Source organism: Oncorhynchus kisutch, linkage group LG22 (genome assembly GCF_002021735.2).
Source record: "Oncorhynchus kisutch isolate 150728-3 linkage group LG22, Okis_V2, whole genome shotgun sequence".
In the NCBI taxonomy this organism is placed as follows: domain Eukaryota; kingdom Metazoa; phylum Chordata; class Actinopteri; order Salmoniformes; family Salmonidae; genus Oncorhynchus; species Oncorhynchus kisutch.
In genome coordinates this window covers 412,834-484,922 of record NC_034195.2, presented here as the reverse complement: position 1 = coordinate 484,922, position 72,089 = coordinate 412,834, and the positions used below count along the sequence as shown (strand labels likewise).

Genomic DNA, 72,089 nt, shown 5'->3' with positions numbered 1-72,089 from the left:
CTTTTACACCCTCTCTGGATTACTGACCTCTGCCTGCCCTGACCCTGAGACTGCCTGCCATTCTGGACCTTTTACACCCTCTCTGGATTACCGACCGTTCTGCCTGCTCTGACCCTGAGACTGCCTGCCGTTCTGGACCTTTTACACCCTCTCTGGATTACTGACCTCTGCCTGCCCTGACCCTGAGACTGCCTGCCGTTCTGGACCTTTTACACCCTCTCTGGATTACTGACCTCTGCCTGCCCTGACCCTGAGACTGCCTGCCATTCTGGACCTTTTACACCCTCTCTGGATTACTGACCGTTCTGCCTGCTCTGACCCTGAGACTGCCTGCCATTCTGGACCTTTTACACCCTCTCTGGATTACTGACCTCTGCCTGCCCTGACCCTGAGACTGCCTGCCATTCTGGACCTTGCCCTACCTCACTGGATTATTGACCCCTGCCTGCCCTGACCCTGAGACTGCCTGCCATTCTGGACCTTTTACACCCTCTCTGGATTACTGACGTCTGCCTGCCCTGACCCTGAGACTGCCTGCCATTCTGGACCTTGCCCTACCTCACTGGATTATTGAACCCTGCCTGCCCTGACCCTGAGACTGCCTGCCATTCTGGACCTTTTACACCCTCTCTGGATTACTGACCTCTGCCTGCCCTGACCCTGAGACTGCCTGCCATTCTGGACCTTTTACACCCTCTCTGGATTACTGACCTCTGCCTGCCCTGACCCTGAGACTGCCTGCCATTCTGGACCTTTTACACCCTCTCTGGATTACTGACCTCTGCCTGCCCTGACCCTGAGACCGCCTGCCGTTCTGGACCTTTTACACCCTCTCTGGATTACTGACCTCTGCCTGCCCTGACCCTGAGACCGCCTGCCGTTTTGGACCTTTTACACCCTCTCTGGATTACTGACCTCTGCCTGCCCTGACCCTGAGACCGCCTGCCGTTCTGGACCTTTTACACCCTCTCTGGATTACTGACCCCTGCCTGCCCTGACCCTGAGACCGCCTGCCGTTCTGGACCTTTTATACCCTCTCTGGATTACTGACCTCTGCCTGCCCTGACCCTGAGACTGCCTGCCGTTCTGGACCTTTTACACCCTCTCTGGATTACTGACCTCTGCCTGCCCTGACCCTGAGACTGCCTGCCGTTCTGGACCTTTTACACCCTCTCTGGATTACTGACCTCTGCCTGCCCTGACCCTGAGACTGCCTGCCGTTCTGGACCTTTTACACCCTCTCTGGATTACTGACCTCTGCCTGCACTGACCCTGAGACTGCCTGCCGTTCTGGACCTTTTACACCCTCTCTGGATTACTGACCTCCTGCCTGCCCTGACCCTGAGACTGCCTGCCGTTCTGGACCTTTTACACCCTCTCTGGATTACTGACCTCTGCCTGCCCTGACCCTGAGACTGCCTGCCGTTCTGGACCTTTTACACCCTCTCTGGATTACTGACCTCTGCCTGCCCTGACCCTGAGACTGCCTGCCGTTCTGGACCTTTTACACCCTCTCTGGATTACTGACCTCTGCCTGCCCTGACCCTGAGACTGCCTGCCGTTCTGGACCTTTTACACCCTCTCTGGATTACTGACCTCTGCCTGCCCTGACCCTGAGACTGCCTGCCGTTCTGGACCTTTTACACCCTCTCTGGATTACTGACCTCTGCCTGCCCTGACCCTGAGACTGCCTGCCGTTCTGGACCTTTTACACCCTCTCTGGATTACTGACCTCTGCCTGCCCTGACCCTGAGACTGCCTGCCGTTCTGGACCTTTTACACCCTCTCTGGATTACTGACCTCTGCCTGCCCTGACCCTGAGACTGCCTGCCGTTCTGGACCTTTTACACCCTCTCTGGATTACTGACCTCTGCCTGCCCTGACCCTGAGACTGCCTGCCGTTCTGGACCTTTTACACCCTCTCTGGATTACTGACCTCTGCCTGCCCTGACCCTGAGACTGCCTGCCGTTCTGGACCTTTTACACCCTCTCTGGATTACTGACCTCTGCCTGCCCTGACCCTGAGACTGCCTGCCGTTCTGGACCTTTTACACCCTCTCTGGATTACTGACCTCTGCCTGCCCTGACCCTGAGACTGCCTGCCGTTCTGGACCTTTTACACCCTCTCTGGATTACTGACCTCTGCCTGCCCTGACCCTGAGACTGCCTGCCATTCTGGACCTTGCCCTACCTCACTGGATTATTGAACCCTGCCTGCCCTGACCCTGAGACTGCCTGCCGTTCTGGACCTTTTACACCCTCTCTGGATTACTGACCTCTCTGGATTACTGACCTCTGCCTGCCCTGACCCTGAGACTGCCTGCCATTCTGGACCTTGCCCTACCTCACTGGATTACTGACCTCTGCCTGCCCTGACCCTGAGACTGCCTGCCGTTCTGGACCTTTTACACCCTCTCTGGATTACTGACCTCTGCCTGCACTGACCCTGAGACTGCCTGCCATTCTGGACCTTTTACACCCTCTCTGGATTACTGACCTCTGCCTGCCCTGACCCTGAGACTGCCTGCCATTCTGGACCTTTTACACCCTCTCTGGATTACTGACCTCTGCCTGCACTGACCCTGAGACTGCCTGCCGTTCTGGACCTTTTACACCCTCTCTGGATTACTGACCTCCTGCCTGCCCTGACCCTGAGACTGCCTGCCGTTCTGGACCTTTTACACCCTCTCTGGATTACTGACCTCTGCCTGCCCTGACCCTGAGACTGCCTGCCGTTCTGGACCTTTTACACCCTCTCTGGATTACTGACCTCTGCCTGCCCTGACCCTGAGACTGCCTGCCGTTCTGGACCTTTTACACCCTCTCTGGACTACTGACCTCTGCCTGCCCTGACCCTGAGACTGCCTGCCGTTCTGGACCTTTTACACCCTCTCTGGATTACTGACCTCTGCCTGCCCTGACCCTGAGACTGCCTGCCGTTCTGGACCTTTTACACCCTCTCTGGATTACTGACCTCTGCCTGCCCTGACCCTGAGACTGCCTGCCGTTCTGGACCTTTTACACCCTCTCTGGATTACTGACCTCTGCCTGCCCTGACCCTGAGACTGCCTGCCGTTCTGGACCTTTTACACCCTCTCTGGATTACTGACCTCTGCCTGCCCTGACCCTGAGACTGCCTGCCGTTCTGGACCTTTTACACCCTCTCTGGATTACTGACCTCTGCCTGCCCTGACCCTGAGACTGCCTGCCGTTCTGGACCTTTTACACCCTCTCTGGATTACTGACCTCTGCCTGCCCTGACCCTGAGACTGCCTGCCATTCTGGACCTTGCCCTACCTCACTGGATTATTGAACCCTGCCTGCCCTGACCCTGAGACTGCCTGCCGTTCTGGACCTTTTACACCCTCTCTGGATTACTGACCTCTGCCTGCCCTGACCCTGAGACTGCCTGCCATTCTGGACCTTGCCCTACCTCACTGGATTATTGAACCCTGCCTGCCCTGACCCTGAGAAAGCCTGCCGTTCTGGACCTTTTACACCCTCTCTGGATTACTGACCTCTGCCTGCCCTGACCCTGAGACTGCCTGCCATTCTGGACCTTGCCCTACCTCACTGGATTATTGAACCCTGCCTGCCCTGACCCTGAGACTGCCTGCCGTTCTGGACCTTTTACACCCTCTCTGGATTACTGACCTCTGCCTGCCCTGACCCTGAGACTGCCTGCCATTCTGGACCTTGCCCTACCTCACTGGATTATTGAACCCTGCCTGCCCTGACCCTGAGACTGCCTGCCGTTCTGGACCTTTTACACCCTCTCTGGATTACTGACCTCTGCCTGCCCTGACCCTGAGACTGCCTGCCATTCTGGACCTTGCCCTACCTCACTGGATTATTGAACCCTGCCTGCCCTGACCCTGAGCCTGCCTGCCGTTCTGGACCTTTTACACCCTCTCTGGATTACTGACCTCTGCCTGCCCTGACCCTGAGACTGCCTGCCGTTCTGGACCTTTTACACCCTCTCTGGATTACTGACCTCTGCCTGCCCTGACCCTGAGACTGCCTGCCGTTCTGGACCTTTTACACCCTCTCTGGATTACTGACCTCTGCCTGCCCTGACCCTGAGACTGCCTGCCATTCTGGACCTTGCCCTACCTCACTGGATTATTGAACCCTGCCTGCCCTGACCCTGAGACTGCCTGCCGTTCTGGACCTTTTACACCCTCTCTGGATTACTGACCTCTGCCTGCCCTGACCCTGAGACTGCCTGCCATTCTGGACCTTGCCCTACCTCACTGGATTATTGAACCCTGCCTGCCCTGACCCTGAGAAAGCCTGCCGTTCTGGACCTTTTACACCCTCTCTGGATTACTGACCTCTGCCTGCCCTGACCCTGAGACTGCCTGCCATTCTGGACCTTGCCCTACCTCACTGGATTATTGAACCCTGCCTGCCCTGACCCTGAGACTGCCTGCCGTTCTGGACCTTTTACACCCTCTCTGGATTACTGACCTCTGCCTGCCCTGACCCTGAGACTGCCTGCCATTCTGGACCTTGCCCTACCTCACTGGATTATTGAACCCTGCCTGCCCTGACCCTGAGACTGCCTGCCGTTCTGGACCTTTTACACCCTCTCTGGATTACTGACCTCTGCCTGCCCTGACCCTGAGACTGCCTGCCATTCTGGACCTTGCCCTACCTCACTGGATTATTGAACCCTGCCTGCCCTGACCCTGAGCCTGCCTGCCGTTCTGGACCTTTTACACCCTCTCTGGATTACTGACCTCTGCCTGCCCTGACCCTGAGACTGCCTGCCGTTCTGGACCTTTTACACCCTCTCTGGATTACAGACCTCTGCCTGCCCTGACCCTTAGCCTGCCTGCCGTTCTGGACCTTTTACACCCTCTCTGGATTACTGACCTCTGCCTGCCCTGACCCTGAGACTGCCTGCCGTTCTGGACCTTTTACACCCTCTCTGGATTACTGACCTCTGCCTGCCCTGACCCTGAGCCTGCCTGCCGTTCTGGACCTTTTACACCCTCTCTGGATTACTGACCTCCTGCCTTTGACCTGTCATTTGCCTGCCCCTGTACTAGTAATAAACTTTTGTTTCTTTGACACTGTCTGCATCTGGGTCATACCTAAAACCTGATAACAGGTCCAACATTGGATTTGATAACATTGGAAGGTTTATAGTCCTCAAAATTAAAACAGTTAATAGGATAACATTTTATATCATTTTAAATCAGCAACATTCATTACTATTTACATGTATAAATACATTTTAAGTGATTGAAGATTAAATATAGCAAAAAAGTATTAAAGCATACTCAGAAACCACAGATTCTGACAGCTTTGATTCTGACAGGACACATTCTTACCACATTTCTGTGAATAATTTAACATCTTTATGTACCTGGTACACTGGAGTCATTTGGTTGTGTATTCTACATCACTATGTACATTTTAAGATATTACTGGGCATACCACAATAATATTTCATGCTGGTATGGTCAGATGAGAACAGAGTTGTTTGGCGGCCATATTGGAAAAAGGCTTCTGTGGGGTTAATGCGTGGATCCTGTGTTGGTCCTATATCTAAACATATTTCTAAAACCCTGTTCTAGCTGTGTGTGTGAAAAGTTATGATTAACGGGTGAGTAATAACTTGTTGTATACTGACATTGTTTGTCATAGGGTAAAATCCCTATGGGAAAAAATGTATGGGATAGAGGGATGAGTGGTAACGCAGAGAAAGCAACTGTGGAAGAGGAACATTTAATTTGGTATCTTATAAGGCCTGAAGAAGGGACCGATCATCCTTTTCCTCTTAATTTCTGTAAGATTGCTCTGTTCTCTGCTATGCTCTCAATCGTGTGTCCTTGACATGATTTGTCTGTTTGCCTATGGGACTGCTAACTAGAGATAAGCAGAAGTGGCTGACTCATACGAATGGCATGTGAAACACCCCACCCATCCTGGGTCTTTATATAATGTCTGAGAGCTAGTTGAATTGGTTTTCCCGTGCATATTGAGACTGGAATGTCATACAAGTGTTTTTTTCCACCACACTACAAAATTGCTGCAATGCTAAAACGCATTTCGATTTGGAGGCCTTTGGGCATCTTAAAACCGTTTGGTCCTGTCATCTTTTGTTTCAGGGAACAACTAGATTGTGCTGTTCTTGGTTCTTGGATAAAGTTTACATTCTATGTAAATAGAGTTATATAACATTGAAACCTTAGATAGTCAAAAAAAAACTTTACTCCAGAAAATCCATTTGAGAGTTTTCACACCAAACTATTGGTTTTGGCGTGCAAGACCAGAACTGTGGCCCTTCTCTGAGCCATTCTGGGTAATATACTGGCCAGGGGGACAAGCACTCGCCAGGTACATTATGCCTTTCTTGCTTGCTCTTTCCCAAAAATGCCGTAAGCAATATCAGTAGTATATCATTTAGTCAGTTCCAGGGTCAGTCCCAATACCATATTTACAATGTGCAGGGATACTGGAATGATAGGGTTAGATATGTGTAGTAGGGGCCTCCCGAGTGGCACAGTGGTCTAAGGCACTGAATCGCAGTGCTAGCTGTGCCACCAGAGATTCTGGGTTCGAGTCCAGGCTCTGTTGCAGCCGACCGTGACCGAGAGACGCATGGGCCGGCGCACAATTGGCCCAGCGTCATCCGGGTTAGGGGAGGGTTTGGCCAGCATGGATGCTCTTGTCCCATCGCGCACTAGCGACTCCTGTGGTGAGCCGGGCGCAGTAATCACTGACACAGTCGCCAGGTGTACGGTGTTTCCTCCGACACATTGGTGGGGCTGGCTTCCGAGTTAAGCGGGCATTGTGTCAAAAAGCTATGCAGCTTGGTTGGGTTGTGCTTCAGGGGACCCACGGCTTTTGACCTTAACCGCTCATGAGTCAGTGCGAGAGTTGCAGCGATGAGATAAGTCTGTTACTACCGTGAAATCCAAAAGAGGTAAAAAAAAGAAGATGTGTAGTAGGGGTAAGGTGACTAGGTGGTGCAGCTGTATGACTTTTTGAGGATTTGAGGAACTATGCTAAATCTTTTGAACCTTCTGATTGGGAAGCGGCGCTGTAGTCCACGATCAGGTCACTGACCGCCTCCCTGTAGATCATCTCATCGTCATGGGTGATCAGACCTGCCATTCTGTACCTCTTGACACTGCCCTGGATTACTGACCCCTGCCTGCCCTAAATCTGAGCCTGCCTGCCGTTCTGTACCTTACGGACTTTTCCACCATCCATCATTTGCAAATAAATTCATAAAAAATCCTACAATGTGATTTTCTGGATTTTTTTTCTCTCATTTTGTATGTCATAGTTTAAGTGTACCTATGATGAAAATTACAGGCCTCTCTCATCTTTTTAAGTGGGAGAACTTGCACAATTGGTGGCTGACTAAATACTTTTTTGCCCCACTGTATCTATAGGCTAACAGGCAGTGTGCCTTGGTTGGAGGGCAGCACGGGTTAACTATCCTGTTGAGTAACAATCAAAACTCACGCTGGGGCGACCATTAAGAGATCATTTGGAACTCACACGTGAAAAGGTTAAAAACCTTACTCACGTCAGCCTCGGAGGGCAAGATCACACAGTCCCCTGGGTCAACGGTTGCCCTTGTGCACGGCTCAGTATTGTTTTTGTCAAAGCATACATAAAAAGCATTGAGTTCATCTGGTAGAGGGGCATCGTTGGGCAGATCACGGCTGGATCTTCCTTTGTAATCCATAATGGACTGTAGCCCGTCACTTGCGTCGCAAGTGTAATAAGACTTTCTTCCTTTTCCTTGTTTGATGGCTCCGCAGAAGTTGTAGCGGAACTCCTTGTACTTGTTTGTGTCCTCAGCCGTATCTTCGGGGTTGACGGCGATAGTCCTGTTTGCGGTTGCCCTGCAATTTAGCTTAGCGCCAACCTCAGTGCTAATCCAGGGCTTTTGATTGGGGAAGCAGCAAACCTGATACATACCCCTTCCCCTCTTGATTTCCAGTCATACAGTACAGTGCCATCATCCTCGTAATAACTAATAACCCAATAGTCTCAACCCACCTCCTCTCTCCAGCAAGCTATCTTGAGTAACCCTGGTTGTATCACAGGGCAAGAGAGTATTAATATCTGGTGTGTGGCTTGGAGACTCAGCTAGTATTGTGTTGCCACACCTCCAAATTCCCATTGTTATCACAGAAACCTGGTTCGGAATGATGCTAAGCCTCAGATATAGATATGGGTGGCAGGTAACCTAGCAATTATAATGTTGGGCAAGTAACCAAAAGGTTGCTAGTTCAAATCCTTGAGCTGACACGGTGAAACATCTGTTGATGTGCCCTTGAGCAAGGCACTTAACCCTAATTGCTCCAGGGTCACAGTTGAATGGCATACCCTGGCCGTAACTCCTCTCCGAGTGTGTCTCGGGGAGAATGGGATACAGTGTATTCACACCCCTTGACCTTTTCCACAATTTGTGTTACAGCCTGAATTTAAAATGGATTAGACTGAGATTTTTGTCATCACTGGCCTACACACAATACCCCATGATGTCAAAGTGGAATGATGTTTTTCAAAAATGAAAAGCTGAAGTGTTGAGTCAATAAGTATTCAACTCTTTTCTTATAGCAAGTCTAAATACATTCAGGAGTAAAGATCTATTTAACAAGTCTCATAGTAATTTTTTTTAACATGAATTTTGAATGTCTACCTCATCTCTGTACCCCACACACAATTATCTGTAAGGTCCCTCAGTCGAGCAGTGAATTTCAAAAAGATTCAACCAAAGACCAGGGAGGTTTTCCAATGCCTCGCAAAGAAGGTCACCTATTGGTAGATGGGTAAACATTTAAAAAAGCAGACATTGAATATCCCTCTGAGTATGGTGAAGTTATTAATTATACTTTGGATGGTGTATCAAAACACCCAGTCACTACAAATATACAGGCGTCCTTCCTAACTCAGTTGCCAGAGAAGAAGGAAACCGCTCAGGGATTTCACCACGAGGCCATTGGTGATTTTAAAAGAGTTAAGAGTTTAAAGGCTGTGATATGAAATAATGGAGAATGGATCAACATCATTGTAGTTACTCCACAATACTAACCAAATTGACAGAGTGAGAAGAATAAAAGCCTTCCAAAACATACATCCCGTTTGCAATATGGCACTAAAGTAAAACTCCAGGGTTGCCGTTGAATGGTAGACCCAGGCTGTGACCCCACTCTCTGAGGGTGTCTCAGGGGGAATGGGATATGCAAAAAAACACTGGACAAATATAAGCACCCACCAAATTATTACAGCTGCCAAGCTCAGTAGTAGCCAATGATGTCGACCCTGGTAAAGAATTCTGCATGCTTCCCAGCCGGAAGAGTTTGTGCATAAATTATGATTACATATTGTGATGTTATGACATTTTGTGATATTTTTTTTTTTTCAGCTGTTCGGGAACACAACATTTCTTCTGGAGGAAAGCCGAAGTCGACACCCATTCATCTGTGATTGGTCAACAATAGGGATTCTTCAATAGTCTTTGTCATTCAACGAGAGACGACAAATTTTCTTGCAAATCTTTTCATTGAGAAATACTGCACCAAACATATTAGTTAGATGTAAAATTGTGTGGCTAAGATCTCCTCAGCAAAAGCGTCAAAATTAATGACAGATTTCTTGAGTTATCTTAGATTAATTCAGACTATTTTGAGTAAGTTCTAACGTATGTGCAAGGAGTCAGGAAACACATAGAGTTAGTGAGTTTAATAATAATGAACGATACAAAACAAGAGAAGCACCTGACATGGAAACATAAACAATACTACCTGACGACTACTAACAGAAGATTACTATATAAAAAGGGTGAGTAAGCAAGGGAGTAATGAAGACCAGGTGTGACTGAGATGCAGGTGTGCATAATGAGGGTTGCCTGGTGTGTGTAAAGATGGGTTGCCAGGATCGGTGGTTAGTAAACTGGCGACGTCGAGCGCCAGTAGAGGTGACAGAAGTTTATACTGACTATAGCTTCTCAAAATGGACAAACAGTACTATTGCTGCTTTTTTCTTGTTTTTCAAGTGAATTTTCACCTAAAATGACATACCCAAATCTAACTGCCTATAGCTCAGGCACTGAAGCAAGGATATGCATATTCTTGATACCATTTGAAATGTCATGACGTTGGCCTGGGGGTAGGTTTATGACAGTCATAAATACCTCTTCCCCCCTTTTTCCTATCTCTACCCTACTGAGGGTACATTTGCAAAACCCTTGGCTAACCTAGAGATTCTGGGAACATCAGTAGGTGGGGAGAGTTATCAGATTCACATGGAATTGTTGTTCAATTTAAATGTTTGAATATGAAATGATTTGTGATGGGATGAAATGTGATTTTAGCTTCTAAAATGTGAGATGTGGGTTTTCATAACATAGGGCTGCTCACTTAGTGGCCCGCCCACGTGAAGAGAGAGGTTGTAAACTATGAAACACACCCCTTTTCTCCCTTCCTATATAAGCCCTTGACGACAACATAACTTCCTGTTCTGAGGACGTGAGGACGACGGTCCTATGTCAGAATGGTTCAGATAATAACTACAGAACGAAGCCAACATCAGCGTGAGCTTTGGTTGTAAATGCTATGAACTTTGAACTCTTATTCACTACAGAAGTGATCCCTCCTAGCCGTTGAGTTAGCAATAGCCGCTGCAAACAAGGATTAGGAAGGAACAGACAGAGTATCCCGTCTATCAAACAACAACGTAACTACAACGTATCCAATTGACCACCAGAGACATTCTTCAAAGGACAAAGGGCTTGGTTTCGCAACATGGCCTTCCATCTACCACCAACCTACTGAAGCGCAGCTCTGAGTAAATATTTAGGATGCATAAGATACTGTATTTACGATAGCCCAGCTTCTTCCCTTTGTTCCTCAGTCTTTGTGTAACAAGCGGCCATATCTGTTCCGCCCGCTAGGGATGTTTTCCTTTATGATGTAATTTGTAATCAAGTTATGATTAATTGTGTGTATGTGTAATCCTGTGTGATTAGTTAGGTATTTAGTAAATAAATAATTAAACCCAATTTTGTATTGCTGATTCAACTTGTTAGCCAGGGTTCGTGCAGATAAAATAATTTACAACTTTCAGATGAGACTGAATTAAGAGGAGGATTAATATTGACTGCTATTGATGTAAAATATTACTAGGTCTTTAAGAGTTTATTCGGAGGATAACAGCTCTATAAATATTACTAGGTCTTTAAGAGTTTATTCGGAAGATAACAGCTCTATAAATATCATTTTGTGGTGCCCCGACTCTCTAGTTAATTACATTTACATGATTAGCTCAATCAGGTGATATTAATTACGGAGAAATTATTTAATAGAATAGCATGTCATATCACTTAATCCGGCATAGCCAAAGACAAAAATTGTGCACTCGCCTCAAACAGCATGGTATTATTTCACTGTAATAGCTACTGTAAATTGGACAGTGCAGTTAGATTAACAATAATGTATGCTTTCTGACAATATCAGATATGTCTATGTCCTGGGAAATGTTCTTGTTACTTACAACCTCATGCTAATCGCATTAGTCTAAGTTAGCTCAACCTCATGCTAATCGCATTAGTCTAAGTTAGCTCAACCTCATGTTAATCGCATTAGTCTAAGTTAGCTCAACCGTCCCATGGATGGGACACCGATCCAGAATAAGTTTTAATCCCATAAAGAATGAGAGACAGTAAATTGGTCTTCCTTTGACCTGGGGTTGATAACCGCTCTTGGTTTTCCTCTTTTCGGAGTACTCTGGGGATGGAAACCTCTGTTTGTTAGTCCTCCTCTAGCTGCTCAACCACTTTGCGGAGCTTGTCCACTAACACTGTGGAACAGAAACTTGATTACTCAATCTGTCCTGGGTATGATAACACCTCTTAATGATTATAAGGATGGAAATAAGAAACAAGGATAACTGAGAGGACATAAAGGAATCAATATGGACAGGTGTATGTAGGCCTACAGTACAGTGCCCTCCGTAATGATTGGGACAGTGAAGCATTTTCTCTTCCTCTATACTCCAACAGTTTGGATTTGCAGGCTGTCAGGTTTAATTTGATGGTATTTTCATCAATATCAGGCAAACCGTTTAGAAATTATAGCACTTTTTGCCCATAGTCCCCCCATTTCAGGGCACCAAAAGTATTGAGACAAATTCACTTGTATTAAAAGTAGTAAAATGTAAAGTATTTGGTCCCATATTTATAGCATGCAGGGGATACATCAATCAAGTTGGTATATATAAACAGCAAATGCATCCAACAAATGTGTAGAGTCACAAGCTTCATGCAGTCATTGCATGCTAGGAATATGGGACCAAAAACTTAACTTTTTACTACATCAATACACATACAGCAAGTGGATTTGTCCCAATACTTTTGGTGCCCTAAAATGGGGGGGGGGATCATGTACAAAAAGTGATGTCATTTCTTAACAGTTCACCTGATATGGATGAATACCCTCAACAGTCTGCACTTTAACCCGTTAGGTTCTGAACAGCGTGAAAACTCAGACGATTAGAAAAAGCTCAAATGAAGTTTATTCACCCACTGGGTCATATAGCTGCAAAGACATGTCTACACAAGCACATATATTTATACCTTCCTACTAGGCGGAGTCAACTCCTTGCACATCTAGACAGCCAATACATTTCGGTTGCTAGTCAGGAACATAATTGGTTCCTCTCACTGGTGTAGTCCTGGCCCTGCCTCACACTATAACCTTTGTGAGCGTGGAAGTACGTGGGTGTGAGACAGGACTGTTCCTTCTCACTTCATCGGAAGTGACCTCGGGCCGGATTCTTTGCGTCTCCCTAATCCTCGACTGTCCTACTTTATCAGTGACTTAAACCATACTGTTGCTCTTTCCCTCAATCCTTAGGAGCCATGAGATTTAACAATAACATGTTGACAGAACGTAAACTTTCTGCACTCCCTCGTCAAAGTCCGTAACTTTCCATAGACCTAGTTCTTATCCATCCTCCATTGGCCCCAACATATACATTCCTTACACATGTACCGTAATCAATAAGTTCTAGTCTGGTAACATGAAAAAGTATATTTCAAGCTAGAATCCAACACCCGGGAGTAAATGTTTGATTTAAAATCCAAACTTTGAGAGTATAGAGCCAAAAGAAGAAAAACTGAATCACTGTTCCAATAATTATGGAGGACACTGTATATCTAGGCCTATTAGTTGTGTGTGTTGAAGGTATTACCTCCTGCCGTTGGCCTTTGGAAGCTGTCATAGGAGCGACAGTCGTTGATCAGTTCCCCCAACTGTTTAGGGCAGTCTTCAGGAAGAGGTTCAGTATATTTGTCTTTACACACCATCTGATACACCTCTTTGCGTGAGCAGTCTGATCAGAAGTACAAGAGAAAACAGAAATGTAATGATACATTTCTAAATATGACAGAGCAAGCACATGCTTAGGAGGGAGAGAAAACCCAACCATGCTATTTTCAGATATACAGTGTCATTGATATTGCTGATAGTGTTTGTTACACACAGCCTTGTCACTAATTGACACACCTCTGAAGGGAATCTTGCGGGTTGCAATCTCCCAAAGGACAATGCCAAAACTGCAAAGAACACAACACTTTTAAACAGAGTTAAATTGCAGTAGACTTAGGCCTGAGGGGCCTACATTAGAACAACAGAGACCATTTCAACATTTAAAAAATGCCTTCAGAAAGTGTTCATACCCCCTTAACTTATTCCACATTGTGTTACAACTCGAATTCAAAATGGATCAAATATATTATTTTGCTCACCAAACTACACACAATACCCCATTATGACAAAGTGAAAACGTGTTTTTAGTTCATTAACATAGGTATTCACACCCCTGAGTCAATGTTAGAATCCCCTTTGGCAGTGATTACAGCTGTGAGTCTTTCTGGTTAAGTCGAAGATATTTGCACACCTGGATTGTACAATATTTGCACATTATCTGAAAGGTTCTTCAAGCTCTGTCAAGTTGGTTCTTGATCATTGCTAGAACGACATTGTAAAGTCTTGCCATAGATTTAAGGCGATTTAAGGCGAAGTCAAAATTGTAACCAGGCCACTCAGGAACATTCAATGTCGTCATAGTAAGCAACTCCAGTGTTAAATTTGCCTTGAGTTTTAGGTTATTGTCCTGCTGAAAGGTGAATTTGTCTCCGAGTGTCTGTTGGAAAGCAGGCTGAAGCAGGTTTTCCTCTACTCTCCTATAAAAAAAGTTTTAAAAAATGTAAAAAAAAGGTTCCATAAGGGTTTTTCGGCTGTCCCCATAGGAGAACCATTTGTTGGATCCAGGAAGAACCCTTTTTGTTTCTAGAGAGCACCTTTTTTTCTAAGAGTATAGGATTTTGTCTATGCTTAGCTCTAGTCTTTTTTTACTCCCTAGTCCTTGCTGATGACAAGCATACCCATAACCAAGGGTTGGAACCAGTTCAGGAAACAGAATCGAAAAATAACTTTGAGGAACAGAGCCTGAAACTAGTGATCTATACAGTTCCGGAACAGTGATCTATACCGTTCCGGAACAGAACCATTCTTTTAAAAGCATGGGAACCGGTTAATAAATGTTATTTTATGCTCCAGGCAATTTTTCCAGGCCCACAAAGATCGCATCAAAGTACCTATGCAAAGCCCTCGCTGAGTTTCTCAGTAACAGAGTGTCTGCCTGCCAGCTGATCTTTGCCAGTGGGTGTGCGTATGTGCCTCCCCTCTGAAGCAGAGGTTACTATAGCCTCCTGAAGACATTACAAGCATGGTTCAGAAATGAGGGAGAAACGTTTCATTAGAGAATGGATTCACCTTTTCAATGCTAGTTAAGGATACTAAAGTCATCACGTTTCACATTGGATTTATTAAACTACAAAAAAGACTAAACGTGTTTTTAATTATAGTGCTGCTCTGCACACACAAGCTTGTTAGCTAGATAGCGTTTCCTCTGATCCAATGTTAAACCAACCTGGAAGGTCAAAGTAATTGAATGATGCCCAGCGCTTCAAGGCAAGCTTCCAACAAAATGTCAGTGTGTGCGTTTCTTTTATTATGATTAAACCATGATGTTACGGCAAAATACAATTTGCTCTCAACAACTTTCCTATGCAGATTAAATTACCTGTTCCATAGTAAGCTGCTCTACCCGCACTGATTTTAGTCATTTAATGTCGAGCTAAATGTAAAAATTGAAATAAATTCTGAACTTGATTTCGCTGGTCGGAACAGTAACGTAACACAAATAATGGTTCTGTTCAGAACAAAACGATTGGAAAATGATTTTGGTTCCGACCGCTGCCCATATGACATGCTTGAAAATATGGAGTGGTACTCAGTGATGTGTTTTGTTGGATTTACCCCAAACACAACACTTCATATTTAGGACATAAAGTTCTTTGCCACATTCTTTACTTTAGTGCCTTACTGCACACAGGATGCATGTTTTGGTATATTTTGATTCTATACAGGCTTCCTTCTTTTTACTCTGTCATTTAGGTTAGTATTGTGAAGTAACTACAATGTTGATCCAGCCTCAGTTCTCTCCAATCGCAGTCATTAAACTGCATCTGTTTTAAAGTTAACATTGGCCTCATGATGAAATCCCTTCACGGTTTTCTCCTCCTCCGCAACGGAATTAGGAAGGACACCTGTATCTTTGTAGTGACTGGGTGTATTGATACACCATCCAAAGTGTAATTAATAACTTTACCATGCTCAAAGGAATATTCTGTTTTAGTTATACCCATCTACCAATAGGTGCCTTTCTTTGTGAGGCATTGAAAAACCTCCCTGGTCTTTGTGGTTGAATCAGTGTTTGAAATTCACTGCTCGACTGGGGGACTTTACAGATAATTGTATATGTGGAGCACAGAGATGAGGTAGTCCTTAAATTCATGTTAAACACAATCATTGCACACAGATCGAGTCCATGCAAGTTATTAAGTGACTAGTAAAGCAAATGTTTACTCCTGAACTTTAGGTTTGCCATAACAAAGGGGTTGAATACTTATTGACTCAAGACATTTCAGCTTTGATACATTTCTAACACAATATTCCACTTTGACATTACAGGGTATTGTGTGCATGCCAGTGACACAACATCTCAATTTAATCCATTTTAAATTCTGTAACACAACAACATGTGGAAAAAGAGTCAAGGGATGTGAATACTTTCTAAAAAAGGTACTATAATGAGTTTGTGATTTTACATTCATGGTTCAATGGTTGAGAGCGTAGTATTTTGACTTGAAGCTGACCTGTACATCTCACATTCTTTGTTGTACTTATGATTAATACTCTCAAGCTGCTGAGGGGAGCTGTAGTATAAAGAGCTTCTACTGCTATCCTTTGTCCTCTTCAATGACGTCTCGGTTTTGGCCAGCTCAAAACCTCCCAGCTACCCATGTATAACAAAGAACAGAACATTACATCCAGATAGAGTACTTAACCTATCACTTTGTAGTGTCAAACACACATGGATGTGTACGGGGCTGCATTGAACCTCATACCTTCACTCTGTACCCAGCATCTACCAGGAACCTGCTGCTGTTGATGCATCCATGCACTTTAAACTTCTCCTCCGACTGGTGCAATCTACAATTAGAGAGGGATTGGCTAGTCATGACAGCTCAATGTGATTAGGATACACTTTCTCTTGTAAACTTCTCCTCCGACTGGTGCAATCTACAATTAGAGAGGGATTGGCTAGTCATGACAGCTCAAAGTGATTAGGATACACTTTCTCTTGTAAACTTCTCCTCCGACTGGTGCAATCTACAATTAGAGAGGGATTGGCTAGTCATGACAGCTCAAAGTGATTAGGATACACTCTCTTTTATGTGAACTTTTGTGAGAGAGGCGCAGACCACTGATACAATGTACCCACTATTTTAGAGAAGATGAAACGCCAGAGCATACTGCATAGTATTGGTGGATAGAAGTTTAAGTAGTTGGATCATAAGCTGCATGAATAGTTTCCAACTGAAAAGCATTCCTCATGAAGCGGGTTGAGAGAATGCCAAGAGTGTGCAAAGCTGTCATCAAGGCAAAGAGTCGCTACCTTGAAGAACCTCATAAAATATGTTTGATTTGTTTAACCCTTTTTTGGTTACTACATAACATATGTGTTATTTCATAGTTTATATGTCTTCACTATTAGCCTATAATGTAGAAAATAGTAAAAATAAAGAATACACTGGCATTCTCTCAACCAGCTTCATGAGGTAGTCACCTGGAATGGATTTCAATTAACAGGTTTGCTTTGTTAAAAGTTAATTTGTAGATTTGAGCCAATGCATTTCAGCCAATCAGATGTGTTTGCGACAAGGATAGCCCTATTTGGTAAAAAGACCAAGTCCATATTATAGCAGGAACAACTCAAATAAGCAAAGAGAAACGACAGTTTATCATTACTTTAAGACATGAAGGTCAGTCAATACGGAACATTTCAAGAACTTTGAAAGATTCTTCAAGTGCAGTCACAAAAACCATCAAGCACGATGATGAAACTGGCTCTCATGAGAACCGCCACAGGAATGGAAGACAGAGTTACCTCTGCTGCAGAAGATAAGTTCACTAGTTACCAGCCTCAGAAATTGCAGCCCAAATAACTGCTTCACAGAGTTCAAGTAACAAACATCTCAACTGTTCAGAGGAGACCGTGTGAATCAGGCCTTCATGGTCAAATTGCTGCAAAGAAACCACTACTAAAAGGACACCAATAAGAAGAGACTTGCTTAGGCCAAGAAACACAGCAATGGTATTAGACCGGTGGATATCTGTCCTTTGGTCTGATGACTCAAAATATTTTATTTTTGGTTCCAACTGCCATGTCTTTGTGAGAAGCGATGTGGGTAAACAGATGATTTACGCATATGTATTTCCCCCCATAAAGCATGGAGGAGATGTTGTCTTGGTGTGGGGGTGCTTTGCTGGTGACACTGTCTGTGATTTATTTAGAAGTTAAGGCACACTTAACCAGCATGGCTACCACAGCATTCTGCAGTGATACGCCATCCCATCTGGTTTGTGCTTAGTGGGACTATTATTTGTTTTACAACAGGACAATGACCCAACACACCTCCAGGCTGTGTAAGGGCTATTTTACCAAGAAGGAGAGTGATGGCGTGCTGCATCAGATGACCTGGCCTCCAACAATCCCCCGACTTCAACCCAATTGAGATAATTTGGGATGAGTCGGACAGCAGAGTGAAGAAAAAGCAGCCACCAAGAGCTCAGCATTTGTGGGAACTCCTTCAAGACCGTTGGAAAAGCATTCCAGGTGAAGCTGGTTGAGAGAAAGCCAAGAGTGTGCAAAGTTGTCATCAAGGCAAAGGGTGGCTACTTTGAAGAATCTAAAATCTATTTTTATTTATTTCACACTTTTTTGGTTACTACATGAATCCATATGTGTTATTTAATAGTTTTAATGTCATCACTAATATTCTACAATGTAGAAAATAGTAAAAATAAAGAAAAACCCATGAATGAGAAGGTTTTCTACCACTTTTGACCGGTAGTGTATATGAATTAAAGAAAGAAAGAGAGCGAGCGAAAGAGAAAGACTTACTCAACTATAAAAAAATGTATGATAGACCGATTCCTTAGTTAAAATTGTATCAATATAACACAAAGATATGATAGAGATGGGGCTCCGTGCGTCATGTGTAATAGGTGTACTGTCTGGTTTCATGTATGTAGGGCACAAGGTAAAGGGATTCACTTATATAGTGGTACTGTATAACTGTAGGTAGGTTGGCATTTATTGTCACGAATTTTGCCCTGGAGGCAGCTCTGCAGTGGTCACTAGCTAGAACAGTCACAAAGACACAAAATCTGATTTTAAACCTAACCTTAACCACACTACTAAACCTAATGTCTAAAAAAATACCTTCAATCAAGATCAAAAAGCAGCGTGCCCATCTAGCCCATCATTACTGCCTTCAGGTCAAGATTCATGACAATAAACATCAACCTGCTACCTGTAGAGGCCCTGTGCTGCATCCAGACTCATGACAATAAACATTAACCTGTTACCTGTAGAGGCCCCGTGCTGCATCCAGACTCAAGCGAGCCTTTCTGTCCCAGGGCAGCTTCCTTTGGGAATCCAGAACCTCTCTCAGACTGCCCTTCTCACAAAACTCCATGACAATGAGGAAGTTTGGATTGGGTCCTGCGGGACAACCACGGTAGAGAAGAGGATTATTAAATGCAACAAGGGCACATCATCATCACATTTTAAAATGGGGCGGCAGGGTAGCCTAGTGGTTAGAGCGTTGGACTAGTAACCCAAAGTTTGCAAGTTCAAATCCCAGAGCTGACAAGGTACAAATCTGTTGTTCTGCCCCTGAACAGGCAGTTAACCCACTGTTCCTAGACCAGTTAACCCACTGTTCCTAGGCCAGTTAACCCACTGTTCCTAGGCCAGTTAACCCACTGTTCCTAGGCCAGTTAACCCACTGTTCCTAGGCCAGTTAACCCACTGTTCCTAGGCCAGTTAACCCACTGTTCCTAGGCCAGTTAACCCACTGTTCCCCGGTTGGCCGTCATTGAAAATAAGAATTTCTTAACTGACTTGCCTAGTTAAATAAAGGTCAAATAAAAAACATTTTGAAATATCCTGCAATCACATTGTGATTTGATCCTATCTTATATTTCTTCAGCAATTATTACACATACTATAAAACAAATACAGAATCTCACTCACCGTTCTCTTCCTGGACACAGATCCCAAACATTCGCAGGATGTTTGGTGACTCAAAGCGTTTCATAGTCTCCACTTCCTTTTTAAAGACGCTTCTCATGTGACTGTGTGGGACAAACATAACCCATTAAACAAATAGATGTTTAGCAAAGATGTTTAGCACCGAAGCTGATATTACAAGAACTCTCTGAGACGTCCTGTATGCTACGCTACATACCTCAGGCTTGTGCCACTTGAGTAGGCGTATCTTTTGATGGCCACTGTGAATTTGTTGTACTCTCCTTTGAATATCTCCGAATTGTCATTTTTGATGAAGGGCTCTTTGGGCACGTCGTAGATCAGCTCCTCTGGCTTGATCTCTCTGATGTCTTCATGAAAAATACTGGGCTTCATTACTGTCAATGGGAAACACACAACAAAGTCACTGAGATGGCAAGTCACATAGGCACATCAAACCAATAACACAGAGAACTGAAGGTATCACAGCACTCGTCACGCAAAATACAGTGCGAATGGAGAGACCTGATGTAGGATGCAAAACTGAGCCGATAGGATATACTCACACAGTCTCCTTTATCATCGGGCGCAGGTTGAAATCAGTAAGAAATTAGAAACGGCGACAGTTACAAGTACAGTTTGTAATAACAATTCATCTATAGAGGCTTACTTACAGGTTTCCAACATGGCTTTGATGTCTTTCACGTCTTCTTGGGTGGAGTCCACTTTCTCATGCACTGTGTCCACACTTTCCTTCGTGTCCTCCGCCAGAGACAGTAGCACTGTGGGACATAACAGTAACACACACACACACACAAATACATTTGGGGTAGTCAGCAGGATCAACAACTGGAGCTTTCCCTACCTGCTCATACAGAGAGGCCATTCGATTATGACCTTGCACTGAAACGGCATGGTAGAGCTGTCTCACATTTCTGCAGCTCCAGACGATCACTCTCCCTGTCAGCCTCATCCTCTCTCCATCGTGTCGTCTCTCGAGACTCCTGAAGTAGATCGTCACTCTGATCCACCTGTAGGGCTAGCGACAGCCCCTGAGCCGCATCATTCAGACGCTCATTTAAACTCCCAAAATCATCTCCCTGGTCGTAGGCCTTCAGGATGCGCTTCAGGTAGCTGGCGCAGGAGTATTTCTTAACCACGTCCTGGGCATTTTCCAGGGTGAGTTTGAGCTCGCATAGGACATTCTTCACAAGGGAAGGCTTCTGCCCCAGTCCCTTCACCTTGACTGCTCTCACCAGCTCATCCAAGGCTTTTATGCGCTGAGCCAAACGCTGACAGCGCTTCTTATTGGCTTTCACTTCACCACATAGAGAGTAAAGCATCTCCGCTATGCCCAAGATGGGATCTATGATGTCCATGGCTGGAGGGAATAGAGTGGATTAAGAAATGCATTAGACAAGGTTTTCCCAAATCATAGCTCTGAGAAAGTCTATCAACCGTAGCAGTATACTAACCTGTCCAACTGACCTTGTTGTTGACAGCACCAAACTAGTTCAATCATTCATGTTGAACGCTGTGTTGTCATGTGTTGCTGCCTTGCTATGCTGTCTTTGGTCTCTCGTTAAGTAGTGTTGTCTCTTGTCGTGATGTGTGTTTGTCCTACATTTATATTTTATTTTAAAAAAAAGATATTTAATCCCCCGTCCCCGCAAGTAGTCCGTCATTGTAAATAAGAATTTGTTCTTCACTGACTTGCCTTATTATATATAACAACTAAAAAAATCACAACAGTTAAACAAGTTCTGGAGACGCCGCTCTCACTTCAGCTAGACATTAGATATGTGTGTGTGTGTGTGTGTGTGTGCAGGGAAGGCATTGTTACCACCTAATTACATAAATAATCAAATCCAAAATGGATACATCAGGTTTTCTGGTCATTTGTAACCATAACTTCATATTTCCATAGCTACTTTGGCACTGAGTAATGTCAGTTAATGTCTTTTGAACATTAGTCAAGTAGAGGAAGGGAAACTTGCTTATCTCCGAGACACATCCGATGTGAGACTAATGTGCAGTTTTTAAGCTCTTGTGAAAGCTGAGGGAAGTTTATTTCATTTGGCCTTGATTTTTAAGTCATGTTCAGTTGAGCAATCAATGACAAATGAACAGCAGCAGTTATGACAAACAATACGGTCTGATTCCCCAAACAATACGGTCTGATTCCTGGACTACAATGCACTTTCAATGGGTATTCAATTGGAGAAAATTGCTGGTGATGGCATGGATATGATGTAGCTACCCCTTTGGGTTGGCTGGCAACCCCTGCTTAGGATCATTCAAAGCAATAGCATCTGTCTTAGCCATTCCAAAAATCACAGAACTGTAATTCTACAACCTAAACTGTTTTTCTATTGCCTCTAGGAGGTAACTGAATAACAAGTGCTGACAAGGAAATAATTCGTAAGCAGCTCATTTCAATAGACTGCCTTGCTCTCGAGAACCCAAGAGGGGATTACAGCTTTCCGTCTTGGGTTCTCCGCAGAACGTATGGACCACAGCTGGATCTCTGCGAACTACTTTACCTCCATATCACACCAAAAATCATTTCACAAAAGCTAAATATACACTTACTGTAAACTGTTTTAACACAGTTGCATCTGACAGTATTTTTCAGTTACACACAGGTGATCATACAGGGATGATTTCTGTATTTTGAAAGTTAGATATCTTGAAAACTTGATAGTCCCAAAACGTTTAGCTTGTCAGCTATGTCAACAACGGACTAAAGAAACAAATACAAAAATATCGTTTTGGGGTGGATTGCAAGCGTGGCGTACAGACGTTTAGACAGAGCATTTGTGCAGCGTCGGGGAATTTCCCTCAGGCGGCAGACAGCTTCGTGAATAGACGGTATATGTTTACCGTCTATTGAATGGGCTATAGAGCCCCCATATCACTAGTATGAGTCACATCTGTCGATTGGTTGTATTATTTTCACACTTGCCAGCATCTATCAATGACAATCAGAGGTTCTCGCCTTTCAGAGGAGACATACACACTAGTGAGAACTTTCGATGAATGGTTTGAGTAAAAGGCTAGGAAAAAGCAGGAAGCAGGCTATAGGACAAATCACACGCAACAAGCACTTGTTAATGTCCTCAACCTAAAACCTATTGTACGTTTTAAATGGGAATTACCTTGAGTGACTGTTGTTGGTGCTGTGACTCTGACATCTGAAACTGAAAGGAGATCACACCCTTAGTATGCAAAGGTTTCTATGGAGCTCCTCCTACACCACCACTAGAAGAGCTTCTTCTTTTTCTTCTGTGGGTTTTATGGCAAACTACACCCAAAAAGTTGTATTGCCACCACTAACTGGACGGTTTGAAAAAAATAAAAATAATGATAATTAAAAAAAATCCATGAGTAATCGGCCCTAATAAAAATAGTACATTGCCAAAACAAACAAAACTCCCACTTCTTCCTTCTTTTAGTTCTCCATATCTCCCCTCTCAGGCTCTAGGACCTGAGAGGGTGGTACAGCTTCTGTCAATATTGCATGTAACTCCTTCACTGAGAAATCCTTCAGCCCCAGGAACCTCTCCGCCACAATCACTACGATTTCTATCTTCCTGTGCCTTCTCTCCACATTGGCATTGCCATTGATTACCATACCTATAAAGGCCACAAAGTCCACCTTCTTAATCTTTAAAATGTCAGGAACCTGCTGGTGAAAGGCAACCCCTGTATCCTGCAGTGTAGGCCTATCCACTACCTTGGACTCTTCTGATACACCATTCAAACCCTCAACCATTTTCACAGCTGCTGCATATGAAATGCTCTGTTTTACAACCCAGACTTTGGCCACCTCATTCTCTTTCACCCTTTTGGGGCATTCGGAAGACATGGCTTCATGATTCCCACCGCAATTGCAACATGTCACATATTCATCCCTTTTATATCAAATAATATGATCCTTTCCAAAACTTGGACATCTCAGCTTCTCCCTTCTGCAAACACTTGCTACATGACCAACATCTTTACAATTATCACACTGCATTGGTCTTTGGGATAAATTCTCTGACTCTGTAGTTTATATACCCCAACAGCACTTGAGTAGGGAGAGACTGCATATCAAAAAACAAAAGAACAGATTGATTTTACTACTATTGAAAAAGTGAAGTTTATCTAATTTAGTTGACAATTGTACATAAAACACTCTTTACAGTTTTATAAACTCAGCAGAGAAAGTTCTCGCTCTCCATTCAGCTCCACTCTTATCTTGAGGAGTGTTTCTTTAAAACACGCAACATATCAAGCAAGTATTTTTATATTCCACAAGTGTAATATATGGAGCTATACACCTTTAATGATAGTCCATAACTCCCATGTTTAACAGCCAATCAGTATCACTCTTGAGGTTGAAGGTCAAGGGGATATGTAAATGAGCGGTCTTTCAGTTTGAAGTGAGCACAGTGTCAATTCTTGCCACGCTTCAGATTTAAAGCCAAAAGTTATAGTACATCAGTCTCCATTGTCAAGTTAAATATACCGTGCCATCTAGAGTACGACAACAAGTATCATTAGACTAACTGTTTTGTACAGATAATTATTAGACTCAAGTTACAAATGCTAGCAAACACGCCAATACATTTAGTTTACATTTTTTTCCACAAAAAGCACTGCACTGGGCCATTGCTAGTCCTTATTTAGCAGACGAATATAGGTGTCTTCAGCGCAGGTAATGTTAACCAAGCATTTTGGAGTTTTGTACCTGAAAGTCAACGGTTACATGAAAATTGGCAAAGCACTTTGCACTAGTACAAAGAGATACCTTCAAGGCTTTGGCTCGGATAATGATATACATAACTTTATTATAGGAAACGCTGCAATACTAAGTAAGCATTACTTAACCACAGAAATGCATTTCAGACGGCTCACTCCAAATGGTTGGTTTTAGCATACAAGACCAGAACTGTGGCCCGTCTCTTACATTCTGGGCAATATACTGGCCAGGGGACAAGCACTAACCAGCTATACACCAAATATACAAAAGTATGTGGACACCGTTTCAAATGAGTGTATTCAGCCACACCCGTTGCTGGCAGGTATATAACAACCTTACTGGTTCCAACCTTACTGAAGAGCTCTGACTTTCAACGTGGCACCGTCATAGGATGCCACCTTTCCAACAAGTCAGTTCGTCATATTTCTGCCCTGCTAGAGCTGCCCCAGTCAACTGTAAGTGCTGTAATTGTGAAGTGGAAATGTCTAGGAGCAACAACGTCTCAGCCACAAAGTGGTAGGCCACACAAGCTTACAGAACGAGACCTCCGAGTGCTGAAGCTTGTAGCGAGTAGAAATTGTCTGTCCTCAGTTGCAACACTCACTACCGGAGTTCCAAACTGCCTCTGGAAGCAACGTCAGTACAATAACTGTACGTCAGGAAATGGGTTTCCATGGCTGAGTAGCCATACACAAGCCTAAGATCACCATGCGCAATGCCAAGTGTCAGCTGGAGTGGTGTAAAACTCAGCGCCATTGGACTCTGGAGCAGTGGAAACACGTTCTCTGGAGTGACTAATCACTCTTCACCATCTGGCAGTCCGATGGACAAATCTGGGTTTGGCGGATTCCAGGAGAATGCTACCTGCCCGAATGCACAGCCCGTTCATATTTATTAAAAGTGATATTTTTATTAATTTATTCATACTATTTCATCCTTCCTCAAGACATAGTCCCGACACAAATCTAGTGTTGCTACCCCAGCTGGCTGGTCTTTTTGTTCTGTATCTATGGATGTGACCCAGTTGTTCATTCTAAATGTTCCATTGCCATGCTGGAAGGCAACGTTCTTATCCCTTGCTTGCTACTGTAGCTAGCCAACTACGTCTAATTTACAGTCACGTCAAAAAGTGCAGCCAGAATCACAACAAAGTAACTGCACTTGCATTTGCTTAAGCTGTTTTCCAGTGACATTTATTTGGAACATCGATAACAATGAGCTAATGGCATAGAAAATGTGCTCACTCGTCAGGTCACTGTTCAGAGAAGCTAGCCAACAACACAGCTAAAACAATCACTTCAAACTGAAGCTGGAAAGACTGCAAACTAGCTGCACTTCGTTTACCGAGGTAAAGACAGTTTCGGGTTGGATATTCGACTGATATTCGCCTAGTTTTCCTTACGTTCACCAACAGCAGTTAGGGGCTGTCAACATAGTGACAAATCAGTTTTTTCAAATTTCAATAGCTCTTTTTAAAACCATTACTCCGAAAACTTTCTAAACTGGTTGTAGCTAACCTGATGGCATAGACACACATTGCACACACTTTTTTTTGTTGTCAATTTACATTTCGCAATATTTTAAATATTTATTTACATTTTTGAATTTCAATAGTTCCTTGGTCATGTGACCTACTGACTTCAAACAAGGTTCAGAATGTACAGTCAGTGGGCCTACACATTGCACACCATTTAATTTGTCAATTTTCACCTCACGTTTTTACATTCATTTTTCAAACTTTATCATTTCAATAGTTCCTTGGTCATGTGACCTACTGACTTCAAACAAGGTTCAGAATGTACAGTCAGTGGGCCTACACATTGCACACCATTTAATTTGTCAATTTTCACCTCACGTTTTTACATTCATTTTTCAAACTTTATCATTTCAATAGTTCCTTGGTCATGTGACCTACTGACTTCAAACAAGGTTCAGAATGTCCACTGACTACCCTTATGTAGTCAGTGGACTATAGGTTTTCCATTGTACTGTATCTAATACATATTAGCATTTTACATACATTCATAAGCGTAATAATTTTTTATGACAATGTGAAAAACTCTCTTGGCTGCTGACTGTCACTTTCAGACATGCGCAGAGCAGACTGAAAGGGGAAGGGTAGCTCTTGACTTGAACCACAGGGGTTCTCTGTAAAGAGATAGTAATCCAAAAGGCACAGACACACCCCTTGACTTTCAATTGGCACCCTTGACCTGTTTGTATTCTCTCCTGATTGGTCTCCGTGGCAACTCCATTGCCGGGCCCCATCATAAACATTTTATATAGTCTGGCAGTCTGACTAAAGTGCCAGAGGTATGAGGAGAGACATCCTCCTTTGTAGTTATGGGAACAAATATTTCCTAACACTTTGAATCCTATTCTTGGACAGTTAGAAAACACAATGCGTCAATGCAACAATTTTTTATTTTTGACTAATTACTGTCCATGAGTAACCTCAACCTTGTGGGTCTGTGGATGTTTGGGCCAATAAAGTGCCAACTCAATTCTACCACAGACTAACTAGTCTCTCATGCCCCTATGAACACAGGGCAATAGTTTTTACTCTAAACTAGCCTTTTTTTTACTGGAGTACACCAACCCTAATTGGGGCTCTTTTCTTGACACATAGTAGCAGTTTACCAGATAAGAAGTCAAGAAGATCAAAAAGTAGATTGGCGTACATCCTGTCCTGCCCCATTGTTATATCCATTCTAGATAAAATCATAGCTGGAAAATGCCTCTATGTACGTGTATACTGTATGTGGGAATGTCTTATGTCCGTCCTACATGTAGTGCTGGTACATGGAATATTCCTCAACTGCATATATCATAAATTGCTATTGCAAATAGAAGTATCTGTGATCTTTGTGATATGACTTTCTTTAATTAAGCACGTACTGATGAAACTGTCACTTTAATATTTTTTTCTTTAAGTCTACAAACACTACATTTATTCACTCTGTGATAGGGTTGGATCCTATATGCTACTTTTATTATTCTCCTGTAAATGGTTCAGTGTCTATAATTTAGGCTGTGTGTAGAATGGGGAATAAAGGAAATTAACTCTACTAGATTATAGTGATAAGGAAATCAGCATACAGTTTTGTTTGGCCTGTGTATTCATTTGCCTATAACTAATCAGAATCCCATTATGTTTACATTAAAAAGAGAATAATTCAAAATGAGAAGATCCTGCCATGGAAAAGACGACTGGGTGGACATAAAGTGGAAAGGAGGGAAATAACTCCCACCATGCAGCAGGACACCTTCGGCTGTGGGGTCTTTGTAATGTAGGTTTGATGGTTATATTTTCAGTAATGAATGGTTAGCTGTTATGGGACAATTAGGTCAAAAACTCTATTATATCCCCTCCCAAATTGATATAGAACCTTTGCAAAAACACATGGAGCAACTGCAAAAAGAAATGGCTGAGGATATATTCAAAATGTCTGGTATGTAATGACATTTAATTCAAAGTAAATGTAAATTCTTTATGTTTATATAGTTGTGTGGGACAGCCATATGTTCAGTTCATGCCTATGATTTCAGAGTTCAACAAAGCCAACAACTGCTTCATGTGTGCCACTGATAAAGAACCTGGATGTGGCCCAAAGACTGACTGGGTTAGTAACTGTATTTAACATGTTTATAATCTTTTGACAACAGTGACGGCATGGAAGACAATTCACGGTATAACACAATGGATGGCTAATTTGTCATTCGTCATACTGCATTAATATTTCATATTATATATAATGTGTTACGCTTTGTTTTGTTTTAGACTGAATGTTTTGCATGCCAACAGTGGTTCCATGTGCTGTGCCTAGGAATGAAGACAAGGGTTCAGAATGAAGAACACAAACTGGAAGTGATGTCTTTGTTGTTGAAAATGTATGCTGTACCCCATCCACACTGAAGAGGCTCTGAAATGTACATCAACCAGGGTTAATGTATGCTATTCCCCATCCACACTGAAGAGGCTCTGAAATGTACATCAACCAGGGTTAATGTAAGCTATACCCCATCCACACTGAAGAGGCTCTGACATGTACATCAACCAGGGATAATGTCTGCTATACCCCATCCACACTGAAGAGGCTCTGACATGTACATCAACCAGGGTTAATGTATGCTATTCCCCATCCACACTGAAGAGGCTCTGATATGTACATCAACCAGGGATAATGTCTGCTATTCCCCATCCACACTGAAGAGGCTCTGACATGTACATCAACCAGGGTTAATGTATGCTATACCCCATCCACACTGAAGAGGCTCTGACATGTACATCAACCAGGGTTAATGTCTGCTATTCCCCATCCACACTGAAGAGGCTCTGAAATGTACATCAACCAGGGTTAATGTCTGCTATTCCCCATCCACACTGAAGAGGCTCTGAAATGTACATCAACCAGGGTTAATGTAAGCTATACCCCATCCACACTGAAGAGGCTCTGACATGTACATCAACCAGGGATAATGTCTGCTATTCCCCATCCACACTGAAGAGGCTCTGAAATGTACATCAACCAGGGTTAATGTATGCTATACCCCATCCACACTGAAGAGGCTCTGAAATATACATCAACCAGGGTTAATGTATGCTATACCCCATCCACACTGAAGAGGCTCTGACATGTACATCAACCAGGGTTAATGTCTGCTATTCCCCATCCACACTGAAGAGGCTCTGAAATGTACATCAACCAGGGTTAATGTCTGCTATTCCCCATCCACACTGAAGAGGCTCTGAAATGTACATCAACCAGGGTTAATGTAAGCTATACCCCATCCACACTGAAGAGGCTCTGACATGTACATCAACCAGGGATAATGTCTGCTATTCCCCATCCACACTGAAGAGGCTCTGAAATGTACATCAACCAGGGTTAATGTATGCTATACCCCATCCACACTGAAGAGGCTCTGAAATGTACATCAACCAGGGTTAATGTATGCTATACCCCATCCACACTGAAGAGGCTCTGACATGTACATCAACCAGGGTTAATGTATGCTATTCCCCATCCACACTGAAGAGGCTCTGACATGTACATCAACCAGGGTTAATGTATGCTATACCCCATCCACACTGAAGAGGCTCTGACATGTACATCAACCAGGGATAAAGAGGAAGTTAACATTGTGAAATGTTTCATGCTTAATTGAAGTTAAGTGTCTGTTCACATGTTGGAAAAGATTAAAGGTCTACAATTTCTGTTTAATTGGTCAATATTCCATTTTTATTAATTGATTTTTCTGGCCACCATTACTGTGGTTACATGTTCAGTATATGTATTGACCAGCAAGCCCACTGCAGCCTACCTCACTAGCTCACTCTCCATCCCTGTTCAGTATATGTATTGTCCAGCCTACCTCACTAGCTCACTCTCCATCCCTGTTCAGTATATATATTGTCCAGTCTACCTCACTCTCCATCCATGTTCAGTATATGTATTGACCAGCAAGCCCACTGCAGCCTACCTCACTAGCTCACTTTCCATCCATGTTCAGTATATGTATTGTCCAGCCTACCTCACTAGCTCACTCTCCATCCCTGTTCAGTATATATATTGTCCAGTCTACCTCACTAGCTCACTCTCCATCCCTGTTCAGTATATATATTGTCCAGCCTACCTCACTAGCTCACTCTCCATCCCTGTTCAGTATATGTATTGTCCAGTCTACCTCACTAGCACACTCTCCATCCATGTTCAGTATATGTATTGTCCAGTCTACCTCACTAGCTCACTCTCCATCCCTGTTCAGTATATGTATTGTCCAGTCTACCTCACTAGCACACTCTCCATCCATGTTCAGTATATGTATTGTCCAGTCTACCTCACTAGCACACTCTCCATCCATGTTCAGTATATGTATTGTCCAGTCTACCTCACTAGCACACTCTCCATCCATGTTCAGTATATGTATTGTCCAGTCTACCTCACTAGCTCACTCTCCATCCGTGTTCAGTATATGTATTGTCCAGTCTACCTCACTAGCTCACTCTCCATCCATGTTCAGTATATGTATTAACCAGCCTACCTCACCAGCTCACTCTCCATCCCTGCTTTGGACAATTAACAGCATGACTCTCGTACTTTGCCCTTTTCCTTTATGGTTGATATTAACGACGAAAGGAGATATTATCTCTCTGTCCTATTGTGTACCGCTGTTAAATACTGTGGAAAAATAAAAAAATGGGAAAATAAGTACTTAGAACGACCAATTATTATAGATAAATATTAAAGAAAAGGGTAAACACAACACTGGACTGAACCCCCGAATTGTCAAACTGATATTAATTTACAACAATATAGAAGATACATGACTAGAGGTTATGCAATATGGGTGTATATCCACTGCACGCTTCTTAGGTGTGTAATTGACATGACCAAGGAGCCATTGAAATGTAAAACTATGAAAAATGTACATTACACTAGGTGATTTTACAGAACACAAACAAGAGTGTGCAATATATAAGGCTAGCCCGTGGACATTCTGAAGTTTGTTTGAAGTCATTAGGTCACATGACCAAGGAGCTATTGAAATTATAAAGTTTGAAAAATGAATGTAAAAACGTGAGGTGAAAATTGACAAATTAAATGGTGTGCAATGTGTAGGCCCACTGACTGTACATTCTGAACCTTGTTTGAAGTCAGTAGGTCACATGACCAAGGAACTATTGAAATGCGAAAGTTGACAAATTAATGTAAAAACGTGTGAGATGAAAATGAACAAATCAAAGGTTTTGCAGCATAGAAGGGTAGTCAGTGGACATTCTGAACCTTTTTGGGTCAAGTACTATTGAAATTCGAATGTAAAAAAAAATTGTACTTTGTTTACACTCCATATCAGATTCAACTAGTAATACAAAATGCTGCTCACATTTCCACATGTTTTCTAGCTTTGGAAAGCGAATTAATGTCCAAATCGTGAAAATAGCTGTGCAATGTTGTGCGCAATTTTCCAACATCTTGATACTTATTTGGAGTCTGTGGCTCAAGTGGTTTGAAAGCTATTGAGGTTTGAAAGCGTGAATATCCGTCGAAAATCCAAATGAAACTGTTTTTAACTCGGTACTTCGTTTCACCTTTTTTCAATTGACATTTCTTTGTATATATCCATAAAAATGATAGCAGGTGATTCATGATTTCGACTGGCTGAGAAATGCAGGCTGTTTGTCTCTTCCCGACTCCGGACACATTCGTTACCATGGTACAGTTGGAGAAACATAAACAAACTAATGTTTGGGTGTCGTGTGAGCATGCGGCTTTGTTGCGTGTTCAGGGGAATAGAGATTTTTTATTTTTATTTTATTTTATTTTTATTTATTTCACCTTTATTTAACCAGGTAGGCTAGTTGAGAACAAGTTCTCATTTGCAACTGCGACCTGGCCAAGATAAAGCATAGCAGTGTGAGCATACAACAAAGAGTTACACATGGAGTAAACAATTAACAAGTCAATAACACAGTAGAAAACGAAGGGGGGGTCTATATACAATGTGTGCAAAAGGCATGAGGAGGTAGGCAAATAATTACAATTTTGCAGATTAACACTGGAGTGATAAAAGATCAGATGGTCATGTACAGGTAGAGATATTGGTGTGCAGAAGAGCAGAAAAGTAAATAAATAAAAACAGTACGGGGATGAGGTAGGTGTTAAAAGGGTGGGCTATTTACCAATAGACTATGTACAGCTGCAGCGATCGGTTAGCTGCTCAGATAGCTGATGTTTGAAGTTGGTGAGGGAGATAAAAGTCTCCAACTTCAGCGATTTTTGCAATTCGTTCCAGTCACAGGCAGCAGAGTACTGGAACGAAAGGCGGCCAAATGAGGTGTTGGCTTTAGGGATGATCAGTGAGATACACCTGCTGGAGCGCGTGCTACGGATGGGTGTTGCCATCGTGACCAGTGAGCTGAGATAAGGCGGAGCTTTACCTAGCATAGACTTGTAGATGACCTGGAGCCAGTGGGTCTGGCGACGAATATGTAGCGAGGGCCAGCCGACTAGAGCATACAAGTCGCAGTGGTGGGTAGTATAAGGTGCTTTAGTGACAAAACGGATGGCACTGTGATAGACTGCATCCAGTTTGCTGAGTAGAGTGTTGGAAGCCATTTTGTAGATGACATCACCGAAGTCGAGGATCGGTAGGATAGTCAGTTTTACTAGGGTAAGCTTGGCGGCTTGAGTGAAGGAGGCTTTGTTGCGGAATAGAAAGCCGACTCTTGATTTGATTTTCGATTGGAGATGTTTGATATGAGTCTGGAAGGAGAGTTTGCAGTCTAGCCAGACACCTAGGTACTTATAATGCGCATAAACTGGCAGCCGTTTCAACGCAGGCCAGAGGCAATTCTTAATAGTTTCGTAAAACACGTCAGAATTGGCTTTTCAGTAGGGAGAAATGTTTAGCTTGCTATATAGATATATTCCAGAGGAGGCTGGTGTGAGTAGCTATAGGAGGAATGGATCATTGTAATAGGAATGGTACCAAAAACAAACTCATGGAAACAATGTGTTTGACTCCATGTCATATATTTCATTCAAGCCATTACAATGAGCCCTCCCTCCTATAGCTCCTCCCACCAGCCTCCTCTGATATAGATAACATGCAATATTAAATCACATGGTTACTTTGGATACAGTACATTTCACGCATCGAAGTAAAAAAACTATTTAAAAAAATGAATGTATATTTCCATGTGTTCATGGGTAGCCAGTGGTTAGAGCGTTGGACTAGTAACCGAAAGGTTAGAAGTTCAAATCCCCGATCTGACAAGGTACAAATCTGTCGTTCTGCCCCTGAACAGGCAGTTAACCCACTGTTCCTAGGCCGACATTGAAAATAAGAATTTGTTTCTAACTGACTTGCCATGTCAAATAAAGGTTAAAAAAAAATATATTTGAGATCCGCATTTGATCTCACATAACATAATTCCCAAGATAATGGTTCCCTATGTCTTCTGTGGTGGAAATTGTCTTAGAAATATGACACTTACAAGAACTTGTGAATTCAAGGGTATCACAGGCCGTGCTGGTCTGCGGAACAACCGTTTTCCTTGAGCACTGGCCCTGCATTTATACACATACAGCATATCAGTCCATCCCACATGCAAATGAAGTTCCTTCCCTCAGTCCTTCTGCCACCATTATCTTTTAGTTCAAGTGTCTTGCTTGTTCACGTCCATCTCTGCTTTTGGTTAGTTTAGAATGGTGGCAGGACCCTTTCATGTCCTAAAAAACATAATATATCCATCATGCTTATGTCCCATCTGTTGGTCCGTTGGCAAGCACTCTCCTTGGTGTGTCCTTCTAGTATTGATTTGTCCTGGTGTTCTAAGTGCTTCTGGCTTTGCACTTATGTTCAGCGTAATGTACTCTTGGGTATTGGCCTTCGCGCTTATGTCCTTGCTACTTAGTATAGCATCTGCCCAGCCTATCAATAATATATTACACTAGCTCCCACACTTCTTGCTTGCGTCCAGTCTCTCTGGATGTATCCTGTTGGTTGGCCTCTGGCAGTAAGCAGCTGTGATGGATTGTTCCTGCAACGGTGGCAACAGCGGCGTTGTGTTCTGTGGCTAAAGCAAATAGATAACGACAGACAGCATCCTTGTCTCTCTTGATAACTTCAATGATGATACAATAGCTCAATCCAACAACAAAATAACAGCCAAACAAACTACTTTTTTAAGACAGCCACCACATACGCCCATTCTACAAATATTTTTTTCAGCATCTAACAATACTGCCACTTTTGGAGCATTCCAAGTTCCTGGTATGATGGATTATATTTAAAAAATTCAGTAGAGATTGCTTTTGTACTAATAGCTGCTGTGAACATAAGTAACAGGCTTTAGTAATTTGTGACAAGTGTTTTAGAATTGTACTGGGAATCAATCATTGCCAGGAAATGTCACATTACCAGATTATTGATGACCTCCCCCAGTTCAACCTGGGGGTAATGTTTCTAGCCATATACACTACCGTTCAAAAGTTGAGTCACTTAGAAACATCCTTGTTTTTGAAAGAAAAGCACATTTTTTGTCCATTAACATAACATAAAATTGATCAGAAATACAGTGTAGACATTGTTAATGTTGTAAATGACTATTGTAGCTGGAAACGGCAGATTTTTTATGGAATATCTACATTGGTGTACAGAAGCCCATTGTCAGCAACCATCACTCCTGTGTTCCAATGGCACGTTGTGTTAGCTAATCCAAGTTTATAATTTTAAAAAGGATAATTGATTAGAAAACCCATTTTGCAAATATGTCAGCACAGCTGAAAACCTGTGCTGATTTTAAAGAAGCAATAAAACTGGCCATCTTTAGACTAGTTGAGTATCTGGAGCACCAGCATTTGTGGGTTCGATTACAGGCTCAAAATGGTCAGAAACAAATAACTTTCTTCTGAAACTCATCAGTCTATCCCTGTTCTGAGAAATGAAGGCTATTCCATGCGAGAAATTGCCAAGAAACTGAAGATCTCGTACAACGCTGTTCACTACTCCCTTCACAGAACAGCGCAAACTGGCTATAACCAGAATGGAAAGTGGAGTGGGAGGCCCCGGTGCACAACTGAGCAAGAGGACAAGTACATTAGAGTATCTCGTTTCAGAAACAGACACCTCAAGTCCTCAACTGGCAGCTTCATTAAATAGTACCCACAAAACACCAGTCTCAACGTCAACAGTGAGGACTGTTTTATTTATTTTATTTTTATTGGCCAGTCTGAGATACGGAATTTTTCTTTGCAACTCCGCCTAGAAGGCCAGCATCCTGGAGTCGCCTCTTCACTGTTGATGTTGAGACTGGTGTTTAAAGATGATTAACTTTGAAACAAAAGTAAAACATCTCACACACATGGTTATGGGCTTAAAAAAATAATACACACGTGTACCATGTCAGATATTTAGAAATGCAGATTAGAAATGTATTACATTACATCCCAGTACTACACTTTATATAGTCTATATAGCCTTCTTTTAACCATAAAAAGGGTTAGCATTCACACCTAACCAACAGACACCTCTGGTAAGAATGCACCCTGCCTGTCTTACTTTAGTCCACTATAAAATCAACAAGAGCCAAGTGAAGGATGCTGCTGACAATATATTTTTAAGTGTACAAAAATATTTAGAAAGAAATAACATACACCAACATAAAGAAATAACACTAGGTAGAACAAATACATACAGTTTTCCTGCTATATGCATCCGGAATACTGCAAAGCAACCTTGTTTCAGCTGGCTTAGTATCTCTAAAATCATACAATACTGTTCATCCCGTGTCAACAAACGGAATCAATTTAAGCCAGAAAAATAACTATTGGTAAGGTACCCACTTGTTATAAGATTGTAAAAGGGAACAGTAGAGAGGTGGGCAGAATGAGATCTTACAAATTCATACAAACCGCAGTCAATTTTGCATAGTTCACATTCTGTGATGCATTCAAAACAGTAAACATGAGGTTTGCATAAAATACTGTTTACCCCCCAAAATGTCAGCTACAACACTGACAAGAAAAAAAACATTACAAAAACAGCCATCCAATGACACACAAAACTTTAGTTTAGGGTTTTTAAATTAGATTAAGTTTCGCAATGTTGCCTGTGATGGGGTCAACTTGGGGTCATGATAGGGGCTGCACCAAATGTTTGATGTATAATAATAATTGATTATGCTTATGTTGTATTAATAGAAGGGGAAGGGTTATAAGAGCCCTCCCCCTTACATTTATAGGGTCCTAGACTACAGATTAACTATATATATATGCATTATAAGGTGTAATATTGTTCCAGTTATTTTCTAGTCTCTGCTTCTTATAAGAAACGGTCTGAGAGATGAGAGTTATTGCAGTCAAAACAAGGTGTCTGTGAGAAAGTGCCCCCCCCCAAAAAAGAGATTCATAGACACAGAACCCTGCAGGGGAGTGTAAGAGATAAGAGACGAGTCAGACATACCACCATAAATCAACTTGGGGACATTTACTGCTGAGCCTTTAGATAACACTGGAACTAATGTTTGAATAGCTGCATAGGCTTGGTCTCATGAGAAGAAGGTAATGACGTAGGCATTTACATCACTAGGGGTTGACTGCAAGCATATTAAAAGCAACTTGGACTTTTCCTTTTTGGCAGAACTCAGGAGAGACATCAGTTGTATGTCTGATGTTTGACTTCTGTCTACAGCTGTATATTGATTAAAACTGTTCTGATTTAAGTGCACATTGAGTGTTCCTTATTCGTTAAGTAAATAACGGAGCCCAGAAAAGTGTAACCAACACCTGTCAGGCCTGAGGTAGAGAGGACACTGTCAGATAAATTCTCAGTCACTTAAGAATGTAAACGCTAACTACAGTAAATAATAACTGTATTATGAGCTGCCCAACCTTACCACAATGAGGTCAATTTCTGCATTCCCAAAGAATATACATTGGTTATGAACATTTGTCATTAAAAACTAAAATTGTACATAAATTTCCATCGGAAACAAGTTACAAGAATCAGATTGTCATCCGACAGTCCTCACTCCACTCCCCCAGTCCATAACTGGAAGCAATACAATTTGTCGTGGGTCAGCTGCCAGGCCTACTTCTTCTGCTTGAATTTCTTCTGAAACTTCTGGAAGGTGGTGGAGGAAGACTTGGGAACTTTAGTGGTCAAAGAGGTGAGAGGACAATATCGCTTCTGAATGCCAACAGACCATACACCTAAATGGAGTAATAATTCATTCGTTACAATAAATGTTACAAAAAAATAAAAAAATAACCTACATCCACATATTTGACAGAAAGGAATAAATGGAGATAGGGAAAAAACTGAATAGATACAAGAAATGCTTTCCTTACAAAGATATGGAAAATGCAATGTAGGCAGCGGCCACAATACATAGTGGGGCAAAAAAGTATTTAGTCAGCCACCAATTGCGAATGTTCTCCCACTTAAAAAGATGAGGCCTGTCATTTTCATCATAGGTACACTTAAACCCAGCCACGTTTCATATTCAATGCACTTGCTGATGGAAGGAAGTTTTCAATCAAAATCTCACGATACATGGCCCCATTCATTCTTTCCTTTACACGGATCAGTCGCCCTGGTCCCTTTGCAGAAAAACAGCCCCAAAGCATGATGTTTCCACCCCCATGCTTCACAGTAGGTGTGGTGTTCTTTGGATGCAACTCAGCATTCTTTGTCCTCCAAACACGACGAGTTGAGTTTTTAACCAAAAAGTTATATTTTGGTTTCATCTGACCATATGACATTCTCCCAATCTTCTTCTGGATCATCCAAATGCTCTCTAGATAACTTCAGACGGGCCTGGACATGTACTGGCTTAAGCAGGGGGACACGTCTGGCACTGCAGGATTTGAGTCCCTGGCGGCGTAGTGTGTTACTGATGGTAGGCTTTGTTACTTTGGTCCCAGCTCTCTGCAGGTCATTCACTAGGTCCCCCCGTGTGGTTCTGGGATTTTTGCTCACCGTTCTTGTGATCATTTTGACCCCACGGGGTGAGATCTTGCGTGGAGCCCCAGATCGAGGGAGATTATCAGTGGTCTTGTATGTCTTCCATTTCCGAATAATTGCTCCCACAGTTGATTTCTTCAAAACAAGCTGCTTACCTATTGCAGATTCAGTCTTCCCAGCCTGGTGCAGGTCTACAATTTTGTTTCTGGTGTCCTTTGACAGCTCTTTGGTCTTGGCCATAGTGGAGTTTGGAATGTGACTGTTTGAGGTTATGGACAGGTGTCTTTTATACTGATAACAAGTTCAAACAGGTGCCATTAATACAGGTAACGAGTGGAGGACAGAGGAGCCTCTTGAAGAAGTTACAGGTCTGCGAGAGCCAGACATCTTGCTTGTTTGTAGGTGACCAAATACTTATTTTCCACCATAATTTGCAAATAAATTCATTTAAAAAAATTCTCCTCATTTTGTCTGTCATAGTTGAAGTGTACCTATGGTGAAAATTACAGGCCTCTCTCATCTTTTAAACTTGCACAATTGGTGGCTGACTAAATACTTTTTTTTGCGCCACTGTACAGTACATTTTCAACACATGGTTGAATAGACAGCATGCTTTATTACCTTTGGATTTTTGGACTATTGCCTTAGGACTCTCAGCTTTCGCAGCAACCGGACCAGCCATGTCTGATGGAAAAAGTGTTTCAATGTGAAAAGAGCAGGAATAAATGTCTAATTACAGGTAACATTAACTGGAGTAGGAGCAAGCATATCTGTGTTGGTATTACTTACCAGTCATTGAACCTGTCTGTGTCGGAGGGTCCATGAATTCTTTGAAGTTGAACGACTCCGGCAGCACACTAAACATAAGCCTGTTCTCCTCATGAGGAAAAGAAGCAGGGTTTCCGATCTCATATTTACCTTTTTCCACTATATCAGGGATACCGGATGGCACTGCCTCAATCCTAGATTTCTTCAGTCTGAGTTTCAGGCCGCTTAAGATTCTTTCTCTTTCAATGCGCCGCAAAGTCTGCTTGGCCTTTACAGTTCTTTCTGGTGTGGCTCGCCTTTCAGAGGATAATGCACCTCTATCTGTGTTGGTGAGGACAACAATCTTTTTAGCCATTTCAGCACAAATTATTTTTGGAGCAACGCTTCTTCTGTTTTGTAGTCTTGGCACTTTGCCCCTGGACTTTGTCTTTGTCGGGATAAAACTATTATTCCACTCGTTTAAGATCCATTGTTTGATTGGGCTTTCCACTGGAGGACTGGTCTCGGAGGGCTCCATTGTCCAGGAGTTGACATTCACACGGAGGGTTACAGGAGGTGCTGGAGCATTGTCTGCAAAAGGTCTGGCTCGAGAAGCATTATGGTCCTTGCGTTGGAGCGCGGAACCAAACAAGGCTAGACTTACTGTGCCAACCCTCCAAATGTTGTTCCCAATTCCATGTTCTGTTGGCTTCTGGAGATTGCTACCTTTTGAATGTTTCTCTTCTTCCAAAGACTTAGAAGTAGTTGTATTGGGGGGCTCAAAATCTTCATCATCATCAGTCAAGTTGACCTCAGGAACAAGGTGAAAGGAGGGACCTAATCCGTCCCTCATTTTCCTTTGCTTTCTTGGGACAGGCACAATTGAATGAGGACTTTCAACACATCTTCTCTTGAGTCCAACCCCTTTTTGTTTAACCTTGTAGCTACAATTTGTTTTAGGCGAGAGATGTTTGTGACATCTTTGTGCCAAGGAAAGTGATGTAAGGAAACCGATTTTGTCTGTTGCTTCAGGTTGCAGATTAGAAGTAGGAATGGGAGCTGTAGGAACGACTTCACTACCTCTAGGGTTTCCTTCTTCCAAAATGACACCAAGTTCTTGTACACATTCCACATGTTTCTGGAACGAACCTGGTAGTTTCTGCTTTGGCTGTACATCGTCCCAAACTAGCTCCGACATTGAGGTGGCTACTTTGATTAAGTCTTCATAACGCGAGAAGACCTCTTCAATTTCAACAATGTTTGTGTGGTTGATGGGGAGTTGCAGTGCTGGGGCTTTTGACAAAGGCAAGCTCTTCACTCCATTTATGTATATGTGAGCAGTCTCAGATTTTCTATCAGACAAGACAATTGTTTGGCATTCTTCAATGCCTGTAGATGTCCAAGATTGAGGATTCACATTTTTTACAGGATTCTCTTCACTCTTTTCTTCTGCTGTGCCATTTGATTTACACAAATGCACACATTCCCTTTGTTCTGCTTTTGTTGTGCTGGGTTCAACAGACAATGTTACCTCAACCAATGCAGTCGCATTCACAGTGGCCTTTACTGAACCCAATTTCGTCTTGTATTGGCATTTGCAGGACGAAGAATTGGTGGACCCACTGAACACTGCCATCCAACGAGAGAGGCAACAGTAATCTTCTGATTGGACATCCCCTTTGTTTTTGAGTTTTAAATCAGTCAACTTCACATCTACCCGCTCAGATGATTTATCCTCCACTGAGTAATCTTTCAACTCCGCATCCATTGCCATTGGCAATTCCAACAGGTCTTCGTTCACTTCATCTTGTAGTAGCTGCCCACTGAAAAACTGCAAAGCCTCTTCTGGTGTCAGCACGTTGATCTCCAGGGAGGAAAATGGGTCACTAAAAATGATACCTGCTTTTTCTCTCTTAACCAGTGAGAGGGTCTGGGTGGAACTGTGTGCCAAACCTAACCCTTGAATTTCTTTAGCATCAGAATCAGAGGGTGTTGGTCTCTTCGCCTGAGTGACCTCAGTCTGCATGTCATTGGCAGAGGCTGTAGATTTTTCATTTTCGGTACAAATCAGTTTTGGTTGTTCATCTCCTCTTTGAAGAGTCTTTTGGTCATATCTTAGTGACCATGGGAATCCAAACTCCTTGTCTATGTCATCAAGCTGCTTATTTGTGTTCAACCATGATGACTCTTGTGCCGGGAACTCTGGGTGAACAGAATCATGTTTAAGAATAGCACATTTCTCTTCAACTTGACCCCAGTTTTTGCGCCTGGCTTGTGAAAATATGACAGACTGTGATGACATATCGTCATCGTCGCCACACACAGATCTAACCTCTTGCATTATATTTTGTAACATACCAGATCTTGCAGCATCCATAAGCTTTGGCCCATCTCCATCCCAATAGAGGCTTAGTATTTTGCTTTCAACTAGTGTGGCAGTGCATTTTTGACGTTGCACAGTATCTACCAACTCCTTCAATTTACCAAGGGTCCATTTGATTACAGGAATGGAGGACAAATCAAAAATGTCCTCATCGGTATCGACTTTTTCATTCGTTTCCTCACTCAATTGGTTAACATTCACATGAGTGGTCATTTCTGGGTCAGCTAACTCTTTTCTCAGAGTGGCTTGACATTCCACATTAGATAATGGTTGAGAATCAAATTTCTCTGCACGTAACCCGTTTGATAATGACCGTTGAGACTTAAAACATGAATATGTCTTGGCCATTTCAACATCAGAAGTTTCTGAACCCTGAGTCAATGTTTTATCAGCCCCCGATTCTAGTCCGATCCTGGGGACTTCTTGTTCTGATTCATTTGTCAAAGAAGCAGATCGTGCAAGGGTTGTTTGGCATTGTGATGGACTTTGGACACAAGACTGTTCCCCAGGGTTGCTCACATTTCCAACACCTGTTAAGAAAGACATAGCTTGGGTGGTCAAGGAGATTTTATCAGCCACATTTAGAGGTGTGTTTGTCTGCATACACTGCGATAGTGGTTGTACAACTGCAATGGCCTTCTGTGCCGTAAGAACAGAGGGGGCATTACTTGCAGAAGATCCTTGCGAGACCAGAGCACTTTCATTAGGTTTATCTCCTATGAAAATACAATTTTCTGTTCTAAATCCATTTCCACTTTCGTCCTCTGTTACTGTTATGTAATAGCCCTGTCTTATGGGGTGTGACGGAGTCACAGACTCACAGTTTCGCTGGCCTGAAGACAGCATACCATGGTTTGTCACAGATGAAGATGGTCCAGTGTTGGATAACTGAACATAATTGTTTTTTGGCTTGTAATGTAGGGTAGGGGCTGTGCCTTGGTTAGGCAAGTGTTGCAGAAAATGTGCTCCTGCCCCAACCACATGTTCTATCTTGTTCAGGACGGGTCTATGGGAGTGCTGGCCTGGGTATGGAGGAGGCGCGGACTTACGCATCTGCTGGACTGGGTATGGTGGAGGTGCGGTTTCACGGTTGTGCTGGACTGAGGACTGTATACTATAGTTTGGAACAGATGGAGATGGTCCAGTGTTGGATACCAGAACATTGGTGCAGTCTGGCTTGTAATGTAGGGTAGGGCCTGTGCCTTGGATATGGAGCCTAGGATGAGAGGCATGGTGTGCATTATTTCCAATGGGCCCTAACTGACTGTTATTATTTGCACAATAAGATGGGAGTCTGTTCTGTTGTGGTAGGATGGGAAGGCTTTTAGGGCAGATGGGGACATGTCTTGGAGAATTATTAAAAGGGGGGTTATACTTTGTACTTTGTACATTGTACTGAGGATTCTGGCTAATGTTATGCATTGGCATTCCCACTGCAGCATTTGGTACATTGACCTGGTTGTTGATGCCAGTGAGAAGTTGAGAGGGATACATCTGACTGTAGTTTGATGAGCCAGTGTGGACAGGTACTCCATGTTGAACCCTGTTCATCTCAGTCCTGCTGTCATTGTTCTGATTTTGAGGTAAATACAACAGTTGGTTATATGTTGTTTCCTGTGCACTTGGCAAAGAGTTTGGTGTTTGTGAGTTTCCCTGATGAGTAGCTTGAACTGCTATCCTTCTTGAATCCTGCCCACTCACTACATGATTTACATGGTTGGGGCTCCTACCCATTGCAAGAGAAGCAGAGGTACCACTGGAGGCCCCATCTTGTCTGCCAACTACAAGCTGCTGACTGCCACTCACTGGGCTTAGATGATACATAACATTTGTATTCAGTGGTGCATTAATATGAGGGGGGCAGTGAATGGTTGCACCCTGACCATCCTTAACAATCCTCTGTGGATTGTTATTTTTAACACCCAAAAACCCCTGTCCCTGCTGGAAAATGGGATGAGCTTCACTGTTAACCCTTCCGGGCAAGGTGTGATGGTTTCCACTTTGTGATGTAACACCAGTTGATTGATCAGCCGCTGCATTGTTAGTCCAGAGTGATGTCAAAAGGGGACTAGTACCCATCAGAACTTGCTCTCTGGTGGGTGAATGCTGAGATGAGTTTATGTTAACCATTGAAGCCTGTTGATTCAGGGTCGGTCCACTCCAGTAACCTCCACTGGTTACTTGTCCGCTGTGTGGTAGGCATTGACCACCTTCCATATACAGGACAGCTGGTCTGACTGGCCCATATTGACGAGAATAGCTGCTTGGAATCTCACTCATCTGACCACTGGTAACTTGGGGACTTGAGGATTGTCCAGCGATGGATCGATCCAGTCCACTTTGGGTCCAGGTATAGGTCTGCATTCTCCTGGTCTCCTCAGTTTTGCCTACTGCCTTGTGGTATTTCAGAATGAAATCATTTCTGAAGTGAAAAAACACATGATAAACAGGGGATTAGCACAACACACACACAGTAACCAACATAGCCTGTATCCCACCAAAAAAATCTAGAAGTATAGCAATCTGGTACTACAAAGCTCTCATCATATTCTCTGGCAGCATAGTCTTATGACAGATAGGCTAGTGTGGGAGATAATTCGATGCCACTAATTGCATGTGCTATTTCTGAGAAAAGATCATGCCAATAATTACATTGGCTAGACGTAGAAATTGTCACCTAGTGTATTTGTTGTTTCTAAAGGTAATTAGCTAATGCCCATAACTACATTTGTTACATCTGGACATACTAATCTCAGGAGAACATGGATACAGGATGGTAACAAAATGACCAATACGTGAAACATATGTATACTATAAAGGTATTATTTTATAAAGGGTCCTCCCACCATTATAATTTAAGTCAAAGCAGATGTGGGCGTGAACAAGCAAGAACTGGGACTGAAAGATAATGGTGGTGAAAGGACAAGGGGAGTCGTTTCATTTGCATATGGGGAGTACACATGTGTTATGTAAGGATGTAATGCTATAAAGGGAAAGGTCTGTGCTGAGAAAGACGGTTGTTCCATGGAATTGCACAACTTTGCAATAAAGTCTAAATTGAATTGACAAGTTCCAGTAAAGGTGTAATATTTCTGAGTAAATTTTCCACAAAACTAGCTGATATGTTTTACCAGTGGGGTAAATCATTCTCTACTATTATTCTGACATTTCACATTCTTAAAATAAAAGTGGTGATCCTAAAAGACCTAAGACAGGGAATTTTTACTAGGATTAAATGTCAGGAACTGTGAAAACTGAGTTTAAATGCATTTGGCTAAGGTGTATGTAAACTTCTGACTTCAACTGTATGTTGTCTTTGCAGCTGTATGACCCAGTGGGTGAATAAACATGGTTTGAGCGTTTAGTCATCCGTTTGAGTTTACGCGTTTTGTTCAGAACCTAACAGCAGGCCAGTTAGCCTACTTGTATCTCTGTCTCCTTAATGTTGACAGAGAAACCAGACACACGCTCCTTGCTCAAGTGGAGCGCTCAAAACACATTGATGACAAAAAATAAATAACTACAAATCAAAAGAGGCAAACAATTAACACAATGAATGCGCTAGATTTAGCAGGAGACAGCTCAGCACATTCTGGAGAGATGTGCCAATATCTTATACTCAAGACATTATCGGTACACATATTTTAGCTGTATTGCTTTTCACTGACAGCCACATCTCGGCCACGAGCGCTGCCCAGATTGCCAGCTTCCCAACTAGGCATATAGGCCTACACACTTGCAATTTGAAACAATCCACCACACATCTTTTTTTTAATAGAAGCTAATGATCCTCTGTGGCTAAGTAATATTCTCTGGTGAAGTATTTTCTATTATTTAATATATAGACAGGATTAATTATACCATTTTGGAAAATTCATATACATTTACTTTAGGCTGCAGTGACTTCTGTTACCAAATCTTGTCATATGCCTAGGTTACTAATCACATTAGGAATTATATTTTATTGTTAGCCTGCAAATATATTTTATTATATATATTTTTTTATTAAGTCCCCCCCGAAGCATAAGCAACAGTACTGAAGTTAAAAGCGTGATTCAGAAGATAGTTTAAATTATTTATGAATGAATTTACATTTTCTATGCTAGTTCAGGATATTATAGTTATCGTTTCACATTAGATGTATTAACAACAACAAAAAAGGTTAATTCTGCTCTGCACACACAAGCTTGTTAGCTAGCTAGCTCTAGTCCAGCGTTAAGCCAACTAAAGTTCCTCCACAGAAGCCGCTCCTCCGTAGGTATAACTCTGTGGGCCTAATTCAGATATATATATATATATATATATATATAAATAAATAAAAAGGTCAGTCACATCTTGTGGCCTACACGCATCTGTAAATCACACATGTAAACATCTAAACTTGCCTGCTTCAGAGCTCTCCAGCTTGTAGTCCTAAAACACAGAAAGTAGTTCTGGTTCATTCAGACATGGTGATGGGAAACTGAGGCTTTCTGAAGCCTTTGGGTCTTTTACCAAATTGTGCCAAAAAACTGTTTATTACTCTGAGCTTTTAACACAATGCACATTTGTGACATGTGCTGGTCAGCAATGAAAAGCAGTGTGATGTTCATATAGAAGTTTGTTACACAATATTCATCAAATCTTCATGGCACGGCAGCTAGTCGCAGGTCTTACTTACTAGCCTACTATCAGTTACCATACAAGTTCACACCTTCCACTGTGAATCTATGGCATTATTTAGGATGCTTAAGACAGAAACATGTATTTGACTAAATTCAATTAAATTGTTTGAACAACAATGCCGTCGCCAGGATTCGACCCCGTTCCCTAGTTCTGGTCCCAGAGTACCTAGCTGTATTCATATACTCAAACTAACCTCACTATTTGAAATGTAAATTGAGTATGTAGTATGCTTATTGGTCATAGTTAGTATGCCAAAAGTTCCCGGGTGTTGTACTAAATGTGTCAAAATACAAAGTATACAAGCAGTGGACACTATTTCTGTGCTTTTAGGGCACATAACGCAATTCAGAAAAAAATGAGTTTTCAGATTTGAAGACAACGGCAGAAAACATGCATCCGATTTCGACGAGAGGATACAAATTCATTGCTTTAACTAATTATGACAAATGTTAAAATGTTGAGCAATGTAATAAAGTAAATTACTTTTCAAATAAGTTACGTAACACTTTATGTTGTTGGCTGACAATTTGTTAGCTACAGCATCCTTACGAACCGCATAGCATTACAGCAGTATGTACCAGTATGTTAGCTAGTTACCTAAGGCTAGTTGGCTACTAATACATTGAACTTTCCAGGCAGTATACTAACTAAGTACCCAACGTAAAGACTCATTTATTCACGTCATTCTTAGCTTAGCGGTATAGTCATCGTGCGGTCTCAATGGACATTGTTAATTCTAGCTATCTACTCAGATTTCAGAGGACTCTCATCGGAGTGTGCCAGAACTGTTATAGAATGTTTAAGGTAAGGGTAAAATAATGACTAAATGATTTATACGGTTAAAGTAATATTAAGGCTAGAATTAACCAACAGTATTCCAATCTGTCACTGTATAACAGAGTGAAATGTGTTTGAATCATAAGACTAGAATTCTTGAATGTATGGGCATAGAAAAAGAGGAACTGTTAGCAGAGAAGGAACTGTGAAGACAACTTGTGACCGCTGTGAAACTGTTAACAGGGAAGGAGGTCCCACCCAGGGAGGGGGGAAACCGTTAGGCTTGCAGTAGATTATGTAACATGTTGTAGGATATGATAAGCAATGTATATGTTGGAGAAAACTTGTAAACAGCATTGGCAGTGTTAGAGAGGAGGGGCATTTTTATGACCAAATGTGAGGTATAAAAGGCTATGTGCATTGTATGATTTTTGAGCTCTCGTAAATAAACATTCTGGCTATTGTAGGCTGGGACTGTCTGTTTCATTCAACTAGAATCCTATCAATTCTGGGTTGCAGACTGAGCAGTTTAAATAGTTTAAATTGAGGTTCAGTTTATGAACATTGATAACATAATTCTCGTAAAACAAGAACGCAGACTAACTGATGAATTTACAAACGCTCAACATCCGTTGAATATGGCTGGTGTCAGGAAACTTCACACACAAAAAAAAAGGCATGATTAACTTCTTTGGGGTAGGGGGCAGTATTGGGTAGCTTGGATGAAAAACGTGCCCAAATTAAGCTGCCTGCTACTCAGCCGTAAAAGCTAGAATATGTATATAATTAGAACATTTGGATAGAAAACACTCTGAAGTTTATAAAACTGTTTGAATGATGACTGAGTATAACAGAACTCATATGTCAGGCAAAATCCTGAGAAAAAAATCCAACCAGGAAGCGGAAAATCTGAGGTTTATAGTTTTCAACTCAGCTCCTATTGAAGATACCGTGTGATATTAGTTATGTTACCCTAAAGATTTATTCTAAACATCGTTTGACATGTTGCTACGGACTGTAACGTTACTTTTTGTCTGAAACTAGTGAACGCGCTTGGTGAGTTTAGATTGTGTACTGAACGCGCCAACAAAAGGAGCTATTTTGACATAAATGGACGTTATCGAACAGAACAAGCATTTATTGTGGACCTGGGATTCCATTCTGATGAAGATCAAAGGTAAGTGAATATTTATCATGTTATTCTGACATCTCGACTACAACATGGCAGAAATCTGTTTGGCTTGATTTTGTTGTCTGAGCGCCGTACTCAGATAATGCTTTTTCGGTAAAGTTTTTGAAATCTGACACAGCAGTTGCATTAAGGAGAAGTGTATCTATAATTCAGTGCATAATTCTTGTATTTTCATCAACATTTATTATGAGCATTTCTATAATTGATGTGGCTCTCTGCAAAAATCACCGGATGTTTTGGAACTACTGAACATAACGCTCCAATGTAAACTCAGATTTTTGGATAGAAATATGAACTTCACCGAACAAAAAAAACATACATGTATTGTTGTTAGGAATTTAATGAATAAATGACTAAACAATATCCTCATTTTAAATAGAACTGTAACTAACATACTCTTATTATATCTGATTAACAATATATGAGTTCATAAGAAGGGATTATGTGGCATGGACAAGGAGTAATTAAACATAATGAACACCATTCCAACTAGCCTGGGAAGGAATGGGTTGTGGGTTAAGTAAGCAGATAGGGTCATTAACCTATGGTTGAACCGACGAAACTTAGCTCTGGGGTGTTTTAGATAAGGCAGTGAGTGCATTCCTAGGTTTTTTGTTAACTAGAACTGTCAGCTAAGTGGTGATCGATAATGGTGAGGGGTCAAGAGTTAATTCAGTTATGTTGTGTGTCCTGTGTGTGTGCTAGTGGGTCAGAATGAACTTTTAAAATTGCTTTGTCTCGGTCGAGAGGGGGAGATTTATTCACCAATGACGTCATATTTTGTATATAAACTGTTGTTCGTGGTTACATGGCAGCGCGCTCCGAGAATAAATACTATTATCTATTATTGATAAGTCTGGTTTCCGTCTATTTTATGCAAACAAGAATCTTACAAATTCTCATAAAATAGATTAAGTGATTTCAATTAATGAAAACATATTGGAATAATGGAATTACAGTAACAATTGTGTAACATGATGTCCTACGAGTGTCATCTGATGAAGATTATCAAAGGTTAGTGATTAATTTTATCTATATTTCTGCTTTTTGTGACTACACTCTTTGGTTGGAAAATGGCTGAATGCTTTCTGTGACTAGTTGCTGACCTAACATAATGATATGTTCTGTTTTCTCCGAAAAGCGTTTTTGAAATCGGACACTGGTTGGATTATCGAGAATTTTATCTTTAAAATGGTGTATGTTTGAGGAATTTTAATTATGGGATTTCTGTTGTTTTGAATTTGGCGCCCTGCAGTGTCACTGGCTGTTGAAAGGTGGGACGCTCACGTCCCAAACGGTCCCAGAGGTTAAATCGTTGCCAGCAACACAATTACAGTCTCCAACGCTCTGGATAGCATGAAAACAGCCTAACCAGCTCTGCTAGGGTGAGTAAAATGGCCCATTATGCTAACCAGCTAGGCCTGCTTAGCTACCTAGAGCTATTTGGAACCCTATTAATTCCACGACCGGTCTATCGATGTCACCGCATGAAGAGGCATAAACAGACTTAACCCCATCGCGACGTCCCCCAAAGGCTAACTTTCTAGCCCTTGCTATCTGCTTGCTTGCTAATTCAGCCTGCTAACTGCTAGCCTGCCCCGGTCTACTAACTGCTAGCTTGATAGCACAGGCCTGCTAACTGTCTGAATCGCCGTGTCCCCAGCCAGCCCAACCACTCACTGGACCCATATTTATTTTCAATCTCTTTTCGATTTTTAATTCGATTATACCTTCCGGTAACCTGCCTCACCAAATGTGATACGGAAATCGCTATTATTTTTTATTTTAGAACACATTCAAGAACCTCCAGAAGCTAACCAGCTACAAGCCATTTAGTCATTGTTAGCCACTGCTAGCGGCTTTTACCTTCTGCACAGCCAGCCAGTTTTTTTGTCTGGATAATACTCGCCAGTCTACCATTATCGAACTGTCTCTCCACAACAACGCATGATTCCTGCAGTAATCCCTGGACCACTACTTCTGATCTTCACAGCTAGCTTTCACGCAGTACCAAAGCTATCCCTGAGGCCCACTTCCCGGCCTACTCAGCTGTTCACCCGAACCACACTCATACATGGCTAGAGCCCAATACTCCACCGGATCCTTGCTGTAAACTCTGGACCTTGGCTAACGCCACTGCCACGAAGCTAGCACTAGTTAGCCGTGAGCCAGGCACATCTCCCTGCCACCCCCGGGCTACTAACTTTAAACGCTGTGTCGCTAGCGTAGTGGCGGCTTCCCTGTCCCATCTACTGCTGCCCCCTGGACACTGATCACTTGGCTACATAGCTGATGCCTGCTGGACTGTCCATTAATCACAGTACTCCATTCTGTTTGTTTATGTTTTTATCTGTCGGATCCCAGCCGCGAACTCAGGCTCTGTGTGTAGTTAATCCGACCCTCTCTGCCTAGTCAACGCCATTTTACCTGCTGTTGTTATGCTAGCTGATTAGCTGTTGTTGTCTCACCTGCTGTTTTAGCTAGCTCTCCCAATCAACACCTGCGATTACTGTATGTCTCTCTCAAATGTCATTATGCCTTGTATACTGTTGTTCAGGTTAGTTATCATTGTTTTAGTTTACAATGGAGCCCCTAGTTCCACTCTTCATACCTTGGATACCTCCTTTCTCTCACACATGCGGTGACCTCATCCATTACAACCAGCATATCCACAGATACAACCTCTTTAACATCACCCAGTGCCTGGGCTTACCTCCGCTGTACCCGCACCCCACCATACCCCTGTCTGCGCATTATGCCCTGAATATATTCTACCATGCCCAGAAATCTGCTCCTTTTATTCTCTGTCCCCAACGCTCTAGGCGATCTGTTTTGATAGCCTTAAGCCGCACCCTCATCCTACTCCTCCTCTGTTCCTCGGGTGATGTGGAGGTAAACCCAGGCCCTGCATGTCCCCAGGCACCCTCATTTGTTGACTTCTGTGATTAAAAAAGACTTGGTTTCATGCATGTCAACATCAGAAGCCCCCTCCCTAAGTTTGTTTTACTCACTGCTTTAGCACACTCTGCTAACCCTGATGTCCTTGCCGTGTCTGAATCCTGGCTTAGGAAGGCCACCAAAAATTCGGAGATTTCCATATCCAACTATAACATTTTCCGTCAAGATAGAACTGACAAAGGGGGAGGAGTTGCAGTCGACTGCAGAGAACGCCTGCAAAGTAATGTCATACTTTCTAGCATCACCACCCTGGATGGTTCTGACCTAGAATATGTGGGACATCTATGTGTCTAGGTGTCTGGCTAGACTGTAAACTCTCCTTCCAGACTCATATCAAACATTTCAATCTAAAATCAAAGTTAGAGTCAGCTTTCTATTCCGCAACAAAGCCTCCTTCACTCACGCCGCCAAACTTACCCGTGTAAAACTGACTATCCTACCGATCCTCGACTTCGGCGATGTCATCTACAAAATAGCCTCCCAATACTCTACTCAGCAAACTGGGATGCAGTTTATCACAGTGCCATCCGTTTTGTCACCTTATACTACCCACCACTGCGACACGTATGCTCTAGTCGGCTGGCCCTTGCTACATATTCGTCGCCAGACCCACTGGCTCCAGGTCATCTACAAGTCCATGCTAGGTAAAGCTCCGCCTTACCTACCTCATCCCCATACTGTTTATATTATTTACTTTTCTGCTCTTCTGCACACCAATATCTCTACCTGTACATGACCATCTGATCATTTATCACTCCAGTGTTAATCTGCAAAATTGTAATTATTCGCCTACCTCCTCATGCCTTTTGCACACAATGTATATAGACTTTTTTTCCTACTGTGTTATTGACTTGTTAATTGTTTACTCCATGTGTAACTCTGTGTTGTTGTCTGTTCACACTGCTATGCTTTATCTTGGCCAGGTCGCAGTTGTAAATGAGAACTTGTTCGCAACTAGCCTACCTGGTTAAATAAAGGGGTTCTCAACTAGCCTACCTGGTTAAATAAAGGTGTTCTCAACTAGCCTACGTGGTTAAATAAAGGTGTTCTCAACTAGCCTACCTGGTTAAATAAAGGTGTTCTCAACTAGCCTACCTGGTTAAATAAAGGTGTTCTCAACTAGCCTACCTGGTTAAATAAAAGGTGTTCTCAACCAGCCTACCTGGTTAAATAAAGGAGAAATACATAGATAAAAAATAAACATGAAAAGAAATCCTAGCTACATTGTACAGTGTCCATTAGAGGATCGATGTTTGAAAGCCACTTTGAATCGAAGAAAGCACCAAACCACAGCGAAATCAGTGGGATCTTGCCACCGTTTGAAAAACCATGCGATCAAAACAAAGCTCGGGATGTCATTGATCACATGACAATGTTACTTTGAAACGAGCATCAGTACATTGTGTCGGATCAGTAGTGCTTTGAAAACTGCATCGGCGCTCCGGAATCAATCGTCCAATCACTAGGAAAATGAACAGGGCATTGGAAAAATAAGGTCTGAAGGTTAACACAGGCTTAGGAGAGCTTGTACATTGTTTAAATTTTAAATGTATATTTTTTTAACCTTTATTTAACCAGGCAAGTCAGTTAAGAACACATTCTTATTTTCAATGACGGCCTGGGAACAGTGGGTTAACTGCCTGTTCAGGGGCAGAACGACAGATTTGTACCTTGTCAGCTCGGGGGTTTGAACTCGCAACCTTCCGGTTACTAGTCCAATGCTCTAACCACTAGGCTACACTGCCGCCCTAATAAGAGATAATGTCAGTCAACATGGCCGTTATCATTTATGAAGCCTTTGTGCTTCATTTCCCCATAAGTTGTCCAAAGAACTATGGTGGAGTTGAGGCGTCAGCTTCATTTTGGTTTGCGCCTAGATAACAAGAAATCTGTCATTAATGCTGAAAAACATTGATACATGTCCGCTAACACAGGGCTAGTAAAGCCCTAGTGCCCTACTTTTTTTGGGGGGGGAAAAATGTTACCTGAATCTGTTTGTATTTGAGTGTTTACCAGCATTTGTTACTTGAGTCTGATAATTATCTGTACAAAATGGCTAATACTTGTGGAATATAAAAATACTTGCTCGATATGTTTTCCAGTTTCTTGAAATACGTTGCAAATGAAACGTATAATTTGAGAACGTATTAACTTATCCTGAGTAATTTGCAGTGCTTGACTTCAGCCAGAGCGCCATACCGACACGGTAACTTTTTTGGGGGGGGATTGCATATTTGTTCCTCTATAAAAACTAACAAAAGTAGCCTTTGGCTGGCCTAGATTCACACATAGACAAAACAGGTTTATCAAAGCGGAATGAAGATGGGATCTGCATTGAATAGCAATGGAGAGTGGACATTAATTTCCTAATTCCACTTTTCAGGTTTATTTGCCGCTAGTCTGAATCTGTGAGTGATAGTAGGCTGTTCCAGATTGCACATAATGAAAATCCATCAGCCAACGCCCATGATGCTCTGTTCCAAACCGTAAAATTAGGGGTTGTAGGTCATGAAAAGTCATATTATTTTTGTTAATGTAATTCATGAAGGCACGCTTTTAAATCAATCACTTAAAAAGCTACATATCAGCCATTATCGGAACGACCCTTCAGTGCGTGTCTGTGTGTGCTGCGTGGGTGGTTGCCTGAGGAGAGAGTGCAGCATTTCAGCAGGTATAAAATAATGACAGACTAACTAGATCGCCAATCCAAACCTTGTAGCAGTTCTCGCAAGTTAGCTAAGCATTAATGTCATTGTTGTTTTTCCACCGGCACTGTAGAGCCTAAATAAATCTACACCGTTGGAAAGCTGGGATTCCTCTATTAAACAGTAGCCATGTAATTGCGACAACGTAAAAAAAATATAAGAATAGCCTAATTGGCCAAACTTGCTGTACATAGATCTCCTGTCGTGGAAATTCAACACAGGGACACTTTTTTTCCCTATTGTGTTATTGACTGTACATTTGTTTATTCCATGTGTAACTCTGTGTTGTTGTTTGTGTCACACTGCCTTGCTTTATCTTGGCCAGGTCGCAGTGGTAAATGAGAACTTGTTCTCAACTGGCCTACCTGGTTAAATAAAATAAATACAATTCAGTCAATTTTAAATTAGTCACTCTTCATTGTCAACAATCTGGAGAGGTGTAAAGAGCAAAATTACAAGATAATGTTATAATATTGTTTATTTGTCAAATAAGGTTTGATGAGTACTCTCATCTGTGTCTGTGGGTTGAGTTGGCCCTCTGGGGCTTGAACTGAGAGTTGACCTGGTGATAAAACCTAAAGACCACATTCCAGAGACAAGATGTGGTGGTTGTAACTGAGATAGCCTGGAGGAATAGAACAAAACCCTTACTGTGTAATCATTCTTGCATCTAGGAAACAGCACCAGGTGCAGATGACCACAGGATGGCTTGTGGTGCCCTTGATCAGCATTGGAGGGGTGGAACCAGTCACGTCTAAGCATTTTTAGTGTCAGCTATATAAGAACTCTGCGTTTTCTGTAAAGGTTAAGCTCTCGGCAACACACTCAAGAGTGTGGTGTCGACGGCTTCATGATAGCAATAATTAATCGATATTAAATGATTGTTTGAAGAAATCTCTCAGTATGAATATCCACAGAGGTTGTGGGTATTTTCCAGTATCTGTACTGTTTTCTTAGTAGTAAGCAGAATCAATATTGGGTTAACCATTAGACATGTGTAAGCAGAATCCATATGATTGTGCAAAGCTGGATCAACACAGGCCTAGCCATTCTGCGTCATGCCTGGTCTTGTGAAGGCCATTGGACAGGCACATTAGTTAATCAGTTATATCACATTTAGACATGCACGCCACCAATATAATCTACGCCAATAAGAGAATGGAAACTAAGCTAAAATGAGTGCAAGGCAAAAAGATAAGGGTGGCCAAGGCTAAAGGGTATAAGTCACTCCACTTTATGTAAATGATTATGTATGTTATGCCAGGGTAAAACTGTATAAAAGGAGAGTGCTGAGACTGAAAAGATCAGTTGTTCCATGGAACTGCTCGGGTTGTTACTTTGTAATAAAGTCTATTTGAATTCACAAGTTCTGGCATCTGAGATAATATTATTGGCCGAATATTTCTACAACAAGGTCACAGTCAAACTTAGATGCATAAAGTACCGGTCTGAAGTGAGCTCTAAAAGGGCGTTCCTTACGTACGGCTACATAAAAACATACATAAACATGATTCATTGGATTGGTTCCTACATGATTGGCTCGGTCTCCTAACTTAAAGAACATATTCATATTCTCAAGCCCTGGTCTAACCATATTGTAGCCTAAACATTAGCTGATCAACAGGACCATAAAGAACACTTGAGCTTTTCAGGGCTGGATCAAAAGCAAAGCCTGCACACCCAGGAGCTTGCCAGATGGCATGGCAGGTTGACAGTTCTACATTAAGTGCCTTCAAAGAGCACGACGGCAGTAGATGGTAGGCCTACATTACATTTGGAAAGTATTCAGACCCCTTGACTTTGTCCACATTTTGTTACGTTACAGCTTATGAAAAAATTTATTAAATAAAAATATGTTTCATCAATCTACACACAATACCCCATAATGACAAAGAAAAACAGTTTAGACAGTTTTGATATCCAGGTGGTGAGTCACAAGTTTTGGTCTTATGTAGCAAAATTTGAAATAGTGTTTTTTACATTATATAAAAGTAGAGACTCAGAGCTACAAAATGGTATACCATACCGAACAATGGGAAAGTAATTCTGCTTTGAAAGTTGCTCAACTTGTAAACTCATTTTTGAGAAAATCACCTTTGAATATGTTGCTATCTAGTGAAGAGCTCTTTGTCTACAGCATTCAGCATAATTCACACCCTCACCAGCTCTGCTGGCAACAATTTCATTACACTTTTTTGGCAGACGTTTACTGACACCGGCCATATTCAACATGTGCTGTACATGTCACGTTAGTTAACGAGCCAGCCAGCCAAAGTTAGCTAGTTAAACAATAAACAGTGGTAACAATGCCAGTGCTGGGAGCTAACTAACCATTTTCAATGTTAGCGAGCTAACATTAGGCTCCAACTAGAATAGGACACGGCTCCGGGAAACAGATAATAACGTCAGCTAACTAGCTAACAGTACTTAGCTTAAGACATATAGCTTGCTAGCTAGGTAAACAAAGTGTAAGTTCACACACATCACGTTAGCTAACGAGCCAGCCAGCGAACGTTAGCTAGTGAAACAACAATGAACAACAATGCCATAGCGATGGGAGTTAACCAACCATGTTCAATGTTTAGTTAGCTAACATTAGGCTCGAACTAGAACAGCACACGGCTCTGGGAAACACATAATAAAGTCAGCTAGGGAGCCAGCTAGCTAACAGTACACTAGCTTGAAATGAAGCCACTTTGTCAAAATGAGAAAACGTGTAATATCTGAAAATGTAACGTTAGCTAGCTAACACTAGCCCATCTTACCTGTATACATCATCGTGCATGGACGCGTTGTGTCGAACAAATATTGGTTCAATAATATCTCAGATACCGGAGCTTGTGAGTTCAGTACAGACTTAACTACAAAGTAACAAGCCGAGATGGTCCATGGAGCAACTGCCGGTCCCTGACTCAGAGACCTCTGTATATACAGTCACTTCTCTTTGTATGAATGATCCACACCATTTAATATTCAGACCTTTTGCACAACGTAGCAACGCCCACTTCCGCTCAACTTCCTACCCGATCGCGTCCTGTCAGCCTATTTGTAGCCAATACTAGCCAACGCCCTCCTACCTTACCAACCATGGCACTGTTTTACTCAAGGCGCTTGCAAGAGCTGCCAAAGATAACAGTTACGGATGTACCTCGTCTGGCCAAGACAAGTAGCAAAGCACCGACCTCCAAGTTGGAAAAAGGATGTAAACTTTGTCTCCAGTTACCTTTTCAACTACGAAGGTAACTTAAGTATAGCCAAGTTGCCTATCAGACCAGACAAGGACGTTTACTGAAAGCTGTAACGTAGTTTAAGACATGCCTTTTACAGTAGCTAGCTAACATTATGATTGCGCATTCTTTTTATTCCAAACATTTCGAACAGGGACAAAGTGACAGGAGAGGTCAGCGTAAGGGCTTCCTGCTACAGGTCCATGAGGAAAAATGAGAAACCACACAGTGAGTGTAGTGTGAAAAGGCAGCTGTTTGTGACACTATATGCAGGTTACACAGTCAGAGATTAAGCCTAGTCTTAGACTACGAAGTTTCTGTCAATGGAGATCTGCATTAATAGGCATTGCTTAGTCTAGGACTAGGCATAACCCATGTTTATGAAGGCTAGTATGGCTACAAACAGGCGGACAGGACGAGATCGGGTAGGAAGTTGAGCAGAAGTGGAGCGTTGCAACGTTGTTCAAAGAATGATTGCCATTTCTTCAAACAAACTCTCCCACTTGATTAGAATTTTCCACCACAAGATTCACCTTCCAACAGGACAACAACCCTAAGGACACAGGCAAGACAACGCAACGAAGGAGTGGATTCATGACAAGTTTCTGAATGTCCTGAGTGGCCCAGCCAGAGTCTGGACTTGAACCCATTTGAACATCTCTGGAGAGAACTGAAAATAGCTGTGCAGCAACGCTCCCCATCCAACCTGACAGAGCTCGAGAGGGTCTGCAGGGAAGAATGGGAAAAACTCCCCAAATACAGGTGTGCCAAGCTTGTAGTGTGGCTGTAATCGAGGCTGTAATCGCTGCCAAAGTTGCTTCAACAAAGTACTGAGTAAAGGGTCTGAATACTTATGTAAATGTAATTTAAGTTTTGTAATTTTACAACATTTGCAAAAAAAAAATTAAACTTGTTTTTGCTTTGTCATTATGGGGTATTGTGTGTAGATAGTTTTTTTCCTCAATTTAATTATTTTTAGAATAAGGCTGTAACGTAACAAAATGTGGCAAAAGTCAAGGGGTTTGAATACTTTCCAAATGCACTGTACATGGGATCAGGCACAGCAGCCTTCCAGTGTCAATAATGGTAACTTTTTCCATGTAAGCTATAAGTCATGAAAATGTAATTAAGTAATAGAAAAATGTTTATGAACCCTTAACAGTGAATTATCAAAGGTCTCTACAGCATAATGTAATTTGTGAATGTCGGTGAATAACTGAGCCACATCATATTGTAATTACTTCGCTACTATGGCCTATTTATTGCCTTACCTCCTCACGCCATTTGCAGACACTGTATATACACTTTCTTTTTTTCTATTGGGTTATTGACTGTACGCTTGTTTATTCCATGTGTAAGTCTGTGTTTTTTGTGTCGCACTGCTTTGCTTTATCTTAGCCAGGTCGCAGTTGTAAATGAGAACTTGTTCTCAACTAGCCTACCTGGTTAAATAAAGGTGTTCTCAACTAGCCTACCTGGTTAAATAAAGGTGTTCTCAACTAGCCTACCTGGTTAAATAAAGGTGTTCTCAACTAGCCTACCTGGTTAAATAAAGGTGTTCTCAACTAGCCTACCTGGTTAAATAAAGGTGTTCTCAACTAGCCTACCTGGTTAAATAAAGGTGTTCTCAACTAGCCTACCTGGTTAAATAAAGGTGTTCTCAACTAGCCTACCTGGTTAAATAAAGGTGTTCTCAACTAGCCTACCTGGTTAAATAAAGGTGTTCTCAACTAGCCTACCTGGTTAAATAAAGGTGTTCTCAACTAGCCTACCTGGTTAAATAAAGGTGTTCTCAACTAGCCTACCTGGTTAAATAAAGGTGTTCTCAACTAGCCTACCTGGTTAAATAAAGGTGTTCTCAACTAGCCTACCTGGTTAAATAAAGGTGTTCTCAACTAGCCTACCTGGTTAAATAAAGGTGAAATAAATAAAACATGTAAAAAAATCACAAACCACTGGATGTGTCAATGTACTCAATTACTGTATTAAACATTGTTTTTCTTCATGGTGATGGAAAGTCTACAGATACAAACCTAGATGACCAGCCTATGTACAATACAGTAATGTTGTCATGCCCTGACCATAGAGAGCCCTTGGTTCTCTATGGTGTAGTAGGTCAGGCTGTGACTAGGGGGTGTTCTAGTTCAATATTTCTATGGTAAGCTGGTAATTGTTGCCTCTAATTGGGAATCATATTTAGGTAGCCATTTTTCCCACCTGTGTTTGTGGGATATTGTTTTGTGTATGTGCATGTGGCACCACTACTTTCAGGTTTCGTTGTTGGTTTTTTGTTTATAGTTTCACTGTAATAAAGATGTGGAACTCCACACACGCTGCGCCTTGGTCCGTCTCATTACGAACGTGACAGAATATCCAGCCAAGCAAGGACCAAGCAGCGTGTTCATGAGGTTAAGGAGTTGTGGACGTGGGAGGAAATCACGGGAGGATGCGAGACCCTTCCTTGGCGGGAGTAGCAGAGGACTCAGGAAGGACAGCTACGACGCCAGGGACCGTTGCCACAGAACCCCCAAGATTTTTTTTTTTTGGGGGGGCACATGGAGTTGTGGGCTGAGCAGCGGAGAGTGCAAGATCCCGAATGGCAGACAGTGGAGGATTTCAATGAGGAATACCGGAGAGAGGTGGAGGCGAGGAGTGTCATCAGTCCTGTGCCATCTCTGCCGGCTCCACGTACCAGGCCACCAGTGCGCCTCCTCAGCCCGGTATGTCCTGTGCCGGTTCCTCGCACTCGCCATGAGGAGCCTGTCTTCAGACCGCTGCCCCAGATACCCCAAGATGATTTTTTTGGGGGGGCACATGGAGCTGGCGGCTGAGCAGAAGGAAGAGCCAGATACCATCAGGGAGGCGATGGAGAAGTTGGGAGAGAGAGAGGAGAGAGAAATGTTATGTAGGTGTGTTCTGCACGGCATCTGACCTGAAGAGCCTGTCAGCAGTCTGGTGAGTCCTGTGCCAGCTCTCCGCACCTTCCTGAAGTGCGTGTCAACAGTCCGGTGCCACCTGTACCGGCTCCATGCCTCGAGTGTGCCTCCCCAGTCCGGTACGTCTTGTGCCAGCACCCCGCACTCGCCCTGAAGTGCGTGCCACCTGTGCCGGCTCCACGCACCAGGCTTCCAGTGCGCCTCCCCAGTCCGGTACGTCCTGTGCTAGCTCCCCACACTCGCCCTGAAGTGCGTGTCACCAGTTCGGTTCCACCTGTGCCGGCTCCACGCACCAGGCCTCCAGTGCGCCTCCCAAGTCCAGTACATCCTGTGCCAGCTCCCCGCACTCGCCCTGAAGTGCGTGTCAACAGTCCGGTGCCACCTGTACCAGCTCCACTCACTAAGACTCCGGCGACGGTTCACAGTCCAGAGCTTCCAGCGACGGTCCACGGCCCGGAGCTTCCAGCGACGGTCCACGGCCCGGAGCTTCCAGCGACGGACCACGGCCCGGAGCTTCCAGCGACGGACCACGGCCCGGAGCTTCCAGCGACGGTCCACGGCCCGGAGCTTCCAGCGACGGTGCCAAGGCCAGAGCGTTCCTCTGCGGCAGTGCCCAGTCCAGGCACGGCGTCCAGTCCCGCTCCATGGCAGGAGCCTTCCTCTGCGTCGGTGCCCAGTCCAGGCATGGCGTGCAGTCCCGCTCCAGGGCAGGAGCCTTCCCCGGTGCCCAGTCCAGGCACGGCGTCCAACCCAGCTCCATGGCCGGATCCGATGTCTGGATGGGGGCTACGACCAGCACCTGAGCCGCCACTGTTTTGCAGCCGGAGTCCGCACCTTTGGGGGGTAAAATCATTGCCTCTAATTGGGGATCATATTTAGGTAGCCATTTTTCCCACCTGTGTTTGTGGGATATTGTTTGTGTATGTGCATGTGGCACCACTACTTTCACGTTTCGTTGTTGGTTTATTGTTTTTGTTTATAGTTTCACCGTAATAAAGATGTGGAATTCAACACACGCTGCGCCTTGGTCAGTCTCTTATCACGAACATGACAAATGTACATTAACATTAAAACTAATTTTTCAACCACTCCACAAATGTCTTGTTAATAAACTATAGTTTTGGCAAGTCGGTTAGGACATCTACTTTGTGCATCACACAAGTAATTTTTTCAACATTTGTTTACAGGCAGATTATTTCACTTTAATTCATTGTATCACAATTCCAGTGGGTCAGAAGTTTACATACACTAAGTTGACTGCCTTTAAACAGCTTGGAAAATGTAAAAAATAATGGCATGGCTTTAGAAGCTTATGATAGGCTAATTGCCATCATTTGAGTCAATTGGAGGTGTACCTGTGGATGTATTTCAAGGCCTACATTCAAACTCAGTGCCTCTTTGCTTTTCATGGGAAAATCAAAAGAAATCAGCAAAGACCTCATAAAAAAAATTGTAGACCTCCACAAATCTGGTTCATCCTTGGGAGCAATTTAGAAACGCCTGAAGGTACCACGTTAATCTGTAAAAACAATAGTATGCAAGTATAAACACCATACGATGATGCAGCAGTCATACCGCTCAGGAGGGAGACGCGTTCTGTCTCCTAGAGATGAAGGTACTTTGGTGCGAAAAGCACAATGGAACGAAGATCGTACTTTTTGGAGAAATGTCCTCTGGTCTGATGACACAAAAATAGAACTGTTTGGCCATAATGACCATTGTTATGTTTGGAGGAAAAGGGGGAGGCTTGCAAGCAGAGGAACACCATCCCAACCATGAAGCACGAGGATGGCAGCATCATGTTGTGGGGGTGCTTTGCTGCAGGAGGGATTGGTGCACTTCACAAAATCGATGGCATCATGAGGCAGGACAATTATGTGGATATAATGAAACATCTCTAGACATCAGGAAGTTAAAGCTTGGTTGCAAATGGGTCTTCCAAATGGACAATGACCCTTTGGAAGCATACTTCCAAAGTTGTGGCAAAATGACTAGATTATAACAGAACATGGCCAAGATGTTCAAATGCTCATAAATGACCAGCAGGGTCAAATAACAATCACGGTGGTCAACAAGGGTGCAATAGGTCAGCACCTCAGGAGTAAATGTGAGTTGTCTTTTCATAGCCGACCATTCAGAGTATCTCTACCGCTCCTGCTGTCTCTAGAGAGTTGAAAACAGCAGGTCTGGGACAGGTAGAAGGTCCGGTGGACAGGTCAGGGTTCCATAGCCGCAGGCAGAACAGTTGAAACTGGAGCAGCAGTGCGGCCAGGTGGACTGGGGACAGCAAGGAGTCATCAGGCCAGGTAGGCCTGAGGCATGTTCCTAGGGCTCAGGTCCTCCGAGATAAATAATTAGAGAGAGAGAATTAGAGAGAACATGCTTAAATTCACACAGGACACTAGTTAAGACAGGAGAAATACTCCAGATATAACAGACTGACCATAGCCCGCTGACACAAACTATTGGAGCATAAATACTGGAGGCTGAGACAGGAGGGGTCGGGAGACACTGTTGCCCCGTCCGACGATACCCCCAGTCAGGGCCAAACAGGCAGGATATAACCCCACCCACTTTGCCAAAGCACAGCCCTACACCACTAGAGGGATATCTTCAATCACCAACTTACCATCCTGAGATAAGGCCGAGTATAGCCCACGAAGATCTCCCCAATGGCACAAACCCGGGGGGGGGGGGGGCTCCGACCCGGACAGGAAGATCACGTCAGTGACTCAACCCACTCAAGTGATGCACCCCTCCTAGGGACGGCATGGAAGAGCACCAGTCAGCCAGTGACTCAGCCCCTGTACTAGTGTTTGAGGCAGAGAATCCCAGTCGGGGAACCGGCCAGGCAGAGACAGCAAGGGCGGTTAGATGCTCCAGTGCCTTTCCGTTCACCTTCACACTCCTGGGCCAGACTACACTCAATCATAGGACCTACTGAAAAGATGAGTCTTCAATAAAGACTTGAAAGTCGAGACCGAGTCTGCATCTCTGTTAAGGGATTTTTTATCAATAATGACTAATTATGTATACATTTCAATCAGGACTGACTAATCAGAATACTATTATGTTACTGTATATGTATGAATTTTTATCCTAGTACTGAATATAATGTGTCATTATAATCAAGAAGTAGAACAATGACGGTCTGTTCCTTGGTACAAATGAATGAACTATATCTCCAGACTGGCTAGAATGCTTATCTACACAGGCAGACCTTGGCTCGGGTCATAAATTATTTAAGTCTTGAGAACTATACAGCCCATGTAATGCTTTGTAGGTTAGCAGAAAAACCTTGAAATCAGCCCTAGCCTTAACAGGAAACTAGTGTGGAGGGGCTAGCACTGGAGTAATATGATCACAGTATTTGGTTCAAGTCAAGATTCTAGCAGCTGTCTTTAGCACTAACTGAAGTTTATTTAGTGCTTTATCCGGGTAGCAGGAAAGTAGAGCATTGCAGTAGTCTAATCTAGAAGTGACAATAGCATGGATACATTTTTCTGCATCATTTTTGGACAGAAAGTTTCAGATTTTTGCAATGCTACGAAGATGTAAACGCTGTCCTTGAAACATTCTTGATATGTTTGTCAAAAGAGAGATCAGAGTCCAGAGTAACGCCGAGGTCCTTCACAGTTTTATTTGAGACGACTGTACAACCATCAAGATTAATTGTCAGATTTAAAAGAAGATCTCTTTGTTTCTTCTGACCTAGAACTAGCATCTCTGTTTTTTCCAAGTTTTAAAGTAGAACATTTGCCACCACCCACTTCCTTATATCTGAAACACAGGCTTCTAGGGAGGACAATTTTGTGGCTTCACTATGTTTCATCGGAATGTACAGCTGTGTATCGTCCGCATAAGAGTGAATGTTAACATTATGTTTCCGAATGACATCACCAAGAGGTAAAATATATAGTGAAAACAATAGTGGTCCTAAAATGGAATCTTGAGAAACACCAAAATTTACAGTTGACTTGTCAGAGGACAAACCATCTACAGAGACAAACTGATATCTTGACAGATAAGATCTAAAGCAGGCCAGAACTGCAGACCATTTTGGGTTTCCGATCTCTCCAAAAGAATATGGTGATCGATGGTATCAAAAGCAGCACTAAGGTCTAGGATCACTTGGACAGATGCAGAGCCTCGATCTGATGCCATTAAAATATAATTTACCACCTTCTCAAGTGCAGTCTCAGTGCTATGATGGGGTCTAAAACCAGACTGAAGCGTTTCGTATACATTATTTGCCTTCAGGAAGGCAGTGAGTTGCTGCACAACAGCTTTTTCAAAAATATTTGAGAGAAGGGGGAGATTCGATATAGGCAGATAGTTTTTTATATTTTCTGGGTCAAGGTTTGGGCCAAGCACATGAGCTCTTTCAGTAGTTTTGTTGGAATAGGGTACAGTATGCAGCTTGGAAGTTTAGAGGCCAAGACTATCTTCAGCAATGTGTCAAGAGATAATAGTTTTTAAAAAACTTGAGTGTCTCTCTTGATCCTCGGTCCTGGCAGTGTTGTGCAGACTCAGGACAACTGAGCTTTGGAGGAATACGCAGATTTAAAGAGGAGTCATGATCATGATCTTTTCGTCGAAGAAGTTAATGAATTTATCAAGGCTGAAGTGAAAGCCCTCCTCTCTTGGGGAATGCTGCTTTTTAGTTTTGGATTGTTGTTATTCTCCTCAATTAAGTTGGAAAAATAGGATGATCGAGCAGCCGGTGAGGGCTTTTCGATACTGCACTGTACTGTCTTTCCAAGCCAATCGGAAGACTTCCAGTTTTGTGTAGTGCTATTTACGTTCCAATTTTCTGGAAGCTTGCTTCAGGGCTCGGGTATTTTCTGTATACCAGGGAGCTAGTTTCTCATGATTTTTGTTTTTGTTTTTAGGGGTGCGACTGCATCTAGGGATTTACGCAATGTTAAATTGCGTTCCTCTGTTAGGTGGTTAACTGATTTTTGTACTCTGACGTCCTTGATTTGGTGGAGGGAGTTTGGAAGGGCATCTAGGAATCTTTGGGTTGTCCGAGAATTTATAGCACAGCTTTTGATTATCCTTGGTTGGGGTCTGAGCAGATTATTTGTTGCGTTTGCAAACGTAATAAAATGGTGGTCCGATAGTCCAGGATTATGAGGAAAAACATTAAGATCCACAACATTTATTCCAAGGGACAATAGTAGGTCCAGACTATGACTGTGGCAGTGAGTAGGTCCAAAACCCACTGAGTCGATGATGGCTCTGAAAGCCTTTTGGAGTGGGTCTGTGGACTTTTCCATGTGAATATTAAGGTCACCAAAAATGTGAATATTATCTGCCATGACTACAAGATCCGATAGGAATTCAGGGAACTCCATTAGGAACGCTGTATACGGCCCAGGAGGCCTGTAAACAGTAGCTATAAAAAGTGATTGAGTAGGCTGCATAGATTTCATGACTAGAAACTCAAAAGACGAAAACGCAGTCATTTTTTGGGCAAATTGTCATTTGCTATCGTAAATGTTCACAACACCTCCGCCTATGCGGGATGTGCAGAGGATATGGTTAGGAGGAGAGGCCTCATTTAACACAGTAAATTCATCAGGCTTAAGCCATGTTTCAGTCAGGCCAATCACATCAAGATTATGATCAGTGATTAGTTCATTGACAAAAACTGCCATGGAAGTGAGGGATCTAGCATTAAGTAGTCCTATTTTGAGATGTGAGGTATCACAATCTCTTTCAATAATGACAGGAATGGAGGTCTTTATTCCAGTGAGATTGCTAAGGCGAACACTGCCATGTTTAGTTTTGCCCAGCCTAGATCGAGGCACAGACACGGTCTCAATGGGGATAGCTGAGCTGACTACACTGACTTTGCTAGTGGCAGACTCCACTAAGCTGGCAGGCTGGCTAACATCCTGCTGCCTGGCCTGCACCCTATCTCATTGTGGAGCTAGAGGAGTTAGAGCCCTTCTATGTTCGTAGATAAAATGAGAGCACCCTTCCAGCTAGGATGGAGTCCGTCACTCCTCAGCAGGCCATGCTTGGTCCTGTTTGTGGGTGAGTCCCAGAAAGAGGGCCAATTATCTACAAAGTCTATCTTTTCGGAGGGGCAGAAAACAGTTTTAAACTAGCGATTGAGTTGTGAGACCAATGTTTACATGATTAGTTTAATTACGTAATAATTAAACCTAGAGAATTGATTTGATAATATACAGTCTTCACATTTAATGATAGGCCAGATACGACAACTGAGATAGGCCATGTCTCCCAATTGTGATTTCAAAAATTAATTAATTAATTTTAGTTTCTAATTAGTTTCCTGAAGGACAAAATCTGCGTCACTGCGTTTACAATATAAAAATAAGACTTTCCTGAAATTCAGGCTAACAAGTTGCACAGCAGTCTAAGGCACTGCATCTCAGTGCTAGAGGCGTCACTACAGACCCTGGTTCGATTCCAGGCTGTATCACAACCGGCCGTGATTGGGAGTCCCATTGGGCGGCGCACAATTGGCCCAGCATCGTCCGGGTTAGGGTTTGGCCGGGGTAGACCGTCATTGTAAATGAGATTTTTTTCTTAACTGACTTGCCAGTTAAATAAAGGTGAAATATTTTTCAATTTTTTTATTGTGAAGATTTCTGGTATTTACCATTTGTTATTTGAAGAATTTGTTCTTAACTGACTTGCCTAGTTAAATAAAGGTTAAATAAAAAATAACGATATTTGTTGAGTTGAAAAGAAACTCTTAAAAAAAGAAAGACTCAAACTAGACTAACAGTTTAACAAACCTTTTTTTGGGGGGTGGGGGGGGGGGGTAAGTGTACATAAGTTATAGTTTGAACGGGAAATTTACTCTTGACAGTACTCACAGTTCAAGTGTGGTTCATGTTATGTCACCAGAGATAACCAGTAATCTTTCTTCCTTTGATGAACGCATATGGGCCCTTGAACCTAGCTTTCTTTCCCTCTTGTCGAGCCTTCTGTTTAAATGGCCACAGTTTCTCGTTGGCAGTCTGATCCTGTGGTATCAGAGCCACTCTGATGCGGAGATTCTTCTCATCCAGAAACTTGTTCCTCTTGGCCATTTTCCAAATGATGTCCCTGTAAATGGTGCATAGTGATGCGCAGGATGACATTGCGAGGGGGTCCATCAGATATGAATTAATTTCCCAAGTCGAGGTACCACGTCGATCACATCTCTTAGCTTATCTTTGATATCTCTAGTCGGCTGGCCCCCACTACATATTCGTCGCCAGACCCACTGGCTCCAGGTCGTCTATAAGTCTATGCTAGGTAAAGCTCCGCCTTATCTCAGCTCACTGGTCACGATAACAACACCCACCCCCGTAGCACGCGCTCCAGCAGGTATATCTCACTAGTCATCCCCAAAGCCAACACCTCCTTTGGCCGCCTTTCCTTCCAGTTCTCTGCTGCCAGTGAATGGAACGAATTGCAAAAATCGCTGAAGCTGGAAACGTACATTTCCCTCACTAACTTTAAACATCAGCTATCTGAGCAGATAACCGATCACAGCAATTACAGCTGCAAGTCTCTTGGGGTATGTCTCTATAAGCTTGGCTCATCTAGCCACTGGGATTCTTGTCCATTCTTCAAGGCAAAACTGCTCCAGCTCCTTCAAGTTGGATGGGTTCTGCTGGTGTACAGCAATCTTTAAGTCATATCACAGATTCTCAATTGGATTGAGGTCTGGGCTTTGACTAGGCCATTCCAAGACATTTAAATGTTCCCCCTTAAACCACTCAAGTGTTGCTTTAGCAGTATGCTTAGGATCATTGTCCTGCTGGAAGGTGAACCTCCGTCCCAGTCTCAAATCTCTGGAAGACTGAAACAGGTTTGACCAGAGTACCTTCTTCCATATGTTTGTGTCGTCCCACATTCCTTTTGGCAAACAGCCAACATGTTTGCTTATTTTTTTCTGGTCACTCTTCCGTAAAGCCCAGCTCTGTGGAGTGTAGGGCTTAAAGTGGTCCTATGGACAGATACTCCAATCTCCACTGTGGAGCTTTGCAGCTCCATCAGGGGTTTTTTGGTCTCTTTGTTGCCTCTCTGATTATTGCCCTCCTTGCCTGGTCCGTGAGTTTTGTTGGGCGGCCCTCTCTTGACAGGTTTGTTGTGGTGCCATATTCTTTCAATTTTTTAATAATGGATTTAATGGTGCTCTGTGGGATGTTCAAAGCTTGGGATATTTTTTTATAACCCAACCCTGATCTGTAGTTCTCCACAACTTTGTCCCTGACCTGTTTGAAGAGCTCCCTGGTCTTCATGGTACCACTTGCTTGGTGGTGCCCCCTGCTTAGTGGTGTTGCAGACTCTGGGGCCTTTCAGAACAGGTGTATATATACTGAGATCATGTGACAGATCATGTGACACTTAGATTGCACACAGGTGGACTTTATTTAACTAATTATGTCTGGAGGTAATTGGTTGCACCGGATCTTATTTACTTTCATAGCAAAGGGAGTGAATACATATGCACACACTACTTTTCAGTAAAAAAAATTAAAATAAAATGTAAACAAGTAATTTTTTTTCATTTCACTTCAACAATTTGGACTATTTTGTGTATGTCCATTACATGAAATCCAAATAAATATCCATTTAAATTACAGGTTGTAATGCAACAAAATAGGAAAAACGCCATGGGGGTGAATACTTTTGCAAGGCACTGTATGTTCTACTCCCCCAGGCTATCCCTATATCAGTTACACCCACCACATCTTATCTCTGGAATGCCAGCTGTAGATCTTTAGGCTCCTCTCAGTTCACACAGACATAGATTAGAAAGTACTCATCAAAACGATTTGATGCATAAACAGTATTATAACATAATCTTGTAATTTTGCTCTTACAGTACCGTTGAAGTTCAGCTACATTATCACACAGCTCATTATTTTGGGATTGCAGTTTCTTCTCTAGAAACGTTACACCCTCCTTGTTCCCCGTTCACAACTGTGTGAAGCTGATGGACAGTCACAGACAAATGATCAATCTTCTTTGATATTTCTTTGGTAGCCCGCTCTATGATGGAAATTTTAGAGAACATGGCGTCTTGTTTAGTAGTCAGGGTCTGGATTGCAGTGAGAAGTTAACTTTTTTCTCCGGTGGATTTTTAATTGGGGGCTGAGGTAAAGAGGTTGCAAGGATCTTGTCCTGGTCAGTCTTGATCTTTCTCTTGCTTGAGCTTGCGGCATCTTGTGTATCCATGCTGCTCTGGCTCTCGTCGTTGCTAGCTAGCATGCCTGCCATCTTCTGTGAGGATTGGATATTCCGTCTTCTGTTTTCTTTCTGTTGTGTTCTTCCCATTCAACTTGACAAAAATTAACTCTAAACTTGCCGTATGTAGCTAAAACCAGCTATAGTTTGTTTCTAGCTACATTCATAGCCAAAATTAAATTGTTAACCACCTAACCCTCAAAGTTGCTTGTACAAGTGAGAAATCACTCCCTCTCACAGCGACGCCATCTTGGCATAGAGACCCTGAGGGATGACTGCTCTGTAGAATATTTAATCAACTGTAATTTTCACATGAGGACAAGTGCAGTTTTTCCATAAACTTTTAATTGATAACTTGGGATTTATCACTTGACATATCAACAGCAAAACCCCAAAAAGCACTTCCTAAAAGTGTGTATAGCCAGACACATGGAAGCAGAAATTGGTCCCTTATTCCCTTGTAATGTAGGCTGACCTTCACTCAGATCAGCTATACTGAAATAATGATACTGAGATGGTCATTCATATAATTTAAATATGTCAGTGGTGTAAACTAATAAAACATGGTCCCCCTCTTTTTACCACCCAAAACAGAAAACAAAGTTTAATGAATCGAATTAAACACCAAACGCAGTTGTCTATGACATACCGTCATTTTTATGGCTGTTGATGGCCTGCACCGAGGGGAGACATAAGAAAAACGATCTGCAGTTAAATCGCAGACTTAACGAACAGATTCTATAAATCAAGACTGTGTGAATGCCTGCACTACTCCGAATAAATAAATACTGTGCCTTTGAAGATTTGTCTCTGGTTATGAAACTACAATACAGGCTGGATATTTACACAGTCAATTTTGAATGTCAATGCATTTTTTTTACTCATTCTCATCAATGACAACATTCTAGATCTGAGTAATCACTCATCGAAGTCTGGTATCCGTGGTAATGTGGTTAATGATTATATAATTGATTAAGTGGCTCTTTCCTTGTAGATTGTTGACAGCGGTATAGACAACATTGTTATGCCAAGATGCTTAAACTTAACTTAATAGCTACACTCAGACACAGGATAAACTTTATCTGACCAAGCCGGTAAGTTTCCCCTCACTATAGCTGCACTTCTTATAGTGGTCTTCTCCCCTTTTAATGCTCTTATGCTCATCCTTAAAAAATGCCATAAAGTCTGAAATAGACACCAAAAGCAACATATTGTACAAACAATTATCTAATTATCTAAAAAAAAAGTTTTGGGGATCTACTGATCTGCTAACTTGCGTAGGCAGTGGCTAGCTAAGACAGAGAAAGGGGAGAAAATTCATGGATTGTGCACAAAGGTCTCTCTGATTGCGCTGGTGAATGGTAGCTGACCGTGACGGCAAGAGATGACTTGCAGCAGCTTCATGCAGGAATTTGTAGGCTTGCTGTTGCTAATTAGAGTTTCGATTTTTTTCTCAGAGAGAGAATTACATGGCTATCAAAACGTCATGCCAGGGTAAGCCTACACTAAACCCATATGAAGTAGTTCTAAAATCCCGTACGAAAAAATGAATGGAGAAAAAAACTATTGGAACCATTACCGGGTTTTACCGCTAGCTTTTATGGGTATTATGATCCGTCCACTGTGCGGTCTAATGGCCATTCGCGCCACTTGTTCTCAGAAGCCACACAGCACAGGGATAACTTTCAAGAAGTTAAGAACAAGCAAGAGTGGGGACTGTAAGTACACTATAAGTACAATATTATCAGAATATTATTTTAAACATTTTATCTGTTCAGGTTGCAAATGCTTGTTTTCTCTAGACTTTTCTCAAGATTGCAGATGCTAGCTAGCAAGCTAGCTAACTAACTAGATCATTTTGCAACAGAAAGAAGTGGATAGCTAAATATCTTCGGCTAGCAACAAGGCGGGAAAGCATAGCTAACTGATTTGCTAACTATCTAATTTGCTGTATGGGATAACTAGCTATCTAACTAGCTATCTAACTAGCTATCTAACTAGCTATCATAGTTATTGAGAGAGGGGCATTAATTAGCAAGTGACTAAGAAGGGGAGATGAGGACAATAAGTTGGCCAAATCTAGCTAGCCTAGTTAACTACTGCTGGTGACTAGCTAGTCATTGGTGTGTGCGCATGTTTTTTAGTTTTCCATAAGCACAAAAAGCTTATTTCTCTCAAATTGTGTGCACAAATTTGCTTATATCCCTGTTAGTGAGCATTTCTCCTTTGCTAAAATAATCCATCCACCTGACAGGTGTGGCATATCATGAAGCTGATTAAACAGCATGATCATTACACAGGTGCACCTTGTGCTGAGGACAATAAAAGGCCACTAAAATGTGCAGTTATGCCACACACTGATGTCTCAAGAATTTTGGCCCACCCCTCCTGACAGAGCTGGTGTAACTGAGTCAGGTTTGTTGGCCTCCTTGCTCGCACACACTCTTTCAGTTCAGCAACCAAGCTTTAACTTCCTGACTGATGTCGTGAGATGTTGCATCAATATATCCACATAATTTTCCATCCTCATGATGCCATCTATTTTGTGAAGTAAACCAGTCCCTCCTGCAGCAACAACATGATGCTGCCACCCCCGTGCTTTACAGTTGGGATGGTGTGCTTTACAGTTGGGATGGTGTTCTTTGGCTTGCAAGCCTCCCACTTTTCCCTCCAAACATAACGATGGCCAAACAGTTCTATTTTTGTTTCATCAGACCAGAGGACATTTCTCCATGTGTAGTCTGGATTTTTTATGGAGGGTTTGGAGCAGTGGCTTCTTCCTTGCTGAGTGGCCATTCAGGTTATGTAGATATAGGACTCGTTTTACTGTGGATACTTTTGTACCCGTTTCCTCCAGCATCTTCGCAAGGTCCTTTGCTGTTGTTCTGGGATTGATTTGCACTTTTCACTCCAAAGTACGTTCATCACTAGGAGACAGAATGCATCTCCTTCCTGAGCAGTTTGACGGCTGCATGGTCCTGTAGGGGGTGGGTCCCAAAGACCCCCCCCCATTATTGATTAAGGGCACCTTAAGATTCATATGTTTTGCTGCAGGCCTTATAATAAGAAACTGTTGCTATGTGTCTGAAAACTCTGCACAATCTATCTCTATTAGTCTTTGTGGTTAAGCCCTGGCTGTTGCGAGAGTGTGCTTGGAGGCTAGGTCTGAGTCCGATCGAAACTAGATAAAGAGAAGTAACCACTGTCTGGTGTTTATACAGTGGGGAGAACAAGTATTTGATAACCTGCTAAATCGGCAGTGTTTCCTATTTACAAAGCATGTAGAGGTCTGTAATTTGTATCTCAGGTACACTTCAACTGTGAGAGACGGAATCTAAAACAAAAATCCAGAAAATCAGATT

The 72,089-nt window shown here is 42.6% G+C and overlaps 2 protein-coding genes across 7 annotated transcripts; both read right to left on the bottom strand.

The window, feature by feature from the left end:
- Positions 1-11,501: 11,501 nt before the first annotated feature.
- LOC109867150 (mixed lineage kinase domain-like protein) lies at positions 11,502-22,988 on the bottom strand. Of its 5 annotated transcripts, none has more exons than XM_031801356.1 (13): positions 22,857-22,984; positions 21,187-21,318; positions 20,630-21,079; positions 20,373-20,480; positions 19,919-20,096; positions 19,705-19,805; positions 19,035-19,170; positions 16,508-16,592; positions 16,256-16,395; positions 13,539-13,588; positions 13,225-13,365; positions 11,565-11,832; positions 11,502-11,529 (listed from the first exon to the last, which is right to left on the bottom strand). In XM_031801356.1, the coding sequence occupies exons 2-12, from the start codon at positions 21,218-21,220 to the stop codon at positions 11,783-11,785; spliced, it is 1,473 nt and encodes a 490-aa protein (XP_031657216.1). In that variant the 5' UTR covers positions 21,221-21,318; positions 22,857-22,984; the 3' UTR covers positions 11,502-11,529; positions 11,565-11,782. The 5 variants fall into 5 exon arrangements, with proteins under 5 accessions (XP_031657216.1, XP_031657218.1, XP_031657217.1 ...); XM_031801358.1 differs by having other exon boundaries at positions 21,174-21,318; positions 22,857-22,901; XM_031801357.1 differs by lacking the exon at positions 21,187-21,318 and having other exon boundaries at positions 22,857-22,988.
- A 12,556-nt stretch (positions 22,989-35,544) lies between these two features.
- LOC109866836 (uncharacterized) lies at positions 35,545-56,224 on the bottom strand. 2 transcript variants are annotated; one of them, XM_031801355.1, is made up of 5 exons: positions 56,111-56,224; positions 41,870-43,470; positions 38,708-41,578; positions 38,540-38,602; positions 35,545-37,164 (listed from the first exon to the last, which is right to left on the bottom strand). In XM_031801355.1, the coding sequence occupies exons 1-5, from the start codon at positions 56,128-56,130 to the stop codon at positions 37,043-37,045; spliced, it is 4,677 nt and encodes a 1,558-aa protein (XP_031657215.1). In that variant the 5' UTR covers positions 56,131-56,224; the 3' UTR covers positions 35,545-37,042. The 2 variants fall into 2 exon arrangements, with proteins under 2 accessions (XP_031657215.1, XP_020311282.1); XM_020455693.2 differs by having other exon boundaries at positions 38,708-43,470.
- Positions 56,225-72,089: the final 15,865 nt, after the last annotated feature.

Excerpts from the sequence above, each read along its gene's own strand:
- LOC109867150 (XM_031801356.1), bottom strand. The coding sequence starts at position 21,220 with ATGATTGAACTAGTTTGGTGCTGTCAACAACAAG. Across the intron at positions 20,097-20,372 it reads CAAAGCCATGTTGGAAACCT|TAATGAAGCCCAGTATTTTT; the intron begins GTAAGTAAGCCT and ends TCCCATTGACAG. Across the intron at positions 11,833-13,224 it reads CCAAAGGCCAACGGCAGGAG|TGTTAGTGGACAAGCTCCGC; the intron begins GTAATACCTTCA and ends TCTGTTCCACAG.
- LOC109866836 (XM_020455693.2), bottom strand. The coding sequence starts at position 56,130 with ATGCACGATGATGTATACAG. Across the intron at positions 38,603-38,707 it reads ACAGACAGGTTCAATGACTG|ACATGGCTGGTCCGGTTGCT; the intron begins GTAAGTAATACC and ends TTTTTCCATCAG. Across the intron at positions 37,165-38,539 it reads AATAGTCCAAAAATCCAAAG|GTGTATGGTCTGTTGGCATT; the intron begins GTAATAAAGCAT and ends TACTCCATTTAG.